Raw genomic sequence first — 67,531 nt, forward strand, 5'->3', positions numbered from 1 at the left:
CATCTGGGTTTGCTTTAAAATACTCAATGGGAAAAATGTGTGCGTGGGGAGAGGGAGATGCAACAAGATTAGTAAGGACTGAAGCAGGGTGACTGTTACACAGGAATCCATTATATTGATATTATACTTTGGGTTGTCTGGAAATTTCCAGAATTAAGAGTTAAGGATATGGGGCTTCCCTGGTGGCACAGTGGTTAAGAATCTGCCTGCCAAGGCAGGGGACACGGGTTCAAGCCCTGGTCCGCGAAGATAGCACATGTCACAGAGAAACTAAGCCCGTGAGCCACAACTACTGAGTCTGCGCTCTAGAGCCCACGAGCCACAACTACTGAGCCTATGCGCAACAACTACTGAAGCCCGTGCGCCTAGAGCCCATGCTCCACAATAAGAGAAACCACCGCAATGGGAAGCCCGCGAACCGCAACTAGAGAAAGACTGTGCACAGCAACGAAGACCCAACACAGCCAAAAATAAATAAATAAAATAAATTTACAAAAAAAGACTTAAGGATATGAATAATCTGATAAACAATTTGTATAACATAAATACACACTGAAAAACTGACAAACAGAAATGCACTGAAATGTTAATAATCATCTATATCCTATATGTCTATCTCCTATATATGTCATACATATCCTATACGTTACAACATATACATCTATATTGGTAATTCTTAATGTTTTTTATTACATCATATCTCTACATTTTCTGAATTCTCTACAATGAATGTGCATTTCTTCTATAATTGGAATATAAACTATTCTCTAGTTGCGGTGAGCTGGGGCTACTCTCCACTGCGGTGTGTGGGGTTCTCATTGTGGTGGCTTCTCCTGTTGCACAGCATGGGCTCTAGGCACGCGGGCTCAGTAGTTGACTAATGTATTTACTTTTATTATTTATTTTATTTTCGGCTGCGTTGGGTCTTTGTTGCTGCGCGTGTGCTTTCTCTAGTTGCGGTGAGCTGGGGCTACTCTCCATTGCGGTGTGCGGGGTTCTCATTGTGGTGGCTTCTCCTGTTGCACAGCATGGGCTCTAGGCACGCGGGCTCAGTAGTTGTGGCTTGCGGGCTCCAAAGCGCAGGCTCAGTAGTCATGGCGCATGGGCTTAGTTGCTCCACAGCATGTGGGATCCTCCCGGACCAGGGCTCAAACCCATGTCCTCTGCATTGGTAGGCGGATTCATAACCACTGCACCACCAGGAAAGCCCTCAAATTCTTATAAAGACACCCAAACTCACTAACCCTGCTTTCCAATCCTCTACAATAAAATTCCAACCTACCTCCACAATTTGATGCCAAATACCTCCTCTGCAGCCAGTTTCCTATGGTTGAATATTTCAATAGACTGTTTTTCTATTTTGTTTCCTAATTCCAATTTTGGGATTTTAAACTCGGGGACCAAGGATATCCAAGGATATAAGGAACGCAAGCCCTAGACTCAAATCCCACTGCTCTTAAGTAACTTATGCTCTATCTCCATTTCCTCATCTGTAAAATAGAGGTAATAAAAGTATTCACTTCATAGGGCCTTGTGAAGGTTAAATGCACTAATTTTTATAAAGCCCTTAGGATGAGACTTAGGACTCAATGTTTAACTATTTTGATTACCACTCATGCCTTGTACACGATCTACATATTTTCATAATTATTTAACAGTAACTGAACGCTTTTGTAGCAGAAATATTTACTAATGAATAAAATACCTTCTACCACTGGAACAGAAAAGGAAGATTCTAAGTCCTGCCACGGTGGGGCTCTGCTACCAGAAGCCCTGGGCTCACTCCTCTCTTTTCTACAGCCCCCCTTTTCAGACACCAGGGCAGGAGAAGGAAAGGAGGCTGGGAGACACAACGATTTTGTGGTCCTGAGAAAACTACAGCGGGTATCTGTGGGTGACCCACTGTTTCTTTAAAAACGGGTCAGAAGTCGTCCAGGCACAGCCTCCTTTCCGGCAGGGATCAGAAAGAAGTGCCAGTGGCACTTCGAGGAGTTTCCACCGAAAGCGATGCTTTTCTGATTATCATATCATTAACAGCTGACACCTTGCCGCACGCCTGATCTGTCCCAAACATTTATCTTGTGTAAGGCAGGTACTCGTAATATCCCTTTTTACAGAAAAGGAAACCAAGGCACAGAAAGATTAAATTCTCATCCAACCTTATGTCGCTAGGAAGTAACAGAGCGTGTGGAAGGAAGGTACTGGGGGGAGGCGGGTTGGACGGCAAGGAGCCCGGGAGACAAACTGCCGATTTCTGTCCGCCTACAATCCGAGGACTTGCGAACCGCCGCAAACGCAGAGAATCGGGCGAGGGGAAGGCAAGCGGCCGCCCCCGCCCCTCCACCCCGCCCTCTGCCGCAGGTCAAGGCTCTTCTGCCCTGTGACCGAGGACCAAGCCCGGCTGATCCCAGGACCAGATCAGAAAAGTTAAAAGAAACCGCAGGCTCCCGAAGATCACTCACCTCCCAGAGAGAACCGAAGGCCGCAATCGCAACCTCCTGAAGCGGAAATACCTCCGACTACGCGGAGCTCCTGGACTACATTTCCCAGCATCCCCGAGAGGAACAAGAGCCGCTGCCCCGCCCCCCGGGGCGAAAGTGCCGACTCCAACATCGACGGCCTGAATCCAATTTCCCAGAATCCACGAAAGGGGCGGCTTCGTATTCTCGCCCTCCGGTATCCGAAATGCCTCCAAACACGCACAGCACTGGACTGTACTCTTCTATTTCCCCAGCGGCTCGATTAACACATCCGCGCTTTCCTGGAGCGGAAGTGCCCCAATCACAGGAAGCGTCGAGACTACACGTCCCAGAATCCTCTGTAGGGCTGAGCTTCCCGCCTGTCTGCAATTTTATTTTGAATCAGCAGGTGGAGTCTTGGGGCGCTTGTAGAACTTGGCTTGCGTTTCCTTTTTCTCATTGTTCCCTGACAGAAATTGGAAATATAAATGGAAAAGTAAATGGAAAATAATTATAAAGGCGTGCTATGCGTGAGGTAAAAATAGAGATCGTAAAAGGGACGGGCTGAGCTATAATGAACAATCTTCTTTACTACCTGGACCTGGAGTCACCTTTGACCAAGAACCCATAAAAAGGAGGTGCAACCAATGGGACATGAGAAGCAGCAAAATTCTCCGCTTTTCCTTTGCTTTGGTTTCTTGCATGGTTAGGTAATTGGAGAAAATATTACAGTATTTAATACCACCCTACATGATATTTCAAAGAAGTTATTCTTTGAGTTCCAATTAAGAAATCACACCATGTAATTCGTATTCCTTTTTAACGGAAATATAATTGATATATAACATTGTATAAGTTTAAGGTATACAACATGTTGATTTGATACATTTATTTATTGCAGTATGATTACCATCTTAGTGTTAGCTAACACGTCTATCGCCTCACCTAATTTTCATGTCTTTTTTGTGGCCAGAACAATTAGGGTCTAGTCCCTTAGCAACTTTGAAGTTTATAATACAGTAGTATTGACTATAATCACTATGCTGTCCACTAGCTCTCCAGGACTTATCTCCTAGTTCCAAATTTGTACCGTTACACAACGTATCCGTTTAATATCCATCCTAACGTTTAATATCCATCATTCTACTCTCTGTATTTATGAGTTCTCCTTAAGATTCCACATATAAGTGATATCATACAGTATCTCTCTTTGTCTGAATTAATCTCACTTAGCATAATCCCCTCAAAGTCCACCTACGTTGTTGCAAATATCAGCGTTTCTTTCTTTCTCATGGCTGAATAAATTCCACTGTATATATGCTACAACTTCCTTATCCAGTCATCTGTTGACAAACACTCAGGTTGTTTCCATACTGTGAATAATGCTGAAATAAACATGGGAGTGCATATACCTCTTCAAATTCCTCTTTTCATTTACTTTGAATATATACCCAGAAGTAGAACTGTTGTATCATATGGTAATTCTATTTTTAATTTTTCGAGGAAACTCTATATTGTTTTCCATAATGGATACACCAATTTACATTCCCACCAACGGTGTACAAGGGTTCCCTTATCGCCACAATTTCACCAACACTTGTTATCTCTTGCCTTCTTGATGATAGTCATTCTAACAGGTGTGAGGTCATATCTTATTGAGATTTTGATTTGTATTTCCATGCTGATTAGTGATGTTGAGCATCTTTTATGTACCTGTTAGCCATTTGTATTTCTTCCCTGGAAAAATGTCTATTTAATTCTTATGCCCTTTTAAAAAAAATGGACTGTTTGGGTTTTTTGGCTATTGAGTTGTATGAGTTCTTTACATATTCTGGATGTTAACCCCTTATCTGATATATGCTTTGAAAATATTTTCTCCCATTCCATAAGTTGCCTTTTCATTTTTAAAATTATTTCTTTTCCTGTACAAAAGCTTTTCAGTTTAATGTAGTCCCACTTGTTGATTTTTGCTTTTGTTGCTTGTGCTTTTTGTGTCATATCCAAAAAATAATTGCCTGGTCCAATGTCAAATAATTTTTCCCTGTGTTTTCTTTTAGAAGTTTTATGGCATCAGGTCTTACATTTAAGTCTTTAATCCATTTCAAGATAACTTTTGTGAGTGGTCTAAGATAGAGGTCAAATTTCATTTTTCTGCACGTGGTTATCCATTTTTTGAAGAGGCTATACTTTTCCTACTGAGTGTTCTTGACTCCCTTGTCAAGTATTAGTTGACTATATATGCAGGGTCTTATTTCTGGGCTCTTGATTCTGTTCCATTGGTCTATGTGTCTAATTTTATGTCAGGACCACCCTGTTTTACTTACTATATCTTTGTAGTATAGTTTGAAATTAGGAAGTGTGATGATTCTCGCTTTGCTCTTTTTTTCCGCTGATAGCTTTGGCTATTAGGGGTCTTTTGTGGTTCCACAGAAAGTTTTAGAATTCTTTTTTCTATTTCTGTGAAATATACCATTGGAATTTTGATAGGGATTGCACTGAATCTATAGATGGCTTTGGGTAGTAGGAACATTCTAACGATATTAATTCTTCTAGCCCAAGTACACAGGATATTTTTCTCTTTATCTGTGTCTTCAATTTCTTCCATCAAAGTCTTATCATTTTCAGTATACAAGTCTTGCATCTCCTTAGTTAAATTTATTCCTAAGTATTTTATTGTTTTGATGATATTGTGAATGTAATTATTTTATTTCTTTTTTAGACACTTTGTTGTTACTGTATAAAAAAGCAACTGATTTTTGCACATTAATTTTGTGTTGTTCAACTTTACAGAATTCGTTGATCAGTTCAAACTGTTTTGGGGTGTAGTCTTTAGGATTTTCTATATATATATAAGCATATCATCTGCAAACAAAGGCAATTTTATTTCTTCCTCTCTGATTTGGATGCCTTTTAATTTCTTTATATTTTCTGATTGTTCTGCTGAGACTTCCAGTACTATATTGAGTAGGAGTGGTGAGAGAGGGCACCCTTGTTTTGTTCCTGTTCTTAGAGGAAAAGCTTTCAACCTTTCACCATTGAGTATGATGTTAGCTCTGGGAATGATGTATATGGCTTCTATTATGTTGAGATATGTTCCATCTATACCAATTTGTTGAGAGTTTTTATCATGAAAGGATGTTGTATTGTCAAATGCTTTTTCTGCATCTTTTTAGATGGTCCTATGATTTTTATCTTTCATACTGTTAATGTGATGTAATGTGGTACACATTGCATTTTTTTTAATCCTTAATTTTTTTAATAAATTTATTTATTTTATTTATTTTGGGCTGTGTTGGGTCTTTGTTGCTGGGCACGGGCTTTCTCTAGTTGCGGTGAGCGGGGGCTACTCTCCATTGTGGTGCACAGGCTTCTCATTGCAATGGCTTCTCTTGTTGTGGAGCACAGGCTCTAGGCACAAGGGCTTCAGTAGTTGTGGCACGCAGGCTCTAGAGCACAGGCTCAGTAGTTGTGGTGCACGGGCTTAGTTGCTCCACAGCATGTGCGATCTTCCCAGACCAGGGCTCAAACCCGTGTCCCCTGCATTGGCAGGTGGGTTCTTAACCACCGCACCACCAAGGAAGCCCCACATTGCATATTTTTAAAATATATTTATTTATTTTGGCTGTGCCGGGTCTTAGTTGTGGCACACAGGATCTTTGTTGTGGTATGCAGACTTCTTACTTGCAGCATGCATGCGGGATCTAGTTCCCTGACCAGAGATTGAATTTGGGCCCCCTGCATTGGGAGCACTATCCACTGGACCACCAGGGAAGTCCCCACATTGTGTATGTTCAACCATCCTTGTATCCCAGGGATGAATCCCACTTGGTCATAGTGTATTATCCTTTTAATATGACATTGAATTCAGTTTGCTGATATTTTGTTGAGAATTTTTGCATCTATGTTCATCAAGGATATTGGCCTGTAGTTTTCTTTTCTTGTAGTGTCCTTATCTGGCTTTGGTATCAGGGCATTTCTAGGCTTGTAAAATGAGTTTGGGAGTGATCCTTCCTTTTTAAGTTTTGGAAGAGTTTGAGAAATACTGGTGTTCATTCTTCATTAATGTTTGGTAGAATTCATTAGTGAAACCATCTGGTCCTGGGCTTTTCTGTGTTGGGAGGTTTTTGATTACTGATGCAACCTCCTTACTTGTTAGCAGTCTAATTAGATTTTCTATTCCTTTCTCACTTGGTCTTTGTAGGTTGTATGTTTCTAGAAATCTATCCTTTTCTTCTGGGTTATCCAATTTGTTTGCATGTAATTATTCATACTAGTCATTTGTGATTCTATGTATTTCTGTGGTTATCAGTTGTAAAGTCTCCTCTTTCATTTCTGATTTTATTTGAGTACTTCTTTTTTCTTCATCTAGCAAAAGTTAATCAATTTTATTTATCTTTTAGAAACAGCTCTTAGCTCCATTGATCTTTTCTATTGTTTTTTTCTAGTCTCTATTTCATTTATTTCTGCTCTTTGTTTTTTCCTTCCTTTTGCTAACTTTGGGCTTAATTTGTTCTTCTTTTTCTAGTTTATCCTGGTGTAAAGTTCAGTTATTTACTTGAGATCTTTTTATTTTCTTAATATAGGTGTTTAATACTAACAACTTCCCTCATAGAATTGCGTTTGCAGCATCCCTTTAGGTTTTGGCATATTGTGTTTCCATTTTCATTCATTTCAAGATATTTTTTGATTTCCTTTTTAATTTCTTCTTTGATCCAGCAGTTGTTTGAAAGTGTGCTGTATTTCTCCTTCCTTTCTGAAAGATAACATTGTCAGAGTATCCTTGGTTTGCAGCTTTTTTCTCTCAGCCTTTCACAGAGGTAAAGTGCCTCTTTATCACGTCATATCAAGGATGCACAATCAACAGGATGTATCACTGTTGATGTTGACCTTGACCATCTAGATCAGGTAGGGTTTGTCAGGTTTCTCTATCATAAAATTATTCTTTTCCCCCCTTTCCATATTGTGCTTTTTGGAAAAAAGTTACTACACATAGCCCACACTGAGGAAATGGGGAGTTATGGTCCACCTCCTTGAGGGCAGAGTAGCTACATAAATTATTTAGGAATATTTCATAATTTTAGTGCTAGTATAAACAGTGTTTTTTACTTTCAATTTCTGATTGTGTGTTTATTTCTCCTTTCAATTTTTGCTTCACGTATCTTGGAGCTCTGTTGCTAGGTGCATACACATTTAGGACTGATATGTCTTCTAAGTGAATAGGTCCTCTATAATTGTGTAATATCTCACTTTATCCCTAGTGATTTTCCTTGTTCTAAAGTCTAAGATTGTCTGATATTAATGTAACCACATCAGTTATATTTCCCCTTTTTAATTGTGATAAAATTTACGTAACATAAAATTTACTATTTTTAAGTGTACCATTCAGTAGTGTTAAGTATATTCACACTGTTGTGTAACCACAGCAACTACCCATCTCCAACTTTTTCATCATTCCATACTGAAACTGTACCCATTAAACAATAACTTTCCATTTTCCCTCCCCTAACCTCTGGTAACTGCTGTTCTACTTCTGTATCAATGTATTTGGCTATTCTGAGTATGTCGTGTATGTCCACATTCATGTTATTAACCAGAATTCAATATTTACTTATAATAATTTTCTTTTGAGGTAAAACTTACATACAATGAAATGCACAAATCTAAAGTAAACATTTACTAATTTCTGACTAATGCATTCATTGGTATAAGCCAAATCTCTATCAGGATATAGAACATTACTACCAGCCCACAAAGTTCCCTCATGCCCTTCTAATCAATCCTCACTCCAACTCCACAGGAAGCAACTACTGCTCTCATTTTCCACCACAGATTACTTCTGCCTGTATTAGAACATCATAGAAATTGAATCAAAGTGCATATACTGGGCTTCCCTGGTGGCGCAGTGGTTGAGAGTCCGCCTGCAGATGCAGGGTATACGGGTTCGTGCCCCGGTCTGGGAAGATCCCACATGCCGCGGAGCGGCTGGGCCCGTGAGCCATGGCCGCTGAGCCTGCGCATCCGGAGTCTGTGCTCCGCAACGGGAGAGGCCACAACAGTGAGAGGCCCGCGTACCGCAAAAAAAAAAAAAGTGCATATACTATTTTGATTAATGTATCTTTCACTCAATATATCTTAGATTCATCCATGTTGTTGTATATATACTCGAAGTTCATTTCTTTTTACTGATGAATAGCAGCCCATTGGATGAATAAACCAGTTTGTTTATCCATTCTCTTAGGATGGACAGCTGTGCTGTTTCCAGGTTTGGGCTATTAGAAATAAAGCAGTGATTGAGCGATCTTGTACAGATCTTTGGGAGAACATATGTTTACTTTTCACTTAAACAAATATTTGACTTGAATTGCTTGGTAAGGGTATGTCTGCATGGTAAATGTTAACAGGGTTAGTTTCATAAGAACATGCCAGAACCTTTTCCAAAATAATTGCAACATTTGACACTCCACCAAAAACATATGAGATTTATAAGTGCTCCAGACAACATTTGGTGTTGTCAGTCTTTATAACTTTAGCCATTCTGGTGGGTGTGTAAAGGTATCTCATTGCAATTTTAATTTGTATTTTTCTGGTGGTTAATGACCACCTTTTATGTGTCTATTAGCCATTTGCATATTATTTGGTGAACTCTATTGTAATAACTCCATTTAAAAAATATATTCATTTATTTTATTTATTTTTGGCTGCGTCAGGTCTTTGTTGCTGTGTGCAGGCTTTCTCTATTTGAGGCAAGCAGGGCTACTCTTCATCGTGGTGCACGGGCTTCTCATTGCAGTGGCTTCTCTTATTGTGGAGCACAGGCTCTAGGCATGTGGGCTTCAGTAGTTGTGGTGCACCGGCTCAGTAGTTGTGACTCGCGGGCTCTAGAGCACAGGCTCAGTAGTTGTGGCACACAGGCTTAGTTGCTCCTCAGCATGTGGGATCTTCCCAGACCAGGGCTCAAACCTGTGTCCTCTGCACTGGCAGGCGGAGTCTTAACCACTGCACCACCAGGGAAGTCCCTATCATTCTTGATACTGGTAATTTGTGTCTTCTCCTATTTTTCCTTTTTAGCCTGATGATAAGTTTGTCAACTGTATTGATCTTATGAAAGAACCAGGTTTTGGTTTCATTGATTCCCTCTGTTTTTCTATTTAATAAATTTCATTTCAAAACAGCTTGATTGTAATATTATTAACATACCATACAATTCACCCATTTAAAGTGTACAATAGTTTTTAATATATTTACAGAACTGTGCATCCATCACCACAATCTAACTTTAGAACATTTTCATCCCCCTCAAAGTCCCAAACTCATTAGCTATCTTCCCACCCCACCCCCCAACCACAATTCCTGGCCCAAGCAACCAGTAACCTATGTACTATCTCTATAGATTTACACATTCTAGAGGTTTCATATAAATGGAATCACATAATATGTGATTTTTCTGTGATTGGCTTCTTTCAATTAGCATAATTTTTTCAAGGTTTGTCCATGTTATAGCATGTATCAATACTTCATTTCTCTTTTGGTATTGAATAATATTCCATTGTGTGGATATACCACATCAGTTGATGCATATTTGGGTTGTCTCCACTTTGGCTATTATGAATATTGCTGAACATTTGTATCCAGAAGCCTGAATATTATACCTAATGGCAGGCAGTATAGCTACTTTATAATAGAGTATTCCCAATTCCTCCTTCTCATCCCTTATAACAATGCTGTCATTCATTTCACTTATTGGTATGCCATAATTACATTATTGTTATTATTACTTTGAATAAATATAATTTTTATATATAAATTAGATCAATAATAAGAAAAAATAAAAGATTTTATTTTGTCTTCATTTATTCCTTTACTAGTGATCTTCTTTTCTTCCTGTAGATCTGAATTTCTGACCTATATCATTCTATTTCTCTATAAACAACTTTTTTTTTTTTTTTTTTTTTTTTGAGGGAAGCCCCTAAACAACTTCTTTTAACATTTCTTGAAGGCAGATTTACTGGCAACAAAGTCCCTCAGTTTTTGCTTGTCTGAGGAAGTCTTTATTTCTCTTTAACTTTTGAAGGATAATTTCACTGGATATAGGATTCTAGGTTGGTAGTTTTTTTCCTTCAGCACCTTATTTTATTATTTATTTTGGCCACACCATGTGGCCTGTGAGATCTTAGTTCCCTCACCAGAGATTGAACCCAGGCCCCCTGCATTGGGAGTGCAGAGTCTTAACCACTGGACCACCAGGGAAGTTCCTCCTTCAGCACTTTAAATACTTCATTTTCTTCTTGCATGTTTTCTGAAGTCAGATTTAATTTTTATCCTTGTATCTCCATAGGTCAGTTGCTATCCCCACCCTCTAGCTTCTTTTCCAAGATTTTATCCTTGTCTTTGGTTTTCTGAAGCTTGAACATGGTATGCTTATGTGTCGTTTTTGGTATTTATCCTAAGCTTTCTGGATCTGTGGTTTTGTGTCTATCATTAATTGTGGAAAATTCCTAGCCACTATTAATTCAATATTTTTTCTCCTTTCTCTGTCTCTTCTCCCTGTGTTCTCATTTACATATGTTACACATTTTATATTTATCCTCATTTTAAAAAAATATTCTGTTCCACTTACCTGTTTTTCATTCTTTTTCTTTACATTCCAGTTTAGACTTATCTTGAAGCTCATTGATTCTTTCCCTGGCCATGTCCAGTCTACTGGTGATCCCATCAAAAGCATTCTTCATTTCTGTCACAGTGTTTTTCATTTCAGGCATTTCTGGTTTTATTATTATTTTTCTAAGTTGTGGTAAAATACACATTACACAAAATTTACCATTTTTATTTTCTATTTATTTTTTTAAATAAATTTATTTCTTTATTTTTGGCTGCATTGGGTCTTCATTGCTGCACGCGGGCTTTTCTCTAGTTGCAGTGAGTGGGGGCTACTCTTTGTTGTGGTGCACGGGTTTCTTACTGCGGTGGCTCCTCTTATTGTGGAGCATGGGCTCTAGGCATGCGGGGTCTAGAGCGCAGGCTCAGTAGTTGTGGCGCACAGGCTTAGTTGCTCCATGGCATGGGGGATCTTCCCGGACCAGGGCTTGAACCCATGTCCCCTGCATTGGCAGGTGGATTCTCAACCACCGTGCCACGAGGAAAGCCCTAATTTTACCATTTTTAAGTGTACAGTTCAGTAGTGTTATGTACATTCACACTGTTATGCAACCATCACCACCATCCATCTCCAGAACCCGTTTTATGTTGCAAAACTGAGAATATGTCCATTAAATAATAACTTCTCATTCCTCCTTCTCACAGACCTGGAAACCACCACTCTACTTTGTGTCTCTATATATGTGACAACTCTAGGTACCCCATATTAAGTGGAATCATACAGTATTCATCTTTTTGTGATGCGCTTGTTTCACTTAGTATAATGTCCTATAGATTCATCCAAGTTATAGCATGTGTCAGAATTTCATCTTTTTAAGGCTAAATAATATAATCCATCATATGTATATGTCCCATTTTGTTTTCCTGTTCATCTGTCAATGAACACTTGGGTTGCTTCCAGTTTTTGGCTACTGTGAATAATGTGGCTATGAACATGGGAGTCTAGCATTTCCTCTGGAATCTTTCCTAGGGTCTCCATTTCTCTGCTTATATTACTTAACTGTTCTTGCAAAGTTCTCTTGTGGAAGGATTCTAAAAAATGTATATAACCTCTGTCCTGGAATTCCATTAGGAATTTATTTAGAAGTACATATACCCTTATTTTTAGGAGATGCATACTGAAGTATTTCGTATTTTATTAAAAGTGGAAGGAAATATAATTTTAAAAAATCAATGAGGGGCTCCCTTGGTGGCACAGTGGTTAAGAATCAGCCTGCCAATGCAGGAGACACGGGTTCGAGCCCTGGTCCGGGAAGATCCCACATGCCACGGAGAACTAAGCCTGTGCGCCACAACTACTGAGCCTGTACTCTAGAGCCTGCGAGTCACAACTACTGAGCCTGTGTGCCACAGCTACTGAAGCCCGTGCACCTAGACCCTGTGCTCCACAACAAGAGAAGCCACCACAATGAGAAGCCTGCACACTGCAATGAAGAGTAGCCCCCACTCGCCGCAACCAGAGAAAAGCCTGCGCGCAGCAACAAAGACCCAACACAGCCAAAAATAAAATAAAATAAATAAATTTATTTTTAAAATAAATAATCAATGTGAAGAATGGGAACACCAAAGATATAACTATTATCACTGACAATGACCACTCTCCCATTCATAGTTGCCATATTTTAACAGCAATAAGGTCTTACATAGGAAATAGTACTATAATTTTGTATTTCATTGGAATATATATATTGATAAAACAATGTATTCATTACCTATAATTTGAAGTTTGGCAAGTAGCTCTCTGGTGGACAAATTGAATGGTCTTAAGTGTGTCTTCTCTGAGTCACAGTTTTCTCTTCAGAAAATGAAGTAACAATGTTGCTTGACGTAGAATTCAGGTCATGACTCCCTGGTCCTTCTTCTCTGACTCTCCAAGTGTAAATAATTCGGTTTTTAGTCCAGGGCTTTCCAAACTTATACACTAAAAATTCCTTCACAGCACAGAAGAATGAAAGCTTACCTCTGGGAGCCTAACATGGACACAAAAGTGGCAACCATTTGCATATACAGCATATGACTCTGAATTCTGTCTTATTTGAAAAGATATGTTGATTTGGATTCTTCTTAAAAAATCTGTCTGACTGAACATAAAATATCCAAATGATTTGCCAAATAAATAGCAAATCCTTTTACCCAAATCTTAAAGTTATTGCCACAAAAAGGTGCAACATTTCTCTTTCATTGTTGAGAAGAGTAAGGCGGCCTAGTCACTCACAAACATATACAGTCATAATATCACAGGGTTCTATATTCATATAATCAAAATCCCACATATCCATCTCGGAGTCATGTAGTTTGTCACTCAGTAAGCCTGTTCACAGTGATCCACATTCACAATATCCACAGAATGCACATGTAAGAAAAGCAAAGAAGTCAAGTAAATTTTAAGTCATACTCACAGATAAAAACATACAATCTCATAACTAAAGTCATAATCTCACAGGCCTCAAATAGTGCATCATATTATATAATTCCACACACAGTCACAAAAGTACTCAAACTTTTTAATGTTTATTCTAGAAGAGTCTGGGAAATAAAGTTTTATTAGGAGATTAAAATACGTTCAAACTTCCTTTCAAGCTGCCCAGAGAGCTGGGAAAAGAAATGTTCCACTCTCCACTGGGGCCATGGAGGGCTCACATGAGGGAAGGTCAGAGTTCACCACAGTTTCACCTAAGGTCAGCGGGTACAGCGCTGTTTTCACAAGTCCCACTGGGGAGTTGAGAGAGGAAGAAGGCTGGATTGAAATCTGATTTTATTTGGCTAAGGTGCAGGGCTGCATTATGACCTTTGTTGGCCCCTTCTTCCAAAAAAACAGAAAATAAAAATAATAGTATTTTACGATTGTTTAGGTATAGTAATAATAATAAATTGAGTTTCTTTGAATTAAACACTTTCTTTGACCAAAAATTAATGTTTACTTCTGATTTTAAAAGACATTTTTGTAGGCCCCTAAAAGTATTGTGGGCCCTAGGCATTTTGCCTTCTGTGTCTAATGGATGAGTCAGCCCTGCTAGTATGTGTCTTCGGCAAAAGTCAGCCAGACTCAGCCTTTTTTTTGTATCTTTTTTTTTGTTGGTACGCGGGCCACTCACTGTTGTGGCCTCTCCCACTGCGGAGCACAGGCTCTGGACGCGCAGGCTCAGCGGCCATGGCTCACGGGCCTAGCCGCTCCGTGGCATGTGGGATCTTCCCAGACCGGGGCACGAACCCGTGTCCCCTGCATCGGCAGGCGGACTCTCAACCACTGCGCCACCAGGGAAGCCCCAGACTCAGCCTTTTATGGAAAGAAAGGCAAGTTACTGGGCAGGAGGAATTTCGGGGTGGGGATGGAGGAGCGGGAAGGAAGTGTGCTTAACAAGTTTTATAATATCTCAAAATCTGAAACACAAACCATTTTCACATCCACACTCTACGAAACAAACCAAACAGAAACAATCCCATACATGATTACAGACACACAATGGGTCCCACAACATCGTACAGCATGAAAACGCGAACACACCTACACACGCCCAGGCGTTCTTTCTTTAAAACAAATGCATACTTAATGCCAGCTGTGCTCCTGGCGCTACTCCAGGTGATGCTGCTACCTGCGCGGAGGGTGAAAACTAAAGTCCTGTCCTCACAGCTCACACGTAGGTAACCACCGTACCCAAGAGCCCACCACCGACTCCTCCTCCTGCTGCACGCAGGTTTGAGGCTCTTAAGTCCCCAAGCGCCTGCTCGGACTGCTACAGTCTGGGCTCGTATTCCACTCGCCTTTTCCACGTACGCAGGTCTACCTGAAGGCACAGTCCTCCCGAGGTCGGGTCAACCTCCGCCGCGTGCCGCCACACGCCTGCGCCTGCGCACTCGGAACACCGCGCACTCCCGGCGCCAGGACAGTTCCGGGTGGACTGCATTTCCCAGAAGCCACCGGGCTCGCATCAGCCTCGGTCCCTGCGTCCTCTTCCGGTGGCCGAGCAGCTGTGGTCCCTACGTGGTGAGTAGATCGTATGCAAAGATAAGAATGGGCAAAAGCTTCCATAGTCTCTCACTGCAGCTGGACTGGGACCCGCGGTGGGGGTGACAGGCACTCAAGGCAAGGACGCTCCGGGCGCGGACGCAGCTTGTCGGGCCTCGAGTCTCAGGCTCGTGTCTGCGTGAGCAGCAGAGAAGATTTGTATGCCTATTGAGATATTTGTGTGTGTGTGTGTGTGTGTGTGTGTGTGTGTGTAGGTGTAGACGTGTCTCCGTGACAATGTGTGCGTTTGTGTGTCATTATTTAACTGGGCGATTGTGCTTATTTAACTGCGTGGCTTATGGATGAGCGAGAGTTGTGTGGCCATGTGGGTTGTCACTGGAACTCTTGGCTCTAGACTTCGCTGATTCCTCAGCCCTCTCCTCTCACAGCCACTTGGGGTCTGGCGCAGATAAAGGAGGGAAGCCAGATTCTGAGCTTTAGAATGGAAGAATGGAGGATCCCAGCAATCGATCATGAGATGAGATTTTCTGAAGCTGGATGCGGCCCCAAGACAGGCTTCTGGGAAGACCTGATAAGGTCCCAGGAGTAGGATTCCCTCCTGGGAGGGTCCCCTTAGAAAGTTCCGAGGGGCCAGCTATGTTTCACAACCACAGCATTTCCAAAACTCTGGCCCCAGGAACCTGCTGTGAATTAGATTCCACCGTAGACATCAGTGACGGGGCCTCTCTCACACTGGGAAAGGTCAACGCTGTCCCAGTCTCCTTCCTACTCCCATTTGGTTGTTTGTGGTGGACTGGGTAAAGGGGTATGGTCATGAAGGGAGGGTATTTTGTAAGTGAATGTGCTCTCCAAGAAAATCCTGATGTCTCATGATTGCCTTCTCTGTTCCCAGTGCTGCCTGTCTCGGAAAAAAAAAGTATCCTGAGAGAGGAAAGAATTTTTGTTACACAACTAAAAGTTTAAGTTCAGGTGAGTTGGTGTTTCCTCATTATTCATAAAACACACTTTAACTTTAAAGGCATGTAATCCTTCTTTTCCTTCAGCTGAAATGTCCTGCCTGGTACTGACATATCTGTAAATCATAGGGCCATGCAGAGGAATCACCCCGTCAGGGTCCCCAAGCCCTTCTCTCCATAATTTATTTAACCTGTGGCCTACTGTTAGCTATTATATTTCTATTTTTGACTAAAAACTAAATTAGTCTATAATGAACATGATTATGCATAGATCTTTATGTCCTATTATAGTCATAACCTAAGGATAAATTTCTGGTTTTGAAATTTGAGTCAAATACCAGATATTTATGCTTGTATTTATTGGAACACAATGACAAGAAGATATAGTTGCTATCCTCAAATGACTTGTTATCCAGTAAAAAAATGAAATCAGTGGACCTAGAGACTGTCATACAGAGTGAAGTAAGTCAGAAAGAGGAAAAACAAGAATCATATATTAATGCATATATGTGGAATCAAGAAAAATGGTACAGATGAACCGGTTTGCAAGGCAGAAATGGAGACACAGATGTAGAGAACAAATGTATGGACATCAAGGGGGTAAAGGGGGGTGGGATGAATTGGGAGATTGGGATTGACATATATACACTAATATGTATAAAACAGATAACTAATAAGAACCTGCTGTATAAAAAATAAATAAAATTAAAAAAAAAAGAAATGAAATCAGGATAGGAATAAGTAAGATAGAGGATCTGAAATGCCACTGGAGAAATTCAGGTGACCTGCCTCAGGAGTTGATAGGAAGAGACATCATTTTGTTTATAGCAGCACTGCCAGAATATGATCAAATTATGAGAACTCTGAGAAGAAAAATGGATTTTACACCTTAGCGTTTTTATTCTAGTGATGTTAAATGCATAGTGACAGTAAATGCGACGACTGTTTGCAGAACATCTTAGCTAGGAGGACAGGTTCAGAAGCAAAATAAATTTATCAATCAGGAATATATAATAGGAAGCAGCATTGAGACTACCATTAATGTATACAAAACATCATAGCCTCCAGTTTACACAGACATACATTTCTATAGACAAACAAATTAGGGTTAGTTCAAGTACTGGGAACTGATGGAAATGAAGTAAAACTTTTCAGTAAAAACACAGGAACTGTTTTTAGAACAGCATTGGTTCTCAAATGTAAGCTGCATTAGGATCACCTGCAGGGCTTGTTCAAATACAGTTTGCTGGGCCCCAGCCTCAGAATTTCTAATTCAGTGGGTCTGGGATGGAGCTGAGAATCTACATTTCTGATAAGTTCCCAGAGATAAAATTTTGAGAACCTTTGTTATAGAGTGTACTAGGCTTTATCTTCAGGTTCAGGGATATTAAAGGGGGGAAGAAGAGGTGAGATTTTTTTTCCACTTCTTTGGAGAAGAGGTTGCTCCTTTAAAAAATAAAAAAACATATCTGTGTGTGTGTGTGTGTGTGTGTGTGTGTGTGTATGTGTGTGAAATTAAGGAATGGCTATTGTTTAAAATTTTCTGAAATATACATTTAGGAAAAGGAAGAAAACCAAGGCTATGACACACAAATAAGCAATGTTAATAAATAGGTACATATATTTATATATTTTTTTCTATTTATTGATTTCTGTCACTTTTTCTATATATAGATAAGTACATATATTTTTATAAATATAATCGTATTTTGTATTTGTATGATTTTGTGCATTCGTAACCTGATTTTTTAACAATGTTATTGAGATGCAGTTCACATACCACACCATTCAGCTACTTGAAGTGTACAATTTTATACATTTAATATATTCACAGGCTTGTGAAACCATCACCACAGTCAACTTTAGAACATTTTCATCACCCTAAAGAGAAACCCTATTCCCATCAGCAGTCACTCTCCATTTCCTGCAACTGCCCCAGCCATGGTCAACCACTTACCTACCTTCTGTCTCTATTAATTTGCCCCTCTGGACATTTTGTAGAACTAGAATCACACAATATGTGGTCTTCTGTGACCAGCTTCTTTGAATTGTAGCATGTGTCGGAAGTTTCTTCTTTTTTTTTTGCAGTACACGGGCCTCTCACTGTTGTGGCCTCTCCCGTTGCGGAGCACAGGCTCCAGACGCGCAGGCCCAGCGGCCATTGCTCACGGGCCCAGCCGCTCTGTGGTATGTGGGATCTTCCCGGACTGGGGCACGAACCCATGTCCCCTGCATCGGCAGGCAAACTCTCAACCACTGCGCCACCAGGGAAGCCCTCTTCTTTTTTAAGGCTGAATAACATTCCATTGTATGGATATACCATGTTTTATTTATCCATTCATCAGTTGATGGACATTTGAGTTGTTTCTGCTTCTTAGCTATTATGAATAATGCTGACAGGAGCGTTTGTGTACAGGTTTTTGTGTAGACATATATTTTTGTTTCTCTTAGGTATACATTTAGGAGTGGAATTGCCAGGTCATACGGTAACTCGTTTGAGGAACTGTCAGATTGTTTACCAAAATGTCTGTACCATTTTACATTCCCAACAGCCACATGTGAGGGTTCCAATTTCTCCACATTTTCACCAATGCCTGTTATTATCTTTCCTTTTTATTATAGCCATCCTAGTGGGTATGAAGTGGGTCTTGTGGTTTTGATTTGCGTTTCCCTGTTGACTTATGATATTGAGGGTCTTTTCACATACTTACTGGCCATTTGTATGTCTTCTTTAGAGAAACGTCAGTTCAGATTCTTTACCCACTTTTTAATTGAGGTTTTCTTCTTTGTATCCTAATTTTTTTTACTGACATGATATTTTGAATATTTTCATTCCCTTAACAGTTTCTCAAACTTAGCATTTAATGACTTTAATATTTCATTACATGGACACATCAGCTGTTGCTGAGTTTAGAATGCTGAACACGCCTGCTCTCCATGCTGTACCAATTCTATATCTTGATCAACTTGACTTCTTCCAATTTCTCAGGCCATATGGGAACTTAGGGCTTTGTAATTTCAGGGGTCGTGACGTTTGGGAATGTGGCAACAGCCTCTACTTATAACTGTACTGTCTCAGAAGAACTTGTATAAGGATGTGATACTGAAAAATCATAGAAGCAGAGTCTTTATGATCAAATCTTTAAATTCAAAATGTGATCTCTAGGGCTTTTTTCTTCCCTTAATGTGACCCTCTAGGGAGGGTGAAGTGTTTGAATTTCTGAGGGATTTGTGATTTAAATGACTGTTCTACTCTGTCTTCCTTGAGGCATCATCATCCTGGTTCCTTGAATGGCTTTCCTTTGGCCTTTCTTATGTGGGACTTCCCTGCCCCTTCACCACAGGACTGTGCCTGGATTTGTTGAGAGCTGCAGCATGCCTAAGTTCTATTTCTTTTATGTGCAGGTTTTTCTGTTTCCAAGCCAGGTGTAATTCCTGAATTGGAACAAGGAGTCCAGGCCTAGTAGGTGGAGAGTGTAGTGACAAGAGGATTTGTCCAGGTGAGTCAGGGGAATCCAGAAAAGGGAAAACTATGGAATATCAAAGTTCATGACTGATGACACAGAACCTTGATATTCCAGTATGAGACAATCAACTCAGAGACTTTTAAGCCCTTGGAGAAAAAAAAAGGCCTCATCATCATACCCCAAATATCACCATATTCATCTTTTATTTCACCCTCCAATCTCAAAGAGAGTGATTAGCTCTATTATAATTTTTATTATAGAAGTAATACATTCTCATACAGTAATTCAGAAAGTATAGAAAAGCTCAAAATGAAGAGACTACTGTAAACATTTTACTCCAAATTTTTTTATCCATCCCTCAATGCACATGCATATATTCATACATGTTATTTTACTTGTCATAACAGGGTAACATTTTGAAATATAATGGTTTTACCCATTATCATCAAATAAAGGTCTCTATCATTTTTTCATGGAAATATATATAATAAAGTATGCATCTCTTAGCTGTGCGTATAGCTTAATGAATCTTTACATTTGAAAACACCACCCAAATCAAGAAATAGAGCATTTCTATCCCCTCCTGCAAGATGTGCTTGTGTCCTGCCCCAGTTAGAACGAACCCTCCCCCACAAGAAGTAAACATTATACTGACTTCTATCACTCAAGATGAGATTTGCCTGTTCTTGAACTTCATATAAATGGAATCTCTTGTCTCTGGTGCTTTTTGTCCAAAACGGAACTTTTTGAGATTCATACGTGTTGTTTTGTGAATCAGTAGGTTACCCCCAACCCAAGTGTTGTGTAGTGTTCCATTGTATGACCTTACCACAATTTGTTTATTCACTCTTACGATGAGTTGTTTCCAGTATTTAACTATTATGAATAAACCTTCTATGAAAATTCTTGTACAAGTCTTTTTGTGGACACATGTTCTTGTTTTTCCTGGGAATATACCTGGGGGTGGAAGTGGTTAACTTAATTTACACTCCGACTGCAATGTATGCAAGGTCTAGTTACTTCTCAAACGGGCCAACACCTGATATCGTCAATCATTTTAAATTTAACCATTCTGTTGCATGTGTAGGAGTACCTCATTGTGATTCTAATTTGTATTTTTTTGATAAATAATGTGAGCATCTTTTCATATGATAGTGCCCATTTTGACATACTCTGATGAACTGTCTATTCAAATCTTTTGTCCATTTTTTTTTTTTTTTTTGGGTATGCGGGCCTCTCACTGTTGTGGCCTCTCCCGTTGCGGAGCAAGTCTCCGGACTCGCAGGCTCAGCGGCCATGGCTCACGGGCCCAGCCGCTCCGCGGCACGTGGGATCTTCCCAGACCGGGGCACGAACCCATGTCCCCTGCATCGGCAGGCGAACTCTCAATCACTGCGCCACCAGGGAAGCCCTTTTGTCCATTTTTTAGCCTGGCTTTTGTTCCTTTTCCTATTGAGTTGTAGGAATTTTAGATATATTTTGAATACAAGTCCTTTGTGTGTGTATATAAACCTGTGTGTGTGTGTGTGTGTGTGTGTGTGTGTGTGTGTGTAGAGAGAGAGACAGACAGACAGAGAAAGGGAATATCTCCTAATAGCCTGTAACTTCTTATTCACTTTCTTAATGACATCTTATAATGAAGAGATATTCTTAATTTTAACTGAGCTCATTTAACAATCTTTTTCTTTCATGGCTATTGCATTTGTGTTCTGTTTAAAACATCTTTTCTTGGGGAAGAAGGGACAGATCTTCCTTATGGTAGAATTCCAGTTGTTAAATGTAGAAGGAAAGAGGGACATGGAAAATGGCCATTAGGCAAACACCACAGTAGTCGTTGTTTCAGATGAGATCCACTGGTAGATGCTAAAACTAGAGGGTGAAAGTTTGAAGAGAAAAAGGGTTTGCCTAGTGTCAAAGGATTCCGCATCACCCACGATATTTATTAACAACAGAGGGAAAGGTAGTACCTTTCTAGTGGGGAAACCCATCAGAAAGCAGTTTCACCAAGTGATCAAGGTTAACATCATCAGTGATAAAGTACTGACATCACGAGCCCTTTCATGTCATACAGTGAGAAGGACAGAGCCTCCCTGTGGTACTGCCAAAAATGCAGAGCCTCATTCCAATTGTGAAACATCAGACAAACCAAGTGGAAGGACGTTTGATAACTTAAATGATTGGTACTCCTCCGAAGTGAAGAGGTCATGAATTAGGTGTGATAGACTTTAGGGTGACAGCCATGATTCCTGCCTGCTGGTGTCTATGCCATTGTATAATCCCCCTCCATTGGAGTGCAAGCAGGACCTGTGACTTGTTTCTAACCAATAGAAAATTGGTGAGGGGATGTCAGTCCTGTGATTAGGTTACTTTTTACGGCAAAAGTAATGGGATGTCGCTACTATGGTTACATTATGTCACATAAGACTCCATCATAGGGACTTTCCTGGTGGTCCAGTGGTTAAGACTCTGCATTACACTGCAGGGGACGTGGGTTTGATCCCTGGTCAGGGAACTAAGATCCCATGTGCTGCGAGGCATGGCCAAAAAAAACCAAAAACAAAACAAAAAGAGACTCCATCATAGCATACTGGAGCTAGAGACTCTGCTCGTGGGCTTGATGAAGTAAGGCAGTGTTGGACAAGCCCTTGCAAGAAACTGCAGGCAGCCTCTAGGACCTGAGGTCATTCTCCAGCTGACAGCCAGCAAAAAGTTGAGGCCCTCAGTCATCCAGCCGCAAGCGTATGAATTCTGCCAACAATCTGAATGAAATTGAAAGCGGATTCTTCCCCACTTGAGCCTCTGAATGAGAACACAGCCCAGCTGATACCTTGTTTGCAGCTTATAAGACCAGCATGAGGAGACCATCCATCGAAACTGTCCAGACTCCAAGTTCACAGAAACTGTGAGATAATAAATGTGTGTTGTTTTAAGCTAAATTTGTGGTAATTTGTTATGGTAGCAGTTGAAAGCTATTACCATAAGAAAGACTGTGGAGATTGGAAGAGACTGAGGAGAAATAACAGCTCAATGCAGTGTGGGATCATGTATAGGATCCTGGAAAACAAAAATGATATTAGTGGGAAAAACTGGTGATATTTGAATAAGATATGCCATTTGTAGTACTGTACCAATGTTAATGTCCTGGTTTTGACCATTGTCCTACGTAAGATGTTCAAATTAGTTTGAGCGGTATATAGGAAACTGTACTACTCTTGCAACTTTTCTCTAAGTCTAAAGTAAGTGGAAATAAAAATTAAACCAAAAAAAGAGAAAGTTTTGCCTACCCCAAGATCATGAAGATATTTTCCTGTTTCTTCTTATAGAAAATTTATTGCTTTAGCTTTCACATTTAGGCCTATGATCCATCTTGAATTTACATCTGTATATGTGGTGGGATCAGGGTCAAAACCATTTTTTCCACACAGATTGCCAATTGCTCAGGCACCATTTGTTGAAAAGACTATCCTTTCTGCTCTAAGTCAGACTTTTATTGTTTAAAAAATGTGACTATATATGTACAGGGCTCTTTCTGGACTGTCTATTCTGTTGGTCTGTTTGTCAATCCTGTGTCAGTCCTGCTGTTTTAATTACAGTAGCTTTATATTATGTCTTGATATCTGGTAATGTACATTCGACAACTTTGTTCTACAAAATTGCCCTGACTGTTCTGGATTCTTAGCATTTCCATATAATTTTAGAATGATTTTCTTAATGTTCTAAAAAAAAGCTGCTAGTATTGTTTAGAGATGCATTGAATCAGTAGATCAATTTAGAGAGAAGTAGTCATCTTAGAATAGATTCCTCCAATTCATGAACATGAAATATGTTTCCATTTATTTAATTCTTCTTTAACTTCTTTCCTTAATGTTTTGTTGTTTTCAGTCTAAAAGTCTTGCACCTCTTTTGTTAGATTCATTCCAAAGTGTTTTATATTTTTCATGTCTTTTATGAACTGTTGGGATTTTAAAAATCTCATTTTTCAATAGCTTTGCTTTACTATAATTGTTTGTTTTATACTGTGACCTTTTAGTCAACAAACTTTCTAATAAATTCATGTATTCTAATAGTCTGTAGGATTGAAAATTTTTTTCTATGTACAAAATCATGTTATCTGCAAATAAATATGGATTTACCTCCTTCCTTCCAATCTTCATACCTTTCATTTCACTTTTTTCTCTTATGGTATTGGATAGGTCTTCAAATACAAAGTTAAATGGAAGTGGTAAAAGTGGAGATCCTTGCCTTATTCCTGAACTCAAGACATTAGTCCATATTTTACCTCACAGTTTTATTCTGTAGATCCCCTTTATCAAATTAAAGAAGTTCTATTCCTAGTTGGCTGAGAATTTTTATCATGAACTGATGTTGAATATTATCAAATGGTTTTTCTGCATGTAATGAAATGATTGAATGGTTTTTCTCCTTTATTATTTAAAGTTTGAAGATTCCATTGATTGCTTCTTAAAAATAAAGTGACTTTGCATTTCAAGAATAAATCTCTTGGTCATATATATCACTGGCCTCTCCTTGCTAATATTTTATTTAATACACTTGCATCTGTGTTCGTGATAGAGATATATTGTAGTTTTCCTTTCTTGTAATGTCATTGTCAGGTTTTGATATCACAATTATGAGGGCCTCAAGACATGGTCCATTTTTATTTGTTTTCTAGAAGATACTGAGTTTGATTGGCATTTTTAATTCCTTAACTGTTTGGAGGATTTGCCACTGAAGCCTCTGGGCCTGACATTTTATGGGAAGGTCCTTAATTAATATAGATTTAATTTCTTTAATAAATATAACAATATTCAGATTTTCCATTTTTTATATCAGTTTCATTGAATTGTTTTCAAGAAAATTTAAAATTTCTTCTACATTTTCAAGTTTATTGTCATAGAGTTGTTCATAAAATTCTGTCATCAATTTAGTAATGTCTATAATATATGTAGTGATATCTCCTTTTATAGTCCTGATATTGGCAATTTTTTCCTTGAACAGTATAGCTAGAGGTTTATTAATCTTATCTCTTCAATGAAATAGCTTTTGGCTTTATTGATTTTCCTCTGTTATAGATCTGGGTTTTTTATGCCACTCATTTTAGTATGTTTTACTTTCTGTAGGCTTAATTTGCTTTCCCTTTTCTAGCTTCCAAAGGTAGATCATTGATTTTTAACCATACTACTTTTATAAAACATAAATTTATGTTTGGGTGAAGGGGATCAAAGAGTAATAAGAAAGGAAAATAATAAGTGGGCAATCATTATAAATGCTCATGCTATCTACTGGGAGAAAATAAATTATGGATTTATTTGGCATTGTAGTAATTTGACAAAGGATTTTCATAATAATTTCACTACTAATTGATTTACTATGTCAATGTCTTTAGTACACCTAGTAATTACCAGTGGTGATTAGATAATGAATGGCATTTATCTGCAGCATTTGTAAAAACAAAACAAAAAATATATATTTAAAACTAAAAATATCATTGTAAGCATTGGTTTGACTGCATCTCACAAGCTTTGTTATGCCATACTTTTATTATCATTTAGCTCCAAATATGTTCTAGTTTCCATTATGATTTATTCTTTGACCTGTAATTATTTCAAGTGAATTTTTATATTTGGAAACATTTGAGAAATACCAGTTTTTGAGTTCCAAAATACACATTCTTTGATATTAATCCTTTGAAGTTTATAGATACTTATTTTATGGCCCAGAATATTCTGAAAAATATGCAAAGAATGTGTAGTCTGTAGTTTGGGAGTATAATGTTCAGTTGGGTCATTTTGGTTATTCCTGTTCAACCTGCTATGGCCTTGTTGATTTTTTTTTTCTCTTCCTGTTATCAGTTACCAATGGAGGGTATAAAAAAATCTCTAAAGTTAATTATAAACTTATCCTTTAATTCTGCTGACTTTTGCTTTTGAAACTATCTTATTAGGAGTAGAAGGAATGTAGGATAACTGTTATATTCTTGTTGAATTGTAGGAAATATCTCTTTATTACTTATAATACTTCTTGCATTTAAGTCTATTTATCTGTTGTTAATATACCAGTGTGCTTCTAATTACTGTCTAATATACTTTTCCACTCTTACTTTTAACATATCTGTCTTTAAAGTGTGTTTCTTATAAGCAGTGTAATTGATCCTGTTAATTTAATCTGAAAATCTTAGTTTTTAATTGCAATGTTTAGTCCATTCACATTTTATTACAGTTACTGATATAGTTTGGTTTAAATATGCCATCTTGCTATATGTTTTCTGTTTATCCCATTTATTCTTCATTTCTTTATTCCTCCTTTCCTGCCTTCTTTTGAATTAATCAGGTAGTTTTCATTATTCCATTTAATCTCCTCTATTAGCTTTTTTAGTTGTGCATCTTTGTATAATTCTTTTAGTAGTTACCTGAGCTATTATAGGATGCATCTTTTTTTTAACATCTTTATTGGAATGTAATCGCTTTACAATGTTGTGTTAGTTTCTGCTGTATAACAAAGTGAATCAGCTATATGTATACATATTTCCCCATATAGGGTGCATCTTTAATACAGTCTTCTTTAAAATAGGGTTTTTAGGGGGCTTCCATGGCAGTCCACTGGTTAAGACTCTCCACTCGAAATGCAGGGGGCACGGGTTCGATCCCTGATTGGGGAGCTAAGATCCTGCATGCCGCATGGCACAGCTGAGAAAAAAAAAAAAAGTAGGGTTTTTAACCACATATCAAATAACATAAGAACATTTCAACAGTTTAAATCCATTTATGCTGATATTGTCATTCCTTCTTCCAGTAATACAATCTTCACAAAGCATTCTAGTTTTGGTTCCTTTAAACAGTCCATTTGTTTAGTCATATTAGTCATATGACTTGTCCACAGCTGTTCATTGCTTTTTGGCACATTCATGCTTCCATCTAGGATTATTTTCCTTTAGCCTGACTGCTGTCCTTTACTATTTCTTGTATTGTGGGTCTGTTGATCAGAAATTCTCTCAGCTTCTGTTCAAAAAAATCTTTATTTTACCTTCATTTCTGAAAGATATATTCTCCAGGCATAAGATTCAGAGTTGTCAGGGTTTTTTCTTTCAGCACTTTGAAGATACGATTCCATTTTTCAGGCCGCTAAAGTTTCTGTTGAGATAAGAACTATTTTTGTTGTTGTTGTTTATTTATAACTGATGTCTTTTTTAAACTACATACTTTCAAGATATGTTTTTCAATTTTGTTTTTCAACAATTTGGCTATGATATGCCTGGGTAAGAATTTCCTTATTTTATCTGGTTAGGTTTGCTGAGCTTTTTGATTTATATATCAAGGTATTTCATGAGATTTGGAATTATTTTGTCCATTATTTCTTCAAATCAATTTTCCGTTCTATTTCTTTTAGGTGTTCAATTCCACATTTTATCTGTTTCTTGTATTTCTCTTACATTCAGCTCTGTTCTTTCTTTTTTCTCTCTGCGTAAGGTTATTGTTAATTTGACTTTATGTTAATTAATACCATTTTCTGCTGTTAAATCCATCCAATACATTTAAAATTTTTGATATTATATTTTTATAACTATAAAATGTTCATGTGGGTCTCTTTTTTATGATTCTACTAAATCTCTATTGATATACTCCATTTTGCATTCCATTTTGTCCATCTTTTCCTCTATTTTCTTTAGCATGTTAATCATAATATCTTCAAGTCCTTGTCTACTAGCTCCATTGTCTGGATCATCTTTGGGTTTATTTCTATTGAGATTTTTCTCTTATCAGTAACTTTCCTGTTTCTTTGCATTTTTCGTAAGTTTTATCATATACTGGCATTGTCAATAATATATTATAGAGACTCTGGATTACGTTATCTTCCTTTAATAAGTCTATGTCAGGGTTTCTCAACCTTAGCACTGTTGATATTTTTGACTAGATAATTCTTAGCTGTGGTGGGGGGCTTTCCTATGCCTTGTAGGATGGTCAGCACCATCCCTGATCTCCACCCACTAGTTATAGTAGCACCCGTCCACACATTTTGACAAACAAATATGTCTCCAGACATTGCCAAATGTGCCCTGGGGGGCAGGATCACCCCCTATTGAGAACCAGTGATCTGCACAATCATTTTCAGTATCTGTTTCATTTTCCATTATATGAATGAATACACTTTATTGAATTAACTACCCATCTAAGTACATTTAGATTTTTCTCCAGCGTTTTTTTTTTTCATTTTAACTAGTGTCTATCATCATATTCCTTTATACATCTCTAGGCACATCTTACAGTTATTTCCTTTAGGTGAAGTCTCAGAAACGGCCTTTCATCATTAAATTCTTCTTATGCATAATTTTTCGTACATGTCTCAATTGCACTAGGTTTTCACAGGTCTATAGGATAGCATGAGAATGCTCTTTTCCCTACAGCCTTACTAATATGTGGTGTATCATCAACTTTTAAAATCTGACAGTTGAATACCTGTAAAATTGTACTATCTTTGTTGCTTTAAAACATCTCTTTAGTAAATCTTTTGACAGGTGCTGTCTTAATTATTTATTTTCAGGTTTCATATAATGAAACAAAAAATCTGGGTGTCAGAGACAACAGTTCAAAAAAAAAGTTGACTTTATAATTATAGAAATGTGATTGAAAACACCACTTCTACTTATAGTTTGTGATATGGGAAAATACCTTTACTTCTTTGAGCTTTTATTTCCTCATCTGTTGAACTGAGTTAATAAGTACATTTCAGGATTAAATGTTAATGTGTATAGCGCAGCTATCACATAGAAGGTTACAAATATCTATGTACTACTGTATGGCTTTAGTGAGTATGAATTCACATCTTCCTGTGGGTACTGGGTGGCAGTGATTCATGCCAGCAAGCAAAGTGGATCCTAATAGGGAAATCCAGGTTGGTCAGCCCAGAGGACCTTGGAGTCAAGTTCAGGCTTCATGTGGGCAGACAGTTTTATGGTGGTCAAGTTTTCCAAGTTGGTCCCTACTCTTTTCTGCCTTTTTAAAATTTTTATTTATTTTTATTTTTGGCTGCATTGGGTCTTTGCTGCGCGCAGGCTTTCTCTAGTTGCACCGAGTGGGGGCTACTCTTCATTGTGGTGGCTTCTCTTGTTGCAGAGCATGGGCTTTAGGCACATGGGCTTCAGTAGTCGTGGCACGTGGGCTCAGTAGTTGTGGCTCGAGGGCTCTAGAACACAGGCTCAGTAGTTGTGGCTCACGGGCTTAGTTACTCCACGGCATGTGGGATCTTCCCAAACCAGGGCTCGAATCGATGTCCCCTGCACTGGCAGGTGGATTCTTAACCACTGCACCATCAGCGAAGTCCCTGTTTTCTGCCTTTTGTCTGGCAGAGTCCAGGTCCACCTTGAGGACATGAAGGTTGTTGAAGTTTGTGTTGTATGGCCTGGTCTCAACCCTGGAAGGTAGGGCTGAATTGGGGAGGAGGATCTGCTTAATGTGACTGGACAAGCCAAGCTGGGTACATCTGGCATGATCAGAATGAGAAATAGGCCAGAGGGGCGTGTCTGGATCTGGCTTTGGTTCAAGAGAGCCTCTGCTCTGTATCCATGCTTGTGAGGCTTGTTTCCCAGACACAGGAAAGGGTTTGAGTTTGTCTGGACTCTGTCTCATATCCCCTGACATGTGTTTATGTGTTTGGGAGGGCAGAGAGTGGGCAAGGATGGCGAGAAACAGGAATAAAGAAGAAAAAAGAAAGGCTCTCTTACCTTAATTTTGGGAGTTCTGAGCTACATTGTGTTTCAAGGCTTCTTTTTCCTCCCTCAGCTCTGGCTTCTCTGGACTCAGCTTCTGAGGATGATTGGCAGTTCTAAAACCATGGGCTGGGTAAGTGGGTTTCTCTCCTTCCTGAAATATTACAATTTTTAATCCAGATAATATTTTCATTCTTTATCCCAAAACCTCCTTCCTAGGAAAGCTGTATCTCAGCCTGTTTCATAGTTGCTGCCTTTACAGAGAAGGATGGTGTCCTCCCTATTTGCTCCCTTTTTTCAAACTGATTTTTCAGTTTTTCATCAAATGAGTTATTCCTCTTCTATATGTTCAGTCTTCTCTCGGGAGCAGTGTTGGAGCAGTAAAGGGGTGAAGTACCTTGAAGGAAGTATTTTAGCTTCCCTTGTTAGGTTTGTAGTTTCATTGTATAGAAATCGTGGCCCTCTTTGACCAGAAGAGGGAGAACTTTCTCCATAGTTTCCAGGTAGATAAGGGAGAATTTGGTTTCGAATGGTCTCAGTCTCAGTGTTAGATGAGATCTCAGCTTTGAAAAGCTTTTAGGTTTGGGTTGAAATGGGATTGGTGCCTGCCTACAGAGAGGAGGGGTTCTGGCTGAGGAATCACTGAGAAGTGAATAGGGTTCTGAGGCCCATTTTGTAGGGGAAGAGAGATTGCTTGGCTTGAGTCATTCAATGTTGTTCTGGATCATTCTACATTAGTGTGTTCTAACTCAAGAACCAGAAGTTCAGTAAGGGATTGTAGAAAGGGAAGATGAGAACCACATCTGGTGATAATACTGAACTGTGGGGAAGAGGTTAAAGAAAATTTTGAAAATTAAAATTAAAGAAATTTTTTGTGCTCCAACAGGATTCTTCAAGATTGGGTAGGGAATCTACTTCAGATATGCTAATTTATTTATTATTTATTCTCATCTACCCATGTCATGATCTTTAACTTCAGCCTACTTGTTTTTATATATCACCCCCTACTGCAACTCAATATTCCATCTTGAAATTTTTTTTCTACTTTTACAAATAATACATGAATTTATCATTTCAGGTGCCACTGACGTTCAGTGATGTTGCCATAGACTTCTCTCAGGAGGAGTGGGAATGCCTAAACTCAGATCAGAGGAACTTGTACAGAGATGTGATGTTGGAGAATTATACTAACTTGATATCACTGGGTAAGGACATCTGTCTGAAGTAATGTAGAATCTGCTATCTGGAATATCCACTTTTTCTACTGTATATTTTATGCACTGTGCTAAGAAACTAGCGAAATTTCTGCTCCATATTCTCAAAGGACTATTTTGGGCTTTGTTAGATTGAAATAAGCACCTTCATTCAGCACCTAAATCTTTTTTAAAATTTTATTTATTTATTTAGGGCTGCATTGCGTCTTCATTGCTGCATGCGGGCTTTTTCTAGTTGTGGCGAGCGGGGGCTACTCTTCGTTGCAGTACGCAGGCTTCTCATTGCGGTGGCTTCTCTTGTGGAGCATGAGCTCTAGGTGCACGGGCTTCAGTAGTTGTGGCACGCGGGCTCAGTAGTTGTGGCTCACAGGCTCTAGAGTGCAGGCTCAGTAGTTGTGACGCATGGGCTTAGCTGCTCTGCAGCATGACAGCACCTAAATCTTCTCTGTCCTTCATTTACCTTCCTACCTCCTTCTGATCCATCCTGCAGTTGCTTTTTCTAAATGACCAAAGGATTGAATTCTGGGAATTTTCTGCATAACTACTGGCAAAGAAAACAAATGTCAAATTATGTGTATTTTCATAATGTCAATAAATATTCTATTTTAATTGCCAATCCACCTACATGGAAAACAGGTAACATAGAGTCCTGGTTTTCTCTTTATTACAGATGAGACTTTGTAATTTTTACAGTGGTAGAATGAGTCAAGATCATTATCTTTTTGAGTATTTTCTGTTATAGCAGTGAAAATGTTGGCTTTCAGTAATTTGATAGATTCTACTCAGAAGTGTCTTTGTTCAGGTTTTGGACAATACTTGACCGTTCTCTCCTCTCCTCTGGGATTCCAGTTATACCTACGTTAGATCTTTTGAGAACTTATCTCTCTAGAAATTCACTTTGATTGTCTTTTATAACTTCCAGTTACCTGTTGCAATTCTTTTATTTACTGTCTTTTTATTACTATTTTTTATGTCTTAATTAATTTATTTATTCTTATTTTATTTTTGCCTGTGTTAGGTCTTAGTTTCGGCATGTGGGATCTTTCATTGCAGCATGCGGGCTCTTCATTGAGGCGAGCAGGCTTCACTCTAGTTGTGGTGTGTGGGCTCCAGAGTGAGCAGGCTCAGTAGTTGCAGCATGTGGGCTTAGTTGCCCCTTGGCATGTGGGATCTTAGATCCCCGACCAGGGATCAAACCCACGTCCTCTGCATTGGAAGGCAGATTCTTAACCACTGGACCACCAGAGAAGTCCCTGTTTTTTTTTAATTTAACTTAATTTATTTTATTTTTCTTTTGTTGACTTCGTCGGGTCTTAGTTGCATGCAGGCTCTTCGTTGTGGCGTGCGGGCTTCTCTCTAGTTGTGGTGTGCAAGTTTTCTCTTCTCTAGTTGTGTCACGTGGGCTCCAGGGCGCATGGGCTCTGTAGTTTGTGGCACGTGGGCTCTCTCATTGAGGCACGTGAGCTCAGTAGTTGTGGTGTGCAGGATTAGTTGCCCTGCGGCATGTGGAATCTTAGTTCCACAACCAGGTATCGAATCTGCATCCTCTGCATTGGAAGGCGGATTCTTTACCATTGGACCACCAGGGAAGTCCCTCATCTGTTTTTTAAACTCTTCCATCAGTAGTTATTTTGGAATTCTTGTATGCCTTCATTGTTTGGTATCATCTGTGGGCCTACTTCTATTGTTTCTGTTTTTTCCTCTTGTTATTTGCCATATGGTAATGCCTCTCCAAGTTACTAGTAATAGTGATCGTGTGCTGGACATTGTGTACAAAAGAATTGAAGAGATTCTAGATAGTGGTATCTTCCACCAGAGAGAACTTAACATTTTCCTCTCTGGGTCTGATAGAATAGCAGATATTAAGCTGGGTCAGTGCTGGTTTTCAGTTTGGTAATACTCAACTACCTCTTTTTTATCACTGTGCTCAGAATCAGTGAGTTTCTCTAGGGGAAAAGCGGTGGTAGATCTTCAGGGCTAATTCACCACTCCTTTAATGGCTCTTATCTGTTTGGATTTTAAATTTACTCTCCCAATGGATCTTTTATTTCCAGAAGAAATGCTGACAATTAATAAGCTAACCATCCATTTGGTAAGTTAGGAAGAGCACAACAGACTTAAAGAAAGTGGAAGAAAGGAAATAATAAAGGAAAGAACAGAAATTAATGAAATAAAAACTGAACATATAAAAGAGCAAGTCAAAACTATAAATTTGGTTATTTCAAAGAATTAATAAAATTGGTGCAACTCTCTCAACATGAATCTATGTAAGAAAAAAGGGGGCCTCATTAAAAATCCTGAAACCTTGAAAATGTGATGCTAATTTTGATAAACATTATGCCAGAAACTGAAAAATCGAATGAAATAAATTAGAAAATTTTAATCTACAAAACAAACACTCAGGAAAAAAAATTGAAAATATGAAAACTCTCACAAGCACTAAAGAAACTGCATCAGTCATCAAGAGCCTTCCCACAAATTGGAAGATTCAAGCCTGGATGGTTTGTCATTAAAGTGCAAAAGTTTGAACATGTAAGAATTTGGGGGAAATTTTTCCCATGACCTCTTATATGTGGATTCTGACAAAGGATAAGCTACAGAAAAGTAAGAGATGACTAGAAAATAGCTACTTGAAAATACAGAGTATATTTATAATAGCTCTCTAAATATCCTTGTCTACTAATTCTATTATCTGTGTCACTCCTTGCTCTGTTTCTTTTTCTTGATTTTTCTCCTAGGAAGGGTTATATTTTCCTACTATTTTGCATGCCTGATAATTTTTGTATTAGGTGCCAGACATTGCAACGTTTACTGTGTTGGAATGCTGGATTGGGGGACTTTGTTCTGGGATTCAGTAAATGGGACTTGTTGATCCTTTCATGGTTTGCTTTTAAACTCTATTAAGCTGGGTCCAGAACAGCTTTTAGTCTAGGGCTAATTTGGCCCCGCTACTGAGGCAATAAAGTGTGAGAGATTAGAGTCAGAGAGAGATAGTTGGTAACTGTTGCATAATTTTCAGAAACTAGATCGTTATTTTACTCAGTTGCCTTCTCCACTGACCTTGATTTTTATCCTTACTTACCTTGATTTTCATCCAAGTTACATTTTTAATTCACTATTTTATTCTACAGTTCATTATTTAATACTTACCTTGTGGTAGAACTTGTTTTTCAGTGGTAGTTGAAAGAAGTTTTGAATTCATGCTTAAGCTTTAGAATAAGAAAATAAATAGTAAGACAAATGAGACAATAAATATGTATGAGAGAAAAGCATCATGAAGACAAAGAATTAGATGTTGGAATATAGAATAAAGGATATGAATTTACTTACAGTTAGCAGAGCCAGCCTTTCTGAGGAAGTGATTTGTAACACCTGGAGATAGTCATTTAGAGAAGCCACCTAAGAGGATTCCTGCAAGGTAAAGCATCCGTGTGAAGCCACAGGCAATGGGAAAAGTTGCAGTATGTTCTAGTAGCTGAAAAGATGCAGTGTGGTCAGATATAGGGGAAAAGATGTCAAGGGCTTGAAATGAATTTTTAGAAGTAAGACAGAGTCTTCTTATTTATGGTTATGTGCTTGGGTTTCATTCTAAGATAAAGACAGACCATTGAAAAAATTACATAGAGAGCCATCTGGTAGAGAATATTAAAAATGTAGATGGCCAGGACCTACTCACAGATTCTGATTCACTCAGTCTCAGTGGACATCTAAAGGGTAGTATATACATACATCACGCCCTCTTTGAACCATTATTATAAAACTTCTCACTACCCCCCTCCAGGTTAGCACACACAGTTTTGAGGACATTAGCCTGCTGTTGCCCCCTTTGCCTGGCAAAGCAAATAAAGCTATTATTTTCTGCTTCACCTCCCTCAAAAAAGAAGGGTTGTATATGTAAGAAATTCCTGTGGAAATACTGATCCACAACTAAATATGAGAACTACTGATTTTTCTCTTTGCCTATTCACAAACTTTACATTCTCATGTTAGCTTTAATAATTTTCTGAGCCCTTCTTGCCTTTAAAAAATTTCATCACATTTTTTTAGAATTTTATGACCCTTTTACTTCTAATGGTTATACTTGTCAATTTATTATTCTTCTTACTATATTTCCCCTTGTACAAGAAAAATAGCATTTGTTTGTTCTCTCATTTTCTTTCAGACATTGATTTCACAAGTGAGAGCAACAAATTATCTTCAGAAAAAAGCAGTTATGAAGTAAATTCATACCGTCGGGAGACAATGAATAGAAGTAAAACCTTCAACTTTATGGCGTTTATTTTCAGAAATGACTCACAGAACAGAACTAAATTTGAAAGACAACAGAAACCTAAAATGGGATATTTTAATCACATGATATTCAGGAAACATATATCCCTTCCTCTACATCAAAGACTTCACACTAAAGAGAAGTCATATGAATGTAAGGAATGTAGAAAGGGCTTTAGGAAATATTCACACCTTATTGAACATCTGAGAGACCATAGTGGTGTAAGACCCTATGAATGTAAGGAATGTGGAAAGGTCTTTATAGTTCTCCAGCATTTTATTAGACATAAAAAAAGTCACACTGATTTGAAACCCTTTGAATGTAATGGATGTGAGAAGGCCTTTAGGTTTTATTCACAGCTTATTCAACATCAGATAATTCATACTGGTGTGAAACCCTATGAATGTAAGCAATGTGGGAAGGCCTTTAGACGTCATTCTCACCTTACTGAACATCAGAAAATTCATATTGGTTTGAAACCCTACAAATGTAAGGAATGTGGGGAAACTTTTAGGTTGTACCGACATATGTGTCTCCATCAGAAAATTCATCATGGTGTGAAACCCTATATTTGTAAGGAATGTGGAAGGGCCTTTGGTCATCGTTCAAGTCTCTATCAGCATAAGAAAATTCATTCTGGTGAGAAACCATATAAATGTAAACAATGTGGAAAGGCCTTTGTTCGCAGTTATCTACTTATTGAACATCAGAGAAGTCATACTGGTGAGAAGCCTCATGAATGTAAGGAATGTGGAAAAGCCTTTAGTAGGGGCTCAAGCCTTCTTAAACATAAAAGAATTCATAGTAGCGAGAAACTCTATGATTGTAAGGAATGTGGAAAGGCCTTCTGTAGAGGCTCTCAACTTACACAACATCAGAGAATTCATACTGGCGAGAAGCCCCATGAATGCAAAGAATGTGGGAAGACTTTTAAGCTCCATTCTTACCTTATTCAACATCAGATCATTCACAGTGATTTGAAACCATATGAATGTAAACAATGTGGGAAAGCCTTCAGTCGTGTTGGAGACCTTAAAACACATCAGTCAATTCATGCCGGGGAGAAACCTTATGAATGTAAGGAATGTGGAAAAACCTTTAGACTTAATTCTCAACTAATTTATCATCAGACAATCCATACTGGTTTGAAACCATATATATGTAAAGAATGTAAGAAGGCCTTCCGTTCTATCTCAGGTCTTTCTCAACATAAGAGAATTCATACTGGTGAAAAACCTTATGAGTGTAAAGAATGTGGTAAGGCCTTTAATCGTAGCGATCGACTTGCTCAACATCAGAGAATTCATACTGGTGTGAAGCCACATAAATGTAAGGAATGTGGGAAAACCTTTACTCGTTGCTATCAACTAACTCAACATCAAAGATTTCACATTGGCGAGAAAGTCTTAATGTAATGAGAGTCAGAAAATCTTTAGCCTTGACACATCCTTTAACATTATCACTATTCTACCACCTAACGATATGGTAAAAATTAAATTATTTAACATAAAATATGATTGTTTGGAAGGGCATCTGGCACAGAGTATTTGCTTACTAAATATTGTATCATTCTTTAATGATAATTACTAGTATTACTATAAATAAATTCATGTGGAAGGAAGACCCTGTGAGCATATTTTAAAAATCTATCATCATTCATCCATATTTCATTTCAGATAATTAATTCTGGACAAAATCCCATAGAATGTTTTAAACAAGAAACTTTTTTATTCAAAGCTCATCCCCCTGAAGATTAATAATGGTAAGAAACCCTATGCTTTTGCTGAATATTGAGAGTATAGCTGTTGAAAAATTGGAAAGTGGTTTGAAGAAATTTTTTTATAATAATTTCTATAATACAGATAACATACAATCCACATTCCCTACGATTCATGGAAATTAGAGATTAACAATGGGCAGCCAAAAGACAGATGTTGACTTGGAGAAGGTTTCCTCAAGTATTTGAAAAATGTCAAATTTACACAAAAGGTACAACAATGGTACAATGAAGGTTTATTTACCCTCCACCTATATTTAGTATCTCTCTCTCATGAAAATGTATATATAGATTCACATATATCATACATTTTATATATATATAATTTTGCTGTGCCTTCTGAGTGAATGTTTTAGGTATCACTTCACCTCTAAAAAAAGTCAACATACAACTCAAAAATACAACTGCTAGATTTAAAGATTATCTTCTACATGACCACTAAGCCATTGTCACCTAAAAAACAACAGTAGACCTATAATATTCTGTAATATTCATCCCATTTACAGACTTCTCCAATTTTTAAAAGAATGTCTTTTGAAAGTGCTGGCTTTTTTTTTTAAGCCTAAAACCAAACTAAGGTCACATATTTTATATGATTATGGCTATTGAGTCTCTTTTGGTCAAACACTTATCCTCTACCTGTTTTGTGACAAACTTTTTGAAGACTCAGGAGAAGTAACCATATAATGTTGCACATTCTTTATTTGCACTAATTTTTCTCTGAGTGGGCTTAAGTTGTTTCTCTATCCCTCGCATTTATTCTGAACTGGATGTTATGTCTAGAGGTTTGATTAGGTTTCAGATTAAACATTTTTGACATGATAACTTCATAGATAATATTGTGTACTCAATATTGTAAAATAGCAGGTGGCACATAGTGAAGCTATGTTTGATCTCTTGATTCATGTATTGACCACCAGCTCTCTCCACTGTATCAGTACTAGTTTTTTTGGGATTTTTTTTGTTTTTTGCAATTAAGAAGTAGCCCACAGAAAGTCACATCACCATTCCACTTAGAAATTTAAACAGTCTTGAATATTTTTAAATAAATTAAGACCAAAAAAACCCATCATCTTTCATATTTACCCACATATTTATCTTTTCACATGATCTTCATTCCTTCCCAATGATCTAAATTTCTATCTGGTATCATTTCCCTTCAGCTTGAAGAACTTAATGTAGCACTTTTTCGAGTATATGTCTGCTGGTGGTGAATTTTCATTGTTTCTTTTACTGAAATGCTTTGTTCCTGAAGGATTTTTTTTCTTGCTATAGAATCCTGGGTTTTGTTTTTTATATTTTTAAAAAAGATATTATATCACTGACTGCTGGCCTCTATAGGTTACGAGAAGTCATTTGAATTATGTTTCCTCTGTGTGTAATGTGTCATTTCCCTCTTTGTGCTTTCAAGATTTTCTTATTACCTTTAGTTTTCAGCTGTTTGAGCATGATGTCCCTTGGTATAGTTTTCTTTGTGTTAATCCTTTTTGGGGTTCTCTGAGCCTCTGAAATCTGTACGCTCATGCCTTTCACTAAATTTCAGAAAACTTTGGCCATTATATCTTCAGATATTTTTTCTGCCCTTACTTCTCCTTCTGGGGTTCCAAGTAGTCATATGTTAAATATTTTAATATTGTCCTACAGGTCACTGGCTCTGTTATTTATCTTCAATCTTTTTTTTTTTCAGTTTTTCAGATTGGATAATTTCTATTGCTCACTGACTCTTTTTTCTGTCCTCTCAATTCTGCTGTTAAGCTTATCTATCAAATGTTTATTTCGAGATATTGCATTTTTCAATTCTAGAATTTTTCTTTAGTACTTTTTTATAGTTTGTTTCTTTACTAAGATTTCCTACTTCTTCATTGCAAGCATATTTTTACAGTACTTTTGATTACAGTGAATTTTTTCTATGTTGATTCATCTAGAAAATACGTAAAATTATTTTCATTAACTTATTAAAAGTTTCAGTTTCAACAAATGTTCCTACCCTTTTAGCTAGGTCACAAGAAACGCTTTTCCTTTCCTTGGAGTTTCAGGTTTTGTTTGTTCATATGCAGCATGATATGGTAAGAAAACATAAATCACATTGTCATTTGGGGGGATTTTGATTATGAAATACTTGGCAAGTATTCCTCTTAAGTCTCAAAGTTCAAAGTATGGTAAATCTTTGTAAAACTCTGTCATCATTCAACCAATGAGCACTGGCAAAAAAATAAGATAAATTCATTGTTTCCTCTTTCAACAGTTCCATAAAGTAATAATGATTCATAATATTTATGTGTATATTCTAAACCATTACTTTTCATACTGTGAAGCAAAGCAATTAGGAAGACATTAGTCTCTTGCCTTAAAATTCCAAGGAATCCACATTTTTAGTGTAACATTGTCGGAGCACTATCCATTGTGATAGAAATTATTTTTTTTCATACCTAGTGGAAACTGTTTTTTGACATATATAAAAAATTCAAAAATATCTGTGCTATGAATCTGATTTTTTAGGCTGCAAATTGACAAAATTTCCTTTTGATTTGGAAGCCTTTTGTGATACAATGTACCCAGAGTATTAAATGGGCAGTATCTCATATTGTACAACTCATCTGAAACTAAAGAAGAATATGTGTAGGTTTACAAATTTTAAGTTAATTGATTTTTGATATTGTTGGAAAGACCTTGTATTCTAAGGGCAGTTGTTGGGTGGCTTAATTGAAGATTCTCTTCACTTTTTATAAAATATAATTTTTAGTCTTTGCTCATAAAATCATAATAAAATTTCCACAATTAAACTAATCATTTATCTTGCTATTTCTCCATCTAAAATTTGATTCCTTTTTTTGGGCAAGACCCAAAGCCATTTTATAGCTAGACAGAGTTATAAGCTCAGATTATGTTTAAAATTTATTTAAAGTTTTCATTGCACATTTAATTCAGATTTTAGGCAACTAATTTCATCTATTCCTATTTGCTTATCAAGAGGAAATTTCTCATCAAATTTACTAGTATTTGCTGAAAATGTCTCACAATATTTTCCACTTCATTAACTTAAATGTTCTTTTTTTCCATAATCAAACAGCTTTTTTGATTTGCTCTGTCACAGCAAATTGCAATTGTCATTCATCATGAAATTCACAGTATATCTTCTTCTAGTCTCTTATTTTTAACTATTCTGGCCATAGTACTTAATCCACTTGATTCTGCATCAGTAGTGTGCTTTCATTTTAAATTTTTTAAATGTACACACTTATTTTTTAAACCTAAAATGCTAATTTAATGATAATTAAAGTAACTTAGTTACAAATTATTTCCTTCATGTCAGTGTAACTCATGTTGTCTTCATAAAATATTCAAATAAATACATCAATTTCTTGACACCAACTAGATCAGTGATGTGTTTATGTGTGATGTTAGACACAACATATACATACAACATGCACAGTATAATACAAATATCTATGCAGTGCAGTGACTAAAGTGAAATGCAGTCTTACCAAAACAAAGTTGTCAGTGATGGGAAAATATTTGGCACTGCTTCAGTTTTTAAATTTAGATAAAATTTAAAAGTCAGTTCTTTAGTCACACTAACGTTGTGTCTTACAAAGTTCAATCTGGTGGTAATACAGAATATATTAGACATAGTGTGGGAACGAGAGAAAAATACTGAATGCAAGGTATCTGCAGTATTATTAGTTATTGCAATAATCCAGATAGGACATAAGGAAGATCCACTACAGCTGTGATGGTAGAAAAATGTCAAATATTTTTCATATGTTAAGTAGAATCAGCAGGACAAAGTGATCAATAGGATGGGAGAGACCAAAAATTCCAGAAAGATCTTAAACACTGTAAGGTATACCTGTAAGCCCACATTTCAGTTATCTAATTCCAGCCTGCTAGATATTTTGTACCAGTACTGGTGACCAGGAAGTTGGGCTCCATCATTGGTATTTTAATTAGGGGCCAAGTCTGCTAATTATTCCCAATATTCATCTCCCTTTCTTCCAATAATAAAAGAACCATCTCTTTTTTATTTGCTCATTTGGAGCCACTTAGGATCATGATTGTCTTTCTCCACTTTATTGGTCCATGGATTTTCAGTTATGGCCAATTGGAGATAACTGGAATTGTGTGGCAGTTTGGGGAACCTTCCTTAAATGTGTCTGGTTCATCCCCTTTGCTTTCTTCCTCCATGCCTCCATTCTGCTGCCTGGATTTGAATAAGATGCACTGGAGGGCTTTGGAGCAGAGCCATAAAGCCAGGGTTAAACTTCCAACCTCCAGAATTTTATGTGACATAGAAAATTTTTCCTGGTTGAACCACTGTCCTTCTGGGTCTATCTGTCTTACTCACAGCCAAACATAATCTTTGCTTATGCACCCAGGTTGCTATACACTAAAATAGTCATCAAATCCCCCTATCTCATCTCAATCAAAAGCAGAGCAAAGATTTCCCGTGAATGTACCGTAAGTACTCATCCCCACCTCATCAAAAATTCAGAGTACCTGCAAGAGGGAGATACTTATATTTTCCTTCTAGGACATGTTTTTCTGGTAGGATGAGAAAAATGCTAAATGACATTTTGAAAGGTAGCACGAACTTTAGAAAAAAAGGTATTAGGGGATGCTATTTGAGATTATCCCTGGGGGAAGAAGAGCAGCCAAGTTAATTTACAGAACATTGTAAGATAAGAGCCTTAGTAAGATAAACGCTCCTAAGCTTGAGAAACATAAACAATGAGCATTGGCAGAAGTCGAATTATCAAACCACACTATCCTTGGCTTTTAAAACTAAAGTAACTGATTGTTTCCCCATGCCTGTCTTTGGGAAACTGAAATAGAGCAGTGCTTTAAGGCAGGTAGAGAAAGGGGAGTTACATCCATGAGTGAACAGTCTTGTTTTGTATCTCCTAACTGACCAATTTACAATAATTCCATTCTGAAATTTGGACTTATTAAGTTTGGACTCCTACCTCCAATCTTGGGAACTCTAGGTTCTTTCAAGAATGAAGATAGAACTCTAGCCTATTAGATGCCATATTCTCATTCATTCAGTTCACAGCTTTTCTTACAAAAGGTAGAATTGAAACTAGACTGACAAAGAAGTCTGAGGATTGAGGTCTAGCCTAAGATGTCCATCCTTGACCAGTTTTGAGCTGAATTCCTGACATAAAAACCAGATATAAGACTTATATCCCTGGCACTGTAAGGATGAAGGCTTCTGCTCTAAGGCCTGGGATAAATACTCCTGTGAACTTCCAGACCCAAATTAACCCCTGTAGACATATGATTGGCCCGTCTCCCACCCAGCCCAGAAATAAATATTTCAATTCCTTCCTCCACCAGCCTACCATCTACTAAATTTGCATAAGTTCCAATCACACCCTCTGACACTGTGATTTCACTTCCCATCAGCATGTGGGGACCAAGGACCTTCTTTTATCCTACAGATAGCCCTTCTCTGGGGTCACAGAGACAAATCTGAAATGTATCTACCTTCAAAGGTCTGCCTGTTGGTTTAGAAATGTAGACCAATAAAAAGATACTCATAACATATTGCAACTAAGAGCTAATGAAAGGGGGCTGAGGCAGGTAGGCACCAAAACAGAGTCTAGCAGGACTTCATGAAATAATATGGAGACTTCTATTTGAGGCAAACTAGGTAACCTGAAAAATCTTACAAAATACCTAGAAACGCTCACTCAGTAAAATAGAGAAATTATTATTTCAAATGCTGATAGTCTATCAAATGCTTAGATAGCTGAGTATCTAAGAATATTAAAGAAATGTGCACCGGGGAAAACTGAAAAAGGAAACTGAAAAGTCAGCTCTGATGAGATGTTACAAAATGAATGGCCCTGGAGAGGAAAATGAGGCCAGAAGCACAAGGAGAGACAAATTCATACACATAGTGGACGATTTAACTATCTCTCAGTAAGTGATGGCCCAGGCAGACAAAAATTGCAAGCTAAACATATTGATCTAATGAGCATATTGTAAAAGCCATGCACTTAACATGCACTGAATACAAGCTGAAACTCACGTGGGTTTTTTTTTTAACGGACAAAGTTTTTAAACATTCTGATTTCAAAACTTATACTGCAAAGGTATCGTAATCAAAACTGTGTTACTGACATAAAGACAGACATACAGGTCAATGGAATAGAATTGAGAGCCCGTAAATAAACTCACACATTTATTGTCAATTGATTTTGACAAGGGGCTAAGGCCACTCAATGGGGAAAGAAGAGTCTCTTCAACTAATAGTGCTGGGAAAACTGGATATCTATATGCAAAAGAATGAAGTTGGACCCTTACCTCAGCTCATATTCAAAAATTAACTCAAAATGGGTCAAAGACCTAAAAGTAAGAGTTAATACTGTAACACTCTTAGAAGAGAACACAAGGGGAAAGCTTCATGACATTGGATTTGGCAATGATTTCTTGGACATGACACCAAAAGCATAGGAAACAAAAGACAAAAATAGATAAACTGGACTTCAAAATTAAATACCTTTGTGCATCAAAGGTAACTATAAGTATAGTAAAAAGGCAACCCCCAAAAAGGGAGAAAATTTTCAAATTATTTTCAAATTAGTTATCGGGCAAGAGATTAACATCCAAAATATAAAAACAATTTCTACACTTCAACAGTGACAAAAAACCTAATTTTAAAATGATCAAATGAATAGACATTTCTTCCACGAAGATACACAAGTGGCCAATAAGAACATGAAAAGATGATCTACATCATTAATCACTGGGGAAATTCAAATCAAAATCACAATTAGATACCACTTCACACCCATTATGATGACTATAATTTAAAAATAAATGAGAAAATAACAAGCATTGGTGAGGATGTGGAGAAATTAGAACCCTTGTGCATTGCTGATAGGAATGTAAAATGGTGCAGCTGCTGTGGAAAACAATATGGTGATTCCTCAAAACTTTAAATTACCAGGTAATCCAACAATTACATTTTTAGGTATATACCCAAAACAACTGAAAGCAAGGACTTGAACAGATGTTTGTACTCCAATGTTCATAGCAACATTATATCACAATAGCCAAAGGTGGAAAAAACCCAAACGTATACAATAGATGAGTGCATAAACAAACTGTGGTTTATACGTATTATGAAATATTATTTAGCCCTAAAAAAGAAGTAACATTTTGATACATGCTACAACATGGAAATCTTGAAAGCATTAGGCTAAGTGAAATAAACCAGACACAAAATGTCAAATATTGTATGATTCCACTTACATGAGGTACCTAGACCCGTCAAATTCAGAGACAGAAAGTAGAATAGTGGTTACCAGAGGTTTGGGGGAACAGAGGCTGGAGTGATGGGGAGTTATAGTTTAATAGGTACAGAGTTTCCGTTTGGGATGATGCAAAAGTTCTGGGGGTGGACAGTGGTAGTGTGAATGTGCTTAGTGCTACTGAGTTGTACACTTAAAAATGGTTAAAATGGTAAACATTATGATACATATTTTACCACAATGAGAAAATAATGAAAGAAACATAGACTACCAATATATTTATAAAATATAAATGAAAGCTTTCAGAATCCTGGGTGTGGGTGCATAACATCCAAGCAGAAAATATAAAGTAAATAATAAACAAACTTATCTACGAAAATAGTAAAGCTCCTGTTTTAATATCCCCTTGAGCAAAGTTAAAGCAAATTAAGTGGAAAATTTTTGTTCCAAATATGAGAAACAAACTATTGGACTGAATAATGTTTTTATATAACAATATACAGATGAATACACCAATGTGAAGAAGAATGAGCCAAGGATAGGAATGGAGATTTAATAAAAGAGGAATTAAAAATGTACATGAAAACATATGTAACTTATGACAACTAAATAGAAACGTTATAAGATATGCCATATTGACCTTAAAACTAGCAAGTTTTTAGAAAAATAATGTTCACTGTATCTTAATTTTGATGTACTATTAGTTCCTAATTCATTTTGGTGGTAAATAATTCATATACAACTTTTCTAGAGAGTACTTTATATCCTTTAAAATAAGCATGCTTTTTGAATTTTATTTTTTTATACAGCAGATTCTTATTAGTCATCTATTTTATACATATAAGTGTATATATGTCAATCCCAATCTCCCACTTCATCACACCACCACCACCACCCCTGCCACTTTCCCGTCTTGGTGTCTACGTTTGTTCTCTACGTCTGTGTCTCTATTTCTGCCCTGCAAACTGGTTCATCTCTACCATTTTTCTAGGTTCCACATATATGCGTTATATATATACAATATTTGTTTTTCTCTTTCTGACTTACTGCACTCTGTATGACAGTCTCTAGATCCATCCACGTCTCTACAAATGACCCAATTTTGTTCCTTTTTATGGCTAAGTAATATTCCATTGTATATATGTACCACATCTTCTTTATCCATTTGTCTGTCGATGGGCATTTAGGTTGCTTCAATGTCCTGGCTATTGTAAATAGTGCTGCAATGAACACTGGAGTGCATGTGTCTTTTCGAATTATAGTTTTCTCTGGGTATATGCCCAGTAGCGGGATTTCTGGGTCATATGGTAATTCTATTTTTAGTTTTTTAAGGAACCTCCATACTGTTCTCCATAGTGGCTGCATCAATTTACATTCCCACCAACAGTGCAAGAGGGTTCCCTTTTCTCCACACCCTCTCCAGTATTTGCTGTTTAGATTTTCTGATGATGCCCATTCTAACTGGTGTGAGGTGATACCTGATTGTAGTAGGTTTATTCCTAGGTATTTTATTCTTTTTGTTAAAAGTAAGCATGTTTTTAAATCCAGCAATCCATCTATAGGAATATATCTCATGGTAATCGTTAAACTTAAGAGAGAAAATAGTACATTTCTATGGGATTATTTATATTAACAAAGTTTGGAAATGATCAACAATAACAATTATGTATAGCAGATAAAGTATTGTGTTTCAAAAAATGGAAAACTTGGTAGGCATTAATAATTATGTACAGATATAATGACTGATAGTCACAAGATTTTTTTTAATTGATTTTTTAATTGAATGGTTCTTTAAATTCTATAGTGCTTTACAATTTTCAAAAGTTTCACAGACATAATTTCATGCAATCCCATAATAACCCTTTTTTCCCCTACCCCTATATTGCCCCTCCCCCCTTCCCTCTCCTCACTGATAACCACTAGTTTGTTCTCCTTTACTGTGAGTCTGCTTCATTTTTGTTTTGCTCACTAGTGTTTTTTAGGTTCCCCATATAAGTGACATCATACAGTATTTGCTTTCTCTGTTTGACTATTTCACTTAGCATAATGCCCTCCAAGTCCATCCATATTGCTGCAAATGACAAAATTTCATTCTTTTCTATGGCTGAGTCGTATTCCATTATGTGTGTGTGTGTGTGTGTGTGTGTGTGTGTGTGTGTGTGTATCACATCTTCTTTAGCCATTCATCTGTTTATGGACACTTAGGTTGCTTCCATACCTTGGCAATTGTAAATAACGCTGCTACGAACTTTGAGGTGCATGTATCTTTCCGAATTAGTGTTTTTGTTGTTTTTTGTTTTGCATATATACCCAGGAATGAAATTGCTGGGTCATATGGTAGTCCTATTTTTAGTTTTTTGAGAAATTTCCATACTGTTTTCCACAGTGGCTGCACCAATTTATATTTCCACCAACATTGTGGTTTTCATTTGCATTTTCCTAATGATTAGTGATGATGAGCATCTTCTCATGTGCCAGCTTGCCATCTATATTTTCTGTTTGGAAAAAATGTCTATTCAGTTCTTCTGCCTATTTTTTAATCATTTTTTTTAATGATGAGTTATATGAGCTGTTACATATATGTTACATATGAACCCTTTATTGGTCATATCATTTGCAAATATGACCCATTCAGTAGGTTGTCTTTTCGTTTTATCAATGGTTTCCTTTGCTGTGCAAAAGCTTTTAAGTTTAATTAGGTCCCATTTGTTTATTTTTGCTTCCATTTCCTTTGCTTTAGGAGACGGATCCAAAAAAAGATTATGCAGCAATTTATGTCAGAGAGTGTTCTGCCTCTGTTTTCCTCTAGGAGTTTTATAGTATCCAGTCTTGCATTTTGGTCTTTAATCCATTTTGAGTTAGTTTTTGTAGCTGGTGTTAGATAATGTTCTGATTTCATTCTTTTACATGTATCTGTCCAATTTTCCCAGCACCAATATTGAAGAGACTGTCTTTTCTCCTGATATTCACAAGATTTTGAGAAAATAAACAGATTACATACAAAAATGCAATGTCTCTGCAATTTTGTAAAAATTATAGATATGCCCTAAAATACCAATGTCTAATATAAACACAGTATTTGTAAAGGTACATTTGATATTAGACACTAATTCTGACTGGTTTATAAAACTTTTGAAATTCAGGCATCTTTGCTCTTAAGTAGATAATAATTTCTTCTTCAATATTTATATAATACAGAGTAATTAAGCCCTGAAGGCACTGAAACACAACCTTCTCAGATCAAATCCATGTCATCCTACTTAGAAGGTGGGGAATCTTGGACAAGTTGTTTCACTTGCATAAGCTTTAGTTTTCCTTATTGGTATAATGGCAATATTACTTACTACCACACACATAGGGTTTTGTTTCTAGATTTAAATTAGATAATTATACAAATCTTTTAGTTCTGTGCCTCACACATGAAAAGCATAAACATAATATTTTCAGTCGCCCTCCTTGGCATGTTTTCGCTGGAGTAAAACAGGCAGGGATTGTTGGGTGGGACACCAACAGAATGTTCTGCTCTAGCTCCTATTATATGAAAGCTGTGATGGGTAATTTTATGGTCAACTTGACTGGGCCATGTGTGCCCAGATATTCGGTTAAACTCTATCTCGTATGTCTCTGAGGGTGTTTTGGATGAGATTAACATTTGAAATCAGTGGACTGAGTAAAGCAGATTGTCCTCCCTGACGTGGGTTTCACCCAATCCGTTGAAGGCCTGAATAGAATAAAAAGACTGAGCAAAGAGAATTCTTCCTCTCTGTCTTTGAGCTGCAACATCAGTCTTCTGCTGCTTTCACACTCACACTCCAACTGGAACATACACCATCGGCTCTCCTGGTCTTCAGGCCTTCAAACTTAGACTGGGACTATGCTATCCTGGGTCTCCAGTTTGTCAGCTGCAGAACTTGGGACTTCTCGGCCTCCATAACTTATAACATTGGGTTGGCCAAAATGTTCATTCAGGTGTAAGGAAAAAGTGAACAAACTTTTTGGACAACCCAATAACTATCTATCTATATATCTATCTATATGGTTATATATGGTCTATATATAGGTAGATACATATATGTATGTATATATTATCTATATCTATATCACCTATTGGTTCTGTTTCTCTGCAGAACCCAGACTAATAGAGCAAAAGAAAGAAATCTCAGCTATGCTGGGGCTCAGACATCCACTGTATGTGACCTACAGAAGTTGTCTGAGGGAACTCTTAAGGGAGGGGACCCAGGCAAATGACATTTAAATCAGAACTAAGCTTTAAGGGAAGGGGAGATGAAGTGCACACCCAGGAATGATGCTTCTGCACCTCTGACCCTCTTGCAGTTCCTCTTAAAGTCTCCAAGCACTTTCCCTTCTTGGTGTTGGTTTGAAAACTCAGAGAAGTCCCCAGGTTAAATTCAAAACTGGCCCCCATACATGGAGGGCAAGGAGAGACCAATAGAAGAAGCAGAACACTCCGGATTGGTAGGTGGCAGTGTTAATAAGCAAGGGAACTTACATAGGAGGCTTGTCTTGAGCAGCTGCAAGTGAGTAAATCTCTACACCCACCTGCCAGAATCTTAAAAGTTTATATAGAGGCTGTATCTGGGTTCAGTCACATATACCGTCCAGATGGTCTCAACAACACATTAGCACCTCAAGGATGCATGCTTGGAATGACTCCTAGTGTGAGAACATTGGGTGGAATGTACATTCCAAGGAAGGGAGTAGGGAGGAGTCTCCAACTGCCAGGATCCAGTTTGCAGGTCAACCAGCGGTCACTTCCTCCTGATAACCTCTTCCAACAGCCTCCATCTTTTAAAAGGCTGTTGGTGGGATTCTGTACGGCCTTTTGTTAGAGCACCTCCCAGTCCAGCATTGTGGTCCAGATAATAGTCATTCAAAGGTGTTCCCTGTTTCGAGACAACCCCACGAAGTAAGAATACCCATTTGCCTGCCCATACCTTTTATTTCTTTGTCAAATTGTGCTCACATGGTGGGGGTCACATCTTCAGGAAGTCTGTATGAAGAAGAAATCTCCTTAACTTGGGATATTAAAAAGCATCTTAATGTAGAGTTCTGTCACATTTTCTCCTGTAATTTTCTCCACAATTATTCATAAACTGGCATACTGTTGACTTTAATCATTCTGCCATGTCATCATAAGACTCACTTTAAACCATATTAATATAGAATAGTTTGCTGAATTTTTCACTATTTTTAAAAGAAACAAATATAAACTCGTATAGCAACTATAAGCATGGTTACAGGAAAGGTTTATATTTTTCTATTGACTGATGTCATGGAGGTAATTTATCATCTTTGAAATTATTAACTACTGCTCAGTTACCCGGTAATGGGTTGTGCTGATGCACAGGGATGCCAGCTATGTTGTTAAGAGTCTGGTAGCTTATAGCGGTTTTCCACAATTCTTCGTTTACTAGGTGCCCTTGTCATGGCTCACCCCTGCTGTTAATATTGGACTCGTCCATTTGACTTGTCTAATCAACAGAATGTGGGCTGATCAGGATGGGTGTATAGACTTTAAAGATGCTTTGGCTCAGCCTTTTGTGCTTCTGCCGTGCACCATGAAAAGAACATGCCTAAGAACCTGCTGGCCAAAATGAGACATCAGAAACAGAAGGGGAGAATAACCTTTTTAACCGCATGAGTTATTTCAAAAACCACCCCTTCCAAGAAAGCAACTGGAAGTTTTCCACCAGGTGAAAGAGTAGAAAACTAGAAATTCAATATAGGAGAGAAGTGAAAAGCATCTCTATAGTGATGGTGGTGGAGGAGATTACAGTATCTCTTGTGCACCAGGCCCAGAGGGCAACCAGCCCAGAGTGGATCTTATTTTAAAATTGTGGCCAAAGATGATGCAGACCTTTTCCTCCACAGGAAACACTCAGGTATACCGAAAGTAAATTGAATTAAAAATCTGACTGGTGAAATCCGTAATAATGGTATATGACTGACACTGAATTATGAGGTATTAAAGAAATATTTTCAAATCTTGAATGTCTACTCTGAGGCAATATAGTCTGCTATTTATATAGAACATCTCCCCAAGAATACAGAAGCTGAAAAACGAGATTGTCTCTAAAGAGCATCATTGTGTAGCTTGGGGAAAGGGGAAAGAATAAGACTTGTTTCTTTTGAATTTAGCACTGTGTGTTATAAAAATGAACTGGCTAAATATATCCCCCAAATTCCAGTTACACCTTTGTTTTATTTCACATTATAAAATTTGGCCTTCTTTAGTTTTGAAGCTAACAGAATTCCAGGAGTTAAATTTGAAAGAGTAGCCTCCTCTGACTCTGGGAGAAAAAATACATTACAAAGATGGACCAATAATATTTCCCCTGTCCCCAACAGCTACAAAAAATCAGATAATAAAAAGCTCCTAGTAAATGTTCTCACTAATAAAATAGACTTTAATACTTCAGATTTTTTTGCTGTCTTTTTGAAATAAACATTAACCTCTCAAGAGTCTGTAATTATGTTTGGTGGTCTTAATCATACATACATTTAATTTAAATTGTCATATTTTATGAAATGTACACATATATGTAAAATTTTTGTTAAAATAAAGGATCTGGTTTATTCTGGTTTTTCTTTCATTATATATACATGCATGAAAAGTTAATGAACTGCATGGGTCTGCTAGATTTCTTATTTAAATAAAACATTCAAGAGTTTGTGACCAATTTAAAGTAACATTAGTGATTATGTCTGAACCTACCCATGACCCATTTTAGCAATTAAGAGCAGACGTACACTGTTGGCTAATGGGAAATGTTTCCTTGCTCCTAAGAGAGAGAACAGAAAATGATCTCTCCTATTTTTACCTCTGGATGTCGTCATGGCTGTGTAGAATGTCCAAAAACCTGCCAGCCATCATGGTAGCAGCCAACACTGGGGAATACAAAGTGGAAAACGAAAGAGAATCTGAGTCTCTGAATATTTCATTTTGCTAATGAATCAAAAATCTCTGGAGCTGGTTCTCCCTTTTAAAGCCTGTTATATGACTCAACATACTTTCTCATTGCTTCAGCCAGGTTGGTATTTTAATTTCTGATGAGTATACCCTAACTGTAACAAACAACTAAAGGACATGGTTCATACGCAGAGCTGGAGATGCAGAGACAAAGCTGATTCCATCACAGCCATCAACCAGCTATCTGGTGGGGGATGAACACACACACAGAATAGCCTAGGTGTTAAATGCTGTCCTACAAATTGTACAGATACTTTGTGAAACTAGACAAACCTAATGCATCCAATGATGTATGAGCAAGGAGCGAAGAGATATTGCAAAAATATTCAAATAGCCAATAAACAATAAGAAAACTGGAAATGTGGACCACAATCGTCACAATCAGATGCCACTATATACCTACCAGGGTAGCAGAAAAAAAATATATATCTTAAACTGACGATGCCAAGTATTGTCAAGGATACAAACACACACTGCTGGTGGGAGTGCCAGTTGGTATATCTGTTTGGAAATCTATTTAGGAGAACTAAACTTACTAAAGCTGAACACAGGCATACTCATAACCAAACCGAAGCAATTTCACTTCCAGTATATAGAGAAAGAAATGTGTACATGTATGCTCTGAAAGACATGGACAAGTTTGGTCATAACAGTCCTATAAGGAGCTCTGACTTCCCAACACAGCATACCCAAGAACATATAATGAAGGATTTTCAATGAGAGGCAGTGTTGGAATGCTGCTTTTATGTGGATCTTGGCTATGAAGGTTCCTTAGAGGAACTGTGCTGGGCACTCAGAGAAATTGTTGTGTCCTAAGTAGAAATTTGAAAACAAGCAAATCAACAGATGAAACTAGAAGAGCGATTAAGGGTTTCCAATTCAAAACAAAACAACCCAATACAGTCCTGCAATTTTAAAGAACAGGTAATCACAATACAAAACATACAAAAATACATTTTAAAAGACAATTATCAGTCTCACTCATGAGATGTAAAAATTCTAAATAAAATAGTAGCAAATGAAATCAAGCAGTGCATATAAAACAGACACGTGCGCGCGCGCACACACACACACACATCAGTGGCTAACCTGGGAATATCCAGGGATGGGAAGAAGTCAAAAGGTCTGTCAGTATAAATTATCACATTAACAAATTAAATACTACACCACTGCAGAAGGGGATAATGAAATGGCATTTGATAAAACTCAGGAGCCATGTCTACTTAGGTACAAAAAGATTTTTACTCACAAATAAGACAAAACGTTAGAAGGCAACTGTTTGAGAGCATGATGCTGTCATCCTGTCAGCTAACAATCAGACTTGGTGACTGAAATTTCCAACTTTGCAAACTCTCTTTTAGTTATGGCAGCATTTCCCAATGCAGTTTCACATCCCTAAGATGTTAATAAGTCATGAGAATTGGTATTTCCATAGTACAGTTTGAGATATACCAATTTAAACAAAGTTGAACAATTTTCTTCACTACTCTTTTGTCTTTTGATAAGCTGATAAGGTGCTTTTGGTCATTCCCTAAGGGGGATTTAGAAGATGCTGCTTCATAAGCTTCTTTAACCAGAGAATTCCCCTTGTTTTTCAAGTATTTTTAAGTACTGGTGATCTTTGAGAAAATTTCAGAAATGCTTGGTGGGACGAGGCACGATCTCCACATCTCCTAGTTAACATGCAAATATGGCACCCAGGAGGAGTAAAATACTGACTGGTAACGCTTTACTCTATTAAAACACTCAAAAGTATTCTGCTTTGTGTTAGGCTGGATGATTAAAATTGCAATTACGTGGAATAAGGCTGTCAACCACTAGCCAGTAAACGACTGTACAGTGATATCGCAGATGGCCTACCTGCACAAAATGGACACAGAGGTAGGGTGCAGATTAAAACAATGACCAAGATGAACCACAGACATTTGTCAATGCAGTTTTGATGTAACTGATATTTGGAAATAAGTAATTTTTAAAGGGTTGAATTCTATTTCATCATAACTAATATGCTTTGATGCTAGCACTAAATCACAACCACCCAGATGAAAGTGAATGTGAGAAGCCACCAACTTTGAGATGCATTCTGATTTCCAAATATTAAAATTCATCTTATAATTAAGCCGCTGTGTGTGATTTCCTGCTCTAAAAGTCATACAGGTCTATGAAACTATCAGAATGAATTACAGTTGTGCTGATGCCATTTTTTTGTCAGTTAGCTTATATTTCCATTTAAACCAAAAAATTTGGGGTCTGGATATCCCATATATTTTCTATTGCACAATCTTACATCTTACATGTGGATTCTGCTTGCTGATATTTTAATGAGAATTTTTACATTTACCTAAATTCAGCTAATCTAGCTTTTGCTTTTTAGAGGGTATCTCCATTTAGTTTTGTTACTGGATTTATGTTATCCAGGTAAGATGAGTTAGTAAAATTTTTAGCTATTTTCGTCTTGAAATTTTTACCTAAGGAGATGACAATTTCCAAGTGTTGTTTCTAAAAGGGAGATCCTGGACCAATTTTTTCAGCCTTTTCCTTTGTTTATTCGTCCAAATAGGTTTAAATATATTCTACTGCCTTAAATTAAAAAAAAAACTCCATATCTATAATTATACCTCCTTTCTTATTCATGATTCTACAATGTTGCCAATTTTCTTGATTTTTCCTTGTTCAGATTTATCAAAGTCTAGTTGAGGTTAGTGGACTTTTCACAGAGGAATAATGATCAAGAACTACTGCTTTAATTCCTAATCATTAATCTCAAATTTTAGCTATATTGATTGCTTCTGTATTTTGGTTTAGGATTTGTTATTTTTCTAGCTTCTTAGTTCAGTGTGACAGGAACCATGTAGATATTGGGGGAAACAAGGTGTAGTTCTGGCCCTCCATCTGGGCCAGATGCATCTTGGTTCCTCCAAGACGTATTAACAATGGTATTACTTTTCCACTGAGTAGAGCTTCAGGGACATCCTACAAGCTCGGATATACAATCATTTCATTATCATTGTTTTCTGCAAAATCTCTAATTGTTTCAATTTTCTCTTTGATTCAGAACTTATACATACATATGATTATACATTCCCAAAAGTAGCTGACCAAGGTTCACTAATCCTACTAGTTGTATAATGGGTCTTTATAATGGAGAACTCTAGCAGTCACCATCTTTATTTTTTAATTATTTATTTTATTTTATTTTTGGCTGCGTTGGGTCTTCGTTGCTGCATGCAGGCTTTCTTTAGTTGCAGTGAACAAGAGCTACTTTTCGTTGCAGTGTGCAGGCTTCTCATTGCGATGGTTTCTCTTGTTGCAAAGCACGGGCTCTAGGCATATGGACTTCAGTAGTTGCAGCACATGGGCTCTGTAGTTGTGGCTTGCGGGCTCTAGAGCGCAGGCTCAGTAGTTATGGTGCATGGGCTTAGTTGCTCTGTGGCATGTGGGATCTTCCTGGATCAGGGATCGAACCCATGTCCCCTGCATTGGCAGGCAGATTGTTAACCACTGCGCCACTAGGGAAGTCCAGCAATCACCATCTTAATGATCAAACGTAGCATTGGTGATAGTGGAGAAAATGGATATTAATTGCTTATGATGTCTTTCAGTAAAATTACATGTCACCTCCTATGAATTGTTCTGGTGGAAAATGTTTAATCCTGTAACTCTAACTTGATTTTATGAGAGATATGAAGGATAGAGGTACAAATTAAGTTTCACTATGAGAGAACAAACAAAATCTAGAATGTATGGCATTCTATAAAACAGCTTTCCTGAAATCTTCAAAAAGTCTGTTCAAGACTAAAATCTAGAGACATGACAACCAAATGCCATGTGTGAATAGATATTCAGAAAGCAAAAATGGCCAAATGTTTAGAATTCTTGATTCCATGTAGAGAGTAGATGGATGTTCATTATACTGTCCTTTACATTTTTCTGAATGTCTAAAAAATGATCATAATAAACTTTTGGTAAAGAATTCCAAAATGGACAGTTTTCTTTTTGTTCTCTTTAATTTCTAATTTACCTCGAAAAGTGAGTGGAGAATTTTAATTACTACTTGTCTGTTGGGATTCATTACAACAAATTGCTTCACATTTCTCTCTGATTCTTCTCCAGGTATAATCCCAACATCTTAACACTTACTAAATCCAAAATGTTTCTTTTTAGTCTTAATTTTTGATGCAGCTTAAGGGATAAATTATGAATAAAAATTCTCTCAAATTCTTTACATTTTATTAGGTCTTTTATCCAGAATGCACTATCTGAAATTCAAATGGATGAGTGGTTATGGGTACTTTTCTTAATTATACGAAATGGGCATTCCTCTCCTAAGACTTCGCCAGTAGTAATATTTATGATGATGATAATAAGAATAGTAAGTAGTGAGCACAGGTGACATACTAGATACTCTTCCAAGGATTTGACCCATACTACATCAATCCAATCTCTACAACAGCACTATTACAGAGCTACCATCACCAGCATTTTAAACATGATGCCCAGAGGGGATAAGCAGTTTGCCCAACATCCTACAAGTAATAAGGAGGTAGAATGGTGATAAAAATAAGTATGGTTGGGCTTCCCTGGTGGCGCAGTGGTTGAGAGTCCGCCTGCCGATGCAGGGGACACGGGTTCATGCCCCGGTCCGGGAAGATCCCACATGCCGCAGAGCGGCTAGGTCCGTGAACCATGGCTGCTGAGCCTGCGCATCCGGAGCCTGTGCTCCGCGACGAGGTGGGGGTGGGGGTGGGGGCGCGACAGTGAGAGGCCCGTGTACCGAAAAATTTTTTAAAGTATGGTTTCTGCCATGGATAAGGTGTTTCCTACATTTGTGATATTAACAGGGTTATTCTCTAGGAAGAGTTTGCTGAAGTTTAACAAAGACTGAATAGTGTTGGAAAGCTTCTATACATTCACTAAATCAACATATCTGGTATAAATTCTGTATGCTCTTATGGGCAAAAGGAAATTGTAATTCCCACATTAGCCAAATCTTCCTATGGAATGAATATTCTGCTACTTTAATCAGGGAGGTAACAAGGGAGGGATTTCTTGTTCTAATTAAGTCACACTGTGACTTGTCTCATGTTTTAAAAAGTGTGAATGCTGTCTCTCAAATTATCTAGGAAAGGACAAACTTTTTGCTTTTAATTTCCAATCATTCATCGACTGATACTTTTGTAAAATATCAGACTGCTATAAAAGTTTCCAGACACTTACTCTCACTTTCTGCATTTATCTCATGATTGACAGGTAACAATTCTGTGGACTGGCAAAAAGTCTCTGGCCAATAGTTTGAGTAGCACTTGTCTAAAAGCCTTCCTACAATTCTAATTCAAAGGACTTCTCATTTGGATGAATTCCCTGATGTATTCTAAGATGTTTACCATGTCTACAAGTCTTCCCACATTCCTTATATTCACAGGATTTCACAGCAGTATGAATTCTCTGATATGCAGGGCAAGAACCAAATTAAATTTAGATCCTTCCCTTAAAGAGTAATGAGCATTTTTCCAATGTTTATGAGACTTTGCACCATGAATTAAATAAAGATCTTTACACATTCCCTACATTTAAATGGCTTCACATCAGTGTAAATGTTCAATAAGATCATACAGAAGTCTAAAGGACTTTTCATATTCCTCATGTTCAAAATATTTCTCACTAGTATGAATTTTCTGGTATCAAGTGAATTGTCCATACACAGGTAAGGCTTTTGCACATTCCCTACATTAATACGGTTTCTCAAGAGTAAGACTTCTCCTCATGTTAAGTAAGTTGTCTGTACGGACACAAAAATATGTTTTCACATCTCTTCAATCATAAAGTTTCAGCAGCAACAACTGTCTTATTTGAGTAAGCTGTCCATATAAAGACTTCCCCACATTCTTTATATTTGTAGGGTTTATCATTATTATTAGTTCTTTCATGTTGAACATGGCTTGAGCCACAAGTAAATGTCTTTCCAAATTCCTTACATTGATAAGGTTTCTTGCCAGTATGAAATCTCTGATGAACATGAAGTTGATAGCCACTATCAAAGGCCTTCCCACAGTCTTTACATTCATAGGATTTCTCACCAGTATGAACCCTCTCATGTTTAACAAGGCTTGAACCCCAACTAAAGGCCTTCCCACATTCCTTACATTTAAAAGGTTTCTCACCAGTATGGATTTTCTGATGTTGAGTAAGGTGATAGCCTCGACTAAAGGCCTTTCCACATTCTTTACATTCATAGGATTTCTCACCAGTATGGATTCTCTCATGTTGAACCAGACTTGAGCCACAATTAAAAGTCTTCCCACATTCCTTACATTCATAGGGTTTCTTGCCAGTATGAAATATCTGATGTCGAGTAAGTTGATAGCCACTACCAAAGGCCTTTCCACATTCTTTACATTCATAGGATTTCTCACCAGTATGGATTCTCTCATGTTTAACAAGGCTTGAACCCCAACTAAAGGCCTTCCCACAATCTTTACATTCAAAGGGTTTCTCACCAGTATGGATTTTCTGATGTTGAGTAAGGTGATAGCCTCGACTAAAGGCCTTTCCTCATTCTTTACATTCATAAGATTTCTCACCAGTATGGATTCTCTCATGTTGAACCAGACTTGAGCCACAATTAAAAGACTTCCCACATTCCTTACATTCATAGGGTTTCTTGCCAGTATGAAATAACTGATGTCGAGTAAGTTGATAGCCCCAACAAAAAGCCTTTCCACATATTTTACATACATAAGGTTTCTTACCAGTGTGGATTTTATGATGCTGAGTAAGTTGATAGCCACGACTGAAGGCCTTCCCACATTCTTTACATTTATAAGGTTTCTCACCTGTATGAATTATCTCATGTTTAGCAAGGCTTGAGCCCCAAAAAAAGGCCTTTCCACATTCTTTACATTCATAAGATTTCACACCAATATGAATTTTCTGATGTTGAGTAAGGTGATAGCCACGACTGAAGGCCTTCCCACATTCTTTACATTCATAGGGCTTCTCGCCAGTATGAATTCTCTCATGTTTAACAAGGCTTGATCCCCAACTAAAGGTCTTCCCACATTCCTTACATTCATAAGGTTTCTCACCAGTATGAAATCTCTGATGCACAGTGAGTTGATAGGCACTTAAAAAGTCTTTCCCACATTCTTTACATTCAAAATGTTTTTCAGCCATATGAATTCTCTCATGCTGAACAAGTTTTGAGCCATGACTACAAGCCTTCCCACATTCCTTACAAACGTAGGGTTTCTCTTGATTATGAATTTTTTGATGTGCAGTAAGAGATTTATGTTTTCTGTAAGTAGGCACTTTTTCATAGCTGATTATCATTTGATTGAAGTATCCCTCTTGATGTCCCTGGAGGCCCTCAAATCTTCTCTTACACTTCCAATTATTTTTGAAAAGGAATGCCTCAAAGCCAAGGGTTTTACTTCTTTCCTTTATCTCCTGTTGGGGAAAATTTATTTCAAAAATGTCCTTTTTTGCAAATGTATTTTTGGTCTCATATGTTGACTCCAACTCTGAAAGAAAACAAGAAAACCACACATTTTATTGCCTTTACCAGAAAAAAAGCCCTTTATAGTAGAAATAAAGACAAATTGAAAAGAATACCCATAAGTGAACTCAATCAGGAGACTTACTGAATTCCTAAGCACAAGCCTCTCCCCTGTCCAACAACAAACTCAGCTTTGATTTTTCAGTTCTTGTGATATTAATGTTCTGATATGACAGTTTTCTGGAGGATTCCACAAAGATCACTTTAACAAGTCCCTCATCTTCCTGTGTAAATGATCTCTTAAACCAAAATGTGCCCTTCCACCAGTCAAGTCACTGGGCAAAGGATATTAGGATTTGAGTTCAGGGCTGCTCAGGTGACTGGAATTTGTGGTTCAAGATTTATCAGAGAAAGAAGTCATGCAAAGAAGTTCCGGGAATCTATACAGGGATTCTCCCTTGGATCTGTAACCGAATGTCGTTATGCATCCACAAGGTGCCTCTCCACAATGTGACTGGGGTACTCTCAGAGATTCTAGAGGTTGTACACTGGAGTGCCAACCCAACCTGAATGGAAAGACCTCAGTGAACACCCTCAAGCATTTATCTGATGCCTCTCAAAGGCCATATACTGAAAGTAAGAACCACACCCTGGAGTAGTAGTGCTCAAATTTTTTGGTCTCAGTATCTCTTATACTCTTAAATATTGGTAAATCCCTTGCTTGCACATGCGTAAGTATATTTGAAATACAAAATATACAAATCTAGTATTTTTGCCTATTGGTGATTGTATAATATTTTGGTTGAGCTATTAAATGGTGGATGAGTACTGTGGATGTGATTGTGGGAAGTAATTTTTAAACTGCACTAACTATTACTCTTTTATGTAACAATGTCTTATTGCTTTGTATACATTTACATTTGGGTGTAAAGACTGTGTGTATATCCAAAAGGAAGCCACAGTATTTAAATTGACCAACCTAATATTACAACTACTTTGAGATGACCAAATGTCAACTAAAAGGAGTACAGTTTTGTACAACTTAGCACCAACAAATAGTTCAACAAATTTGAATTGGGGGCTTCCCTGGTGGCGCAGTGGTTGAGAGTCCGCCTGCCGACGCAGGGGACACGGGTTCGTGCCCCGGTCTGGGAGGATCCCACATGCTGCAGAGCGGCTGGGCCCGTGAGCCATGGTCGCTAAGCCTGCGCGTCCAGAGCCTGTGCTCCGCAACGGGATAGGCCACAACAGTGAGAGGCCCGCATACAGGAAAAAAAAAAAAAAAAGAATTGGGCTTGTATTATAATTACTTGGACTTGAATGTTAAGTGTAATGCTTAACAGTGTTAGTAAATGAATACAGGTTTAACTTCTTTTTAGATGTTTAAAAAAAAAGCACTGAGAACCCAAAAGAGGTTTTGTTTATGTGGGTTATATCTTTTGATATTTACCATATTAGAAATTTAAATAGAAATTTAAAGATTTATTATTTTAAAGTGACAATAAATCATTAAATGTTAACAAATAATATTAAATAATTAAATTTTCCCAAACAAAAGAATTAATGAATTATTGTTTTAATCTTCTGCAAATCTCTTTAATATCTGGTATAACAGACGACAACTGGATTCTCACATCTGCTTTTGCATTCAATCTGTAGCAATGCTATTTTGGTTGAAGGATATGAAGAAAATCCAGCCTCTCACAGATGTGTAATTGTAAAATGGCAGAATAGTCTATGAACCTGTTCAGGTAATTTTGGGTGTTATTCTTTGATACTATAGTAAAAATTGAGACATGGCGGTTTCTTAAAGATTAGTTCCAATGTGGAATATGCAACCATACTGGTGAACTTTTCATACTACGTTACATTAAAATCCATTGCACTTTGGATGATTTTTTATCCATGCATAATTTTGTACTATGTACTGGTTATCTGAAAAACAGTGGTTCACTGAGTTATGCAGATCTTTGAAATGCTGACATATTTCATTACATGATATCAAAATATCACGTTAATAATATCACCTCACCAGAAATTTTTTTATTTATTGGGAAGCTGTAAATCTCAAAATAATAGATATAAGCTTCACACAATTCTAATTTTTACTTAAAAGTTTGAATTTTATCATTGGCAACAAATACTTTTAGTTGTTCTTCAAGTGACAGGCTCATTTACAAGAAAATGTTTTCCAAATACCCAAGCCTAAAGAACCATAGTTTGTCTCATTCTTCCAAGGGAAAAAAAAACCAAAAACAAAACCAAAACTGTGTTCCATGAAAAAAGTAGCTAGTTTAACTCACAATTCAAACATCGGCACAGGTGGTTTCCCTCAAGGCAACCACTGCACCTTAGTATACAGCAAAAGAACTTAATGGAGACTTCCCATTTCATCATACAGAATATTCTAAAAATGTATCCTCAAGGGTCAAGATTTAATAAAATGAAGCCCCAGAGCAGGGTACTAAAGGTCAACCAGCATGAGGAGGGTTTCAGTATAAAAGGGTTGTCCTATGTCAGGAGTCAGAATGCAAGCAGAGTAAGGACAAGTGTCTGTGTGTGAGTGACCTGGTATGGGTTGTCACAGCCCAAGTGGGATGAGACAGGCAATCACATGATCAAGGTGGTGGTGGTGGTGTTGATAATAGAAGACTGGTTACATATAGAGAGTTTGATCAAATAAGTACAGTTGTCCCTTGGGATCCTTGGGGGACTGGCTCCAGAACCCACCTCAGAACCCATACCTGAGGATGCTAAGTCCCATAATCGGCCCTCCTTTTCCACAGATGCAGAACACATAGAAATGAAGGGTCAACTGTATATTTATTGAAAAATAATCTGCATATAAGTGGACCTGCATAGTTCAAACCCATGTAGTTCAAGGGTTGACAATAAATACATTAAGGATAATGGAACCCAGGTTTTTCACTGTCAGAAAAGGGAGTTAGAAATATGGAAAGTGAATAAGCTGAAATGAAACCTGTACTTTGAAATGGAATTGAAGATAACTGTATGAACTCATGGTTTCAATCTATAGATGTAAATGTGTGTGCATGTATATGTATGTATGCATATAAACATATTCCCTCTGTCCACTGAGAGGGCCTAGGGACAGCCATCCCCCAGCAGCAATGAGCAAATCTAGTACCCAGATTCTGGCTTCTAAATAGCATTCTCAACTAAAAGGAACCAGGACACCTTGAAGAAATGGCTGACTTTAGGGCTGGAGCAGGGAAAGTGCAAGATGAGCCTGGAACATGGTGTGGGGAAGAAAATAAGGAGGTGCTCTAAGTGTGATGGAGACATGCCAAAGGACACAGAAACCACTGCTGAGAGAATTCCCACTGGTCAAATCCAGGACCAGCTTCAAAATAAAAAATGGGAAGAACAGATTACAACCCACTGACTAGAAATCCAACATATGAATAAGTTGAAAGTTTGAAGAGGAATATAATACTTAATAGTCTCAAAGTTCCTCCTCACAAAAGGCTCATTAAAGGAAAAAAGATTAACTTTACAGGGAGGAGGCCTGTGGACACTACCATAATTACCTGCTCAAAGTAAGCATCATCAATAATGACAAATCATTTGCTCCACCTGACAGAATGCAAGGAGAACACACCAACAGTTCTGTGATACTCCTGCCAAAGATGCATAATCCAAATCTAATCATGAGGAAAGAGCAGACAAACCCAAACTGAAGAACACTGTACAAAATAACAGGGCTAGAATCTTCAGAAGTAACAAGAAATGGGTATTTTGATAGGGGATGCATTAAATCTCTAGACTGCTTTGGGTAGTATGGTCATGTTAACAATATTAATTCTTGTAATCCAAGAGCATGGGATATCTTTCCATTTCTTTGAATCATTTTTAATTTCCTTTATCAATGTTTTATAGTTTTCAGCATACAGGTCTTTCACCTCCTTGGTTAAGTTTATTCCTAGGTACTTTTTTTTGGACATGATTTTAAATGGATTTTTTTTTTTTTTTTACTTTCTGGTATTCCACTGTTAGTGTAAAGAAATGCAACATTTTCTGTATACTAATCTTGCATCCTGCTACCTTGCTGAATTTATTTTTTAGTTCTGATAGTTTTTGTGTGAAGTCTTTATGGTTCTTTATATGGAGTATCGTGTCATTTGCAAATAGTGACAATTTTACCTCTTCCCTTCCAATTTGGATACCTTTTATTTCTTTTTCTTGTCTGAATTCTGTGGCTAGGACTTCCAATACTTTGTTGAATAGAAGTGGTGGGAGTGGGCATCCTTGTCTGGTTCCTGAGGTTAGTGAGAAGGCTTTCAGCTTTTCACCACTGAATACTATTGATATGTTGGCTGTGGGTCTGTTGTAAATGGCTTTTATTATGTTGAGATATGTTCCCTCTATACCCACTTTAGTGAGAGTTTTTATCAAGAACGGATGTTGAATTTTATCAAATGCTTTTTCTGTGTCTATTGAGATGATCATGTGGTTTTTCTCTTTTCTTTTGTTAATGTGGTGTATGTATCACAGTGATTGATTTGCATATGTTGAACCAGCCTTGTGACCCTGGAACGAAACCAACTGACCATGGAGTATGATCCTTTTTATGTATTGTTGGATTCAGTTTGCTAATATTTTGTTGAGAATTTTTGCATCTATATTCATCAATGATATTGGCCTGTAATCTTTTTTTGTAGTGTCTTTGTCTGGTTTTGGTATCAAGGTGATGATGGCTTTATAGAATGAATTTGGAAGCATTCCCTCTTCAATCTTTTGGAGTAGTTTGAGAAGGACAGGTAGAAGTTCTTCTTTGTATGTTTGGTATAATCCCCCAGAGAAGCCATGCAGTCCTGGACTTTTTGTTTGCGTGGAGTTTTTTTAAATTACAGATCCTATTTCATTTCTAGTGATCAGTCTCTTCAAGTTATCTGCTTCTTCTTGATTCAGTTTTGGCAGGCTGTATGTTTCTAGAAATTTGTCCATTTCTTCTAGGTTGTCCAATTTGTTGGCATATAACTGTTCATAGTGTTCTCTTATGATTTTTTGTATTTTCATGGTATTGGTTGTTGTTTCTCCTCTTTCATTTCTTATTTCGTTTATTTGGGTTGTGTATCTCTTTTCTTCTTGGTGAGCCTCGCTAGAGGTTCGTTGATTTTGTTTATCTTTTCAAAAAACCAGCTCCTGGTTTTATTGACCTTTTCTATTGTTGTTTTGATCTTTTTTATTTATTTCCTCTCTGATCTTTATTGTGTCCTTCCTCCTGCTGACTTTGGGTTTTGTTTGTTCTTCTTTTTCTAATTCTTTTAGGTGGTGGGTTAGGTTGTTTATTTGAAATTTTTCTTATATCTTGAGGAAGGCCTGTATCACTGTGAACTTCTTAGAACTGCTTTGGTGCATCCCATTCATTTGTAAGTTGTGTTTTCATTGTTGTTTGTCTCAGTTTTCACAGAACTAGAACAAATAAACCTAAAATTTATACAGAACCACAAAAGACCCAGAATTGAAAAAGTAATCCTGAGAGGAAAAACAGCTGGAGGCATAACTCTTCCAGACTTAAGACAATATTACAAAGCTACAATAATCAAAACAGCATGGTATTAGCACAAAAACAGACATGTTGATCAATGCAACAGAATACAGAGCCCAGAAATAAACCCATACATCTATGGTCAATTAATCTATGACAAAGTAGACAAGACATACAATGAAAAAAAGACAGTCTCTTCAACAGTGGTGTTGGGAAAGCTGAACAGCTACATGTAAATCAATGAAATCAGAACACTCCCTCACACCATATACAAAATGATTTAAAGACGTAAATATTAAGACATGACATCATAAAACTCCTAGAAGAGAAACAGGCAAAACATTCCTGGACATAAATCGTAGAGATATTTTTTTAGACCAGTCTCCCAAGGCAAGAGAAATAAAAGCAAAAATAAACAAATGGGACCTAATCAAACTTAAAAGCTTTTGCATAACAAAAGAAATCATCAACAAAATGAAAAGACAACACACAGAGTGGGAGAAAATATTTGCAAATGATGCGACCAACAGGGGTTAATTTCCAAAATATACAAACAGCTCAAACAAATCAGTATTAAAAAAACAAATGACCCAATCAAAAAATAGGCAGAAGACCTAAATAGACATTTTTCCAAAGAAGACATACAGATGGCCAACAGGCACATGAAAGAATGCTCAACATCAGTAAGTACTAGAGAAATGCAAATCAAAACTGCAATGAGGTATCACCTCACACTGATCAGAATGGCCACCATCAAAAAGTCTACATGGGGCTTCCCTGGTGGCGCAGTGGTTGAGAGTCCGCCTGCCGATGCAGGGGACACGGGTTCGTGTCCTGGTCTGGGAGGATCCCACATGCCGTGGAGCGGCTGGGCCCGTGAGCCATGGCTGCTGAGCCTGCGCGTCCGGAGCCTGTGCTCCGCAATAGGAGAGGCCACAACAGTGAGAGGCCCGCGTACCACAAAAAAACAAAACAAAACAAAACAAAAAAAAGTCTACAAATAATAAATGCTGGAGAGGGTGTGGAGAAAAGGGAACCCTCATACAGTGTTGGTAGGAATATAAATTGGTGCACTCACTATGGAAAACAGTATGGAGGTTTCTTAAACAACTAAAAATAGAGCTACCATATGATCCAGTAATCCCATTCCTGGGCATACATTCCAAAAAGATGAAAACTCCAATTCAGAAAGATACATGCACCCCAATGTTTATAGTGGCACTATTTACAAGAGCCAAGGCATGGAAACAACCCAAGTGCCCATCAAAACACAATTCGTTTTAAAAGATGTGGTGTATATACACAACGGAATATTACTCAGCCATAAAAAAGAAAGAAATATTGCCATTTGCAGCAACATGGATGGACCTAGAGAATATCATATTAAGTGAAGTAAGTCAGAGAAAGACAAATATTATATGATATCACTTATATGTGGAATCTAAGAAATAGTACAAATGCATCTATATACAAAACAGAAGCAGACTCACAGACATAGAAAACAAACTTATGGTTACCAAAGGGGAAAGTGGTGGGGGGGATAAATTAGGAATATAGCATTAACAGATACAAACTACTATACACAGAATAAACAACAAGGATTTACTGTACAGCATAAGGAACTATAGTCAATATCTTGTAATAACCTATAATGGAATATAATCTAAAAATATATATATTCTTAAGACAAAAACCCCAAAACTCTGTACTGTCTAGCCCTTGCCTATCTCCGTGACCCAAATTCTTAGCACATGCTCCTTTACTAACTCTACCCTGGCCTTCTTAGAGTTCCTCCAATAAAGTTCCTTACCAACCTTAGGGCCTTTGCCATTCACTGTGATTGATATATTCCTCCCCCAGGTATTCATGTAACTTGATCCCAGGCTTCATGTCTCTATTCAAGAAAGCTTTCCCTGACCATATTATCTGAATTGGCCCTATCAATTCTCATCATTTTCTATTCTCTTACGCTGTTTGCCTCTCCTGAACATGTTTCATTACATGATACTGTTTATCTACTTGTTTACTTATTTTATGTTTCTCCTCAACTACATAAAGTGCATGAGAATAAGCAAGTTATCCATCTTGTTCCTGATTGTATTAATAGTGCCCAGTACAATGCCTGGCTAGGAGTAGGCACTCCAAATGTTTGAAGAATTTATGAATGAATATGTATATTTATTCACATACACACACAAATGCAAAAGAGCTGGAAAGCACCTGCATCCAACATGTAAGTAAAATGGTTCCATTGGGAACAAAAAAGAACACTTTCCTCACTGAAATGGGAGGGAATTATAAGAAGAAAAACAAGAAGCCTGGGAAATGAGATGAAGATGAAGTTCCTTTTGTAGCTCAAACTGAGATCTCTATCTCCTCCCAGGCCTTGGTCCTTCATAAGGAGTTTCCAAATACCATCCCAGCTGTTCCCCCTTCTCCTCCTCTGTGACCTGTGAGGTTGTTCCTGCACTGATGGTTCCCTCCTGCCTTTGCCTTCCTGGAATCTGACTTCTTGTACCCCACCCACCCCTCAACTACCCAGGGCTCTTCTCCTTGCTCTAATAATGTCATCATATCTGGCTTAGAAATGGAGTGTGTGCTTGCAAGAAAAGAAATGCCAAATGGTGTAAGGGTTTTGCTGTGTTTTTTTTTTAATTATAAGGGCAAAACATTTGGTTAAATTTGCAATAAAGTAAAGGTAAAAATAATATTGATGAAGACTTCAGAGAAGAGAAGGATGGTGGGAATTAAGAACATTAGATCATATAAATAGGAAAATGATCTTGTTGTAGACTCATTCAGGTTCTATCTCTTTAGAGCAAACAGAACACAGTGGTTAAGAACACAGATTCTGGAGCCAGACTTCCTAGGTTCAGTTGTTGCCACTGCATCCCCACCAGCTGTGTGACCTCGGGAGGGCACTTAAACTGTATGTGCCTCAGTAATCTCATCTATAAAAAGGGTTAAAAATAGTATCGACCTCATGGGGATCCTGTAAAAGTTAAATACGTTCATGTATTTGCTCTGCTTAGAACAGGGCCTGGTTTATAGTAAGCACAATGTTAACTATTACCATTATTATTGTTACTGTTGTTATTTTGCTTAAGTGGAAACAAGTTTTGTGAGACATTTCTAGGATTTAACTTAGTGTAGGATTTAACTTTGTAAAGTGCAAAGTTCACAGATTGTAACTTTCAACTTCAAATATGTTGGAAGTAAAGGAACGTATTCACTTAGTATGAATTTCTGTTCATTCAATCCACTGCTACATAAATTGGAGAGGCTCTTTTGAAAGCCAGAGTATGTCAGGATCCTGGTTCTAGCTGTACTCCCCATACATGGGTCAGAATATAACAAAGAGCAGCGATTCTTTAGTATGCATAAAAATCACCTGGGGATCTTGTGTAAATGTAGATTCTGTTCTGCAGCTCTGGGGTAGGACTCAACGAGCTGCATTTCTAACAAGGCCCGGGACTTCCCTGCTGGTGCAGTGGTTAAGAATCCACCTGCCGAATAAAGATGCAGACTTAGAGAACAGACTTGAGGACATGGGGCCAGGGTGGGAGTAGGGGGCTGGGGGCTGGGATGAAGTGAGAGAGTAGCACTGACATATACATACTTCCAAATGTAAAATGGATGACTAGTGGGAAGCTGCTGCACAGCACAGGGAGATCAGCTCCATGCTTTGTGATGACCTAGAGGGGTGGGACAGGGAGGATGGGAGGGAGGTTCCTTAGAGGGAGGAGATATGTATACTTATAGCTGATTCACTTTGTTGTACAACAGAAACTAATGCAACATTGTAA

At 37.5% G+C, this 67,531-nt stretch overlaps 2 protein-coding genes across 3 annotated transcripts in view; one reads left to right on the plus strand and one right to left on the minus strand.

Moving 5' to 3' along the window:
• The first annotated feature begins 15,069 nt into the window (after positions 1-15,069).
• ZNF404 (zinc finger protein 404) lies at positions 15,070-36,211 on the plus strand. 2 transcript variants are annotated; one of them, XM_024768579.1, is made up of 5 exons: positions 15,070-15,099; positions 15,974-16,050; positions 29,281-29,340; positions 30,286-30,412; positions 34,584-36,211. In XM_024768579.1, the coding sequence occupies exons 3-5, from the start codon at positions 29,311-29,313 to the stop codon at positions 36,104-36,106; spliced, it is 1,680 nt and encodes a 559-aa protein (XP_024624347.1). In that variant the 5' UTR covers positions 15,070-15,099; positions 15,974-16,050; positions 29,281-29,310; the 3' UTR covers positions 36,107-36,211. The 2 variants fall into 2 exon arrangements, with proteins under 2 accessions (XP_024624347.1, XP_024624348.1); XM_024768580.1 differs by having other exon boundaries at positions 15,090-15,279.
• Positions 36,212-55,522: 19,311 nt separating this feature from the next.
• ZNF283 (zinc finger protein 283) overlaps positions 55,523-67,531 on the minus strand; it is a 19,253-nt gene continuing 7,244 nt past the window's right edge. Inside the window, 1 exon segment of the mRNA XM_024768578.1 lies at positions 55,523-58,238. Coding sequence (XP_024624346.1) covers positions 56,536-58,238 — 1,703 coding nt within the window. The 3' untranslated portion in view covers positions 55,523-56,535.

The sequence above is a fragment of the Neophocaena asiaeorientalis genome, unplaced genomic scaffold, assembly GCF_003031525.2.
Source record: "Neophocaena asiaeorientalis asiaeorientalis breed wild unplaced genomic scaffold, Neophocaena_asiaeorientalis_V1.1 scaffold629, whole genome shotgun sequence".
In the NCBI taxonomy this organism is placed as follows: domain Eukaryota; kingdom Metazoa; phylum Chordata; class Mammalia; order Artiodactyla; family Phocoenidae; genus Neophocaena; species Neophocaena asiaeorientalis.

Coding starts and splice junctions, on each gene's coding strand:
- ZNF404 (XM_024768579.1), top strand. CDS start 29,311: ATGATTGGCAGTTCTAAAACCATGGGCTGG. Junction 29,341..30,285: donor GTTCTAAAACCATGGGCTGG/GTAAGTGGGTTT, acceptor TTATCATTTCAG/GTGCCACTGACGTTCAGTGA. Junction 30,413..34,583: donor TACTAACTTGATATCACTGG/GTAAGGACATCT, acceptor ATTTTCTTTCAG/ACATTGATTTCACAAGTGAG.